The sequence below is a fragment of the Salvelinus alpinus genome, chromosome 20 (assembly GCF_045679555.1).
Source record: "Salvelinus alpinus chromosome 20, SLU_Salpinus.1, whole genome shotgun sequence".
Lineage (NCBI taxonomy): Eukaryota > Metazoa > Chordata > Actinopteri > Salmoniformes > Salmonidae > Salvelinus > Salvelinus alpinus.
In genome coordinates this window covers 49435441-49507529 of record NC_092105.1, presented here as the reverse complement: position 1 = coordinate 49507529, position 72089 = coordinate 49435441, and the positions used below count along the sequence as shown (strand labels likewise).

Below are 72089 nucleotides of genomic sequence, written 5' to 3'. Positions count from 1 at the left end.
GATGGGCCCTCAGGGCTCAGCTCCGTCTCTGGACTATCCAAATCATCACCCCCCTCCAACACCTACAAGCATATGGTGAATACATTAGAATACAATGCAGGCAATCTTAAAACATCTAAATGGGCTCCATTGAGTTAAAATATTTACCCAAAATAACTGATTTCATAAGCATCTCAATCTAATTAACACACACAACACAATGTCTGTTCAGATGTTTGAACTAGCCCTGTTAATCATTATGATGACAACACAGGCACTGAATATTTCCCACTCACAATTTCTCCCATCCAGAAAGGAGCTGATAACACATGTTCTAACTAGCTCTGCTGAAACATAAGATCACAAACACACACTGTACAAAAGGACTTAGCAGCATAATGGGTACATACCGTATCTGACAATGTCTCACAATAACACAAAGCCATTCCAGTTGTCTGACAATCGGTGGGACACATCATCTTCTTCACCCCTTTCAGATTGTACATACCGGTCCCAAATCTTTCTCAATGTTTCTTTGATATCAGTACCGGTGTTCAAATTTTGTGATATCTCCCTCCAGCAGTTTGCTTGCTTGTCCGAATACAACAGCATCGAAGGGTTGTAAAGGTTCTCATATTGTCGTATAGCTCGCACAGACGTTTCTCAAAACTGGGAGAGACATAATTGCGTTTAACAAATCTCTAAATAAAAAGCACAAAAAGGAAGCCTGCAAGTAGTAGAAGTGAAGTATTAGAACATCCATCTCTACCAGTAGAGATACTGGAAAATATGTGATGTAAATACAGAGGCGGGAGTTCAGTTGCAAAGCTCACTCAATACTGCCCCTCAGTCGGTATCGATGACATTGCGCATTACAAGGAGCCACCCCTTTTGTGAGGTAAAACGAAATTGCAACACTGCGCTACACTCCGTCGGCCCTGTTTGCGTATTGTCTGTAGAACCCTTAAGTCTCTAAGAGCTTTGCACACCTTGATTGTGCAACATTTGCCATAATTATTTTCAAAATTCTTCAAACTCTTATCAAATTGGTTGTTGATCATTGCTAGACAACCATTTTCAAGTCTTACCATATATTTTCAACTAGATTTAAGTTAAAACTGTAACTCGAGTACTCAGGAACATTCACTGTCTTATTGGTAAGCAACTTCAGTGTAGGTTTGGCCTTGTGTTTTAGGTTATTGTCCTGCTGAAAGGTGAATTCATTTCCCAGTGTCTGGTGGAAAGCAGACTGAACCAGGTTTTCCTCTAGGATTTTGCCTGTGCTTAACTCCATTCATACATGTTTTATCCTGAAAAAATCCCCAGTCCTTAACAATTACAAGTATACCCATAACATGATTCAGCCACCACTATGTTTGAAAATATGGAGAGTGGTACTCAGTAATGTGTTGTATTGGATTTGCCCTAAACATAACACTTTGTATTCAGGACAAAAAGTGAATTGATTTGCCACGTATTTTGCAGTATCACTTAAGTGCCTTGTTGCAAGCAGGATGCATGTTTTGGAATATTTGTATTATTTACAGGTTTCTTTCTTTTGCCTCTGTCAATTAGGTTAGTATTGTGGAGTAACTACAATGTTCTTGATCTAAAATAAATGTTTGATTTGTTCGATAAAGTTCATAATTTATGTCCAAATATAATTCCTTGTTGTTAGCGCGTTCAGCCCAGTAATCCAAATTCATGACGCACAAGCAGACGAAAAGTCAAAAAGTTCCGTTACAGTCCGTAAAAATGAAGTATAGAATCAATCTTTAGGATGTTTTTATCATAAATCTTCAATAATGTTCCAACCGGAGAATTCCTTTGTCTTCAGAAATGCAATGGAACTCAAGCTAACTCTCACGTGAACGCGCATGGTCAGCGCATGGTCAGCTCATGGCAGACCTTACTCAATCCCCTCTCATTCCCCCTCCTTTATAGTAGAAGCATCAAACAAAGTTCTAAAGACTGTTGACATCTAATGGACGCCGTAGGAAGTGCAAAATGACCCCATAGACACTGTGTATTCGATAGGCCAAGAGTTCAAAAACTACAAACCTCAGATTTCCCACTTCCTGGTTGGATTTTTCTGAGGTTTTCGCCTGCCATATGAGTTCTGTTATACTCAGACATCATTCAAACAGTTTTAGAAACTTCAGAGTGTTTTCTATCCAAATCGACTAATAATATGCATATATTAGCAACTGGGACTGAGTAGCAGGTAGTTTACTCTGGGCACGCTTTTCATCCAAACGTGAATATTCTGCCCCCTAGCCCAAACAGGTTAATGTTTGCCTTTTTTTTCATCTACCAATAGGTGTCCTTCTTTGCGATGCATTGGAAAATCTCCCTGGTCTTTGTGGTTGAATCTGTGTTTGAAATTCACTGCTCGACTGAGGGACCTTACAATTATCTGTATGTGTGGGATACAGAGATGCGTTAGTCATTTAGAAATCATCTTAAGCACTATTAGATCACACAGAGTGAGTAAATGCAAATGATCATGTGAGTTGTTAAGCTAGATTTTACTCCTGAACTTTAGGTTTGTTATAACAAAGGCGTTGCATACGTGACTCAAGACATTTTACCTTTTCGTTTTTTATTAATTTGTAAACATTTCGGGAAAAACATAATTCCTCTTTGACATTATGGGGTATTGTGTGTTGGCCAGAGACGACAAAATCTAAATTTAATAAGGCTGCAACACAACAAAACGTGGAAAAAGTCAAGGGGTGTGAATACTTTATGTAGGCACTGTACATATAGGAGCTGTGTGTGTCCATTCTTTCAAACGTTGATTTTGTTTGAAATCTATTTTCTTCAATGTCAAGTTAAGGTAATACCGTCGTGAATTTGTAAACGTATCAAAGAACAAAAGAAAGAACAAATGAATGTCTATTATATTTTCCCAAGTTAAAGCACCAAAGTGACAACTCCATCACTGAAAGTAGTTTGTCCTCTGCAGTTCAGTGAAAATATTATGAGAAGCTGAAGAAAGAAAGAGATGGAGAGAGGGGGACAGAGAGAGGGATGAATGACGGACAGCTTTGACATGCCAGAGCACTTGGACAATTACTACCAATTTCTGCCAGTCACCACATCTGACACAACACCAACATGGGGTGCGCAATTTTACACAATTCTGCCAGGCATGGGTCACTTTAAAGGAACATAGGGAAACCCATTTCAGCTTGTCTTTCAAGACCAATCATCCAAATTGCCCCCCCTGCCTCCTCTTCCTTACAAAAAATAAAGTGCAGTTTAGAGTTTCACATGTGAAAATCACATTTTCATATGTGAAACGGCTGTTTTCACATGTGAAACCATATTTGAATTAAAGGAGTAGTTCACTATTTTACAGCTTGATGTTAGATGTTAGATGGTTCCTCATCCTGAAAGTAGTCTATGGACCAGGAGAAACTGTAATCCATGGTTCAGTCTTCATGAAGTGCTTTGAGAGGCTAGTTAAGGATCAAATTACCTCTCCCTTACCTGACACCCTAGACCCACTTCAATGTGTTTACCGCTCCAATAGATCCACAGACAATGCAATCACCATCACACTGCACACTGCCCTATCCCATATGGACAAGAGGAATACCTACTGTACATCAGAATGCTGTTCATTGACTATAGTACCCTCCGAGCTGATCATTCATCTCGGGGCCCTGGGTCTGAACCCCTGTCTATTTCCTGACAGGCCGACCCCAGGTGATGATGGTAGGAAACAACACCTCCACTTCGCTGATCCTCAAAACAGGGGCCCCACAAGGGTGCGTACTCAGCCCCCTCCTGTACTCCCTGTTCACCCATGACTGTGTTGCCACAAACGCCTCCAACTCAACCATCAAGTTTGCAGACGACACAACAGTAGTAGGCCTGATTATCAACAATGATGAGACAGCCTACAAGGAGGAGTTGAGGGCCCTGGCGGAGTGGTGCCAGGAAAATAACCTCTCCCTCAACGTCAACAAAACAATGGAGCTAATCGTGGGACTTCGGGAAACAGCAGAGGGAGCACGCCCCATCCACATCGACGGGATCGCAGTGGAGAAGGTGAGAAAGGTTAAAGTTCAAACGTGAAATGGTCCACCCAAACAGACAGTGTGGTGAAGAAGGTGCAACAGCCTTCTCCACCACTTGCCACTTTAATAATATAACAATAGCCACTTTAATAATGTTTACATACTGCCTTACTCATCTCATATGTATATACTGTATTTTATTCTACTATATTTAAGTCAATGCCACTCCGACATTGCTTGTCCTAATAGTTATATATTTCTTTATTCCTGTCTTTAACTTTTTTAGATTAGTGTATTGTTGTGAATTATTAGATACTACTGCACTGTTGGTGCTAGGAACACAAGCATTTCGCTACACCCGCAATTACATCTGCTAAATATGTGTATGTGACCAATAGGATTTGATTTAAACAGCCATAACAAACTTCAGCTAACTTTAGCCACTGCTAGCTAAAAATACACTTTTTTTTTTAAATGTGGTTTGTTCATACGAAAACCACACATTTTCTCACATTATTCCTGTTTTATTTTTTGTAAGGGCTGCTACATCCCCCTCTCCTCTCTTTTCCTCCACATAGCAGACAATGGCTGGAATAGAAAGGTAGAGAGTGACGGAAAAAAGAGTGAGACATAGAGAGAAAGAATTAAGGAGAGAGAGAGAGAGAGAAGAGATCTTTGAAGTGCAGCTGTCCATCTGTCAACATTTTCCCAGGTTGGGAGTGATGGGGTAAAATGGTGTAGGAAGCGACCACAGATGGACCTCTGCTGGTCAAAGATGGGATGGGGTGGTGTGAGGTGGGGTGGGGTGGGGTGGGGTGGCGGGGCAATGGGTAGGTGGGGTGGAGGGAGTAAGTGAGGTGGGTGGGTGGGGGCAAGAGAATGGTCTGTCGAGGGTGGAGAGAGGTGGGTAGAGTAGAGTTAAAGGTTGGGATGGATGGGGAAGATGGGCATCAATTTTGGAAAATGCGTTTGATGAACTGTAGGAGCAGACAAACAGGTAGTCTGTTCTTCACCCAACGATCGTATTATGTTCTCACAGAACATGTATTACCTCTATTTGAGAGGGGTTGAGACACTGTGTCATACATTGTATAAGGGCACAAGGCGAGACCCAGATGCAGACACGGGAGGCAGATTGTTTGAGTCTTTGATATTTATTAATAATCCAAAAGGGGTAGGCAAGAGAGTGGTTGTGGACAGGCAAAAGGTCAAAACCAGTTCAGAGTCCAGGAGGTACAGTGTGGCAGGCAGGCTCGAGGTCAGGGCAGGCAGAATGGTCAGGCAGGCGGGTACGGAGTCCAGAAACAGGCAAAGGTCAAAACCGGGAGGACTAGAAAAAGAGAATAGAAAAGGCAGGAGCACGGGAAAAACACGCTGGTTGACTTTGAACATACAAGACGAACTGGCACAGACCAACAAAACACAGGTTTAAATACCCAGGGGATAATGGTGAAGATGGGTGATACCTGGAGGGGGTGGAGACAAACACAAGGACATGTGAAACAGATCAGGGTATGACACATCGCTGTAATTAGGTTGTCATTATTTGCCCATGCTAGAGTGGACTGAGGTAACCACGTCCTAACCACAAATTATATTTTGACCACTAATCACTAACCTTATTAACCCTAACCCTAGCCTGAAATTAAGAACAAACAACTATTGCACAGGACTTGCTCATCAGTTCTGATTCCCTCTAACGGGGGAATTGAAGAAACCATTCGCCAGATGTGAGAGCCAGTAGCTTGTCTCCTCACAATAGATTGTGATATGTGCGTTCTTGTCCAGGTTAATCTGAAGTGAGTGTGGATAGCAGGGAAAATCAAAACCATCCTTATTGGCTGACATCCCTGGTTAGCTGTATGATTGCACAGTGACCACGCCAGTTCTAACGGACCTGGGCCTCCTGCTGATGAGAAAATTCAGTTTGAGACAGACTCCTTAGAGATCTGAGTTGAGAAACACATACCCGCCTGTACGTACCGCACGCACGCACACACGCACGCACGCACGCACGCACGCACGCACGCACGCACGCACGCACGCACGCACGCACGCACACACACACACACACAGGTAGAGCTCAAACACATGACTGTCAATTGTGCAACATCTGATGATGTGTCTCTCTGATGTGACAGAGAGGACCAGGTTTGTAGACAGTTGCTGTTTGACAACTGTTGTCTAGATACACATTGGAAAAGCTCAATAATTAAATTAAACCAACTCTGTTGTTGTTGTTGTTTTTATTATTCCGTCTGGGTTTCTTTGATGGATAAATTAGTATGTCTAATCGTTAGAGTAATTCGGGGGATCATTTTTTGGTTCCTCAAAGCGTTTCCGCCAAACAGCTGAAAGAGAAAGGTAAGATCCCTCACACACATGAAAGTCATTTTGCTGCACTTAACTTTCTATAAACAATTAGGGCATGCCATAACGTGGTCTTCATTTGCGACTTTGCGACATTTGTGACTGAAACATATTTATCCTTCACTTGTGTGCCTGCCGAACAATTATTAACCATCTTCATCTGCTAGATACACTTTGTGAATTTTACATTTATCCCTTGTCATTACCATAACTACATTATCAAAGATACAAGGAGCCTTCAACGTTGCTAAGGGGGATGTCTCTTAGATCTATTGTCATGAAAGTGGGTATCAGTCACCATTTAAAATTCACAAGCCATCCAACCCTAATGAGTGTATACTGTATGCATGTCTGAGTGTACCGTATGTAAATGCATCCGTGTAAGTGATCGTTAGGGGGGTTGTGTGTGTGTGTGTGTGTGCGTGTGTGTGTGTGTGTGTGTGTGCATGCGAGTGTCTGTGTGTGCAGGCACAGACACATCTATGTGTATAAAATAATGATCTTAATTTCCCCACCTCCGTTGCACCAATGTCTTCATTTATCTAGTTGGTCTGATTCCTCTTCTAGTAAGTAGCCACTTTCCCCTGATTGGAATGCCATGTTTTCCTGTTCTGGCAGAGGCTATTAGGTCTGCATATAATGTACCTAGCATATGATAAAAGAAAGTGTAAAACATTTACATAATGCTTGGATGAGCGGGGAGAGAGTGTGCAGTTCACTCGCATGAGTTTGATTCATTAGTCAGAGGAGTTTGATGGACATCCAGGATGAGGTAGAGTCATTTGCATTCCCTTCTAGCAGTTCTTCTCTCTTTCTCTCTCTCTCTCTGTGCACTGTGATGTCCTGTGAAGTGTAGAAATGAGGCATGGCTGTGTGTTGGCCTTCCTGCATCGCCGGCGATTTAACAGACTGTAATTATGTTCTGCCAGAGACAAGATCAGTCTGAAGAACAAAGTGTGAAGGAAAACATTGGTACGACTACTGGGAGGATTTGTAAAAAAAAAATGTCCAAGAGACACAAATATACAAAAACACAAATGAAAACAAAAACACACACACAAACTAGCTCTCTCTGTCTCAGACATAAACATTCGCACACGCACACACACGTACACCATCTGACAATCATACAGCAACACAACAAGTTTGTGTCTATCCCTGGTGGCAGTAAATTGGATGGTTGCACATCCATATTTTAATATGCTAATAACCCTATTATGGGTACAGGTATCCTGCTGAACAGCTCATGTGAAAGTGATTGGAGAGAAACATGCAGACTGAACTGATTTTAAGGGTCTCTATCATGTTACAGCTAACACGGACACATTCAGAATGGGCTGTTGTACTAATGGGGAGATAACACACACCACCCATCATGAGGTGTCCTCTATGTGTGTTTTAAGGAACACAACATTGGGTCTGCAGCTATGGGAATAAACTGGAAGACTTGCAAAGAGACATCTGGGATCTAATGGAGAATGTATTAAACGTATTGAGCACACAGACAATAGTTGTCAGTGGGGAAAGCGAAAAACAAAAATGAAACACCTGAATAAACTCATAAACACCACACATAAGTGTTCATCACAATTACTTTCAGTGTCTAGGCCATACAAGGAATGGTTACCCCATCTTTAACCTTCTTCACCCCCCCCCACCTCTTTCTTTATCTCGCTCTCACTCTCTCATTCTTTACCTCTCTCTTAGTTTTCCCCATACTGATTACCATACTGCCTGGTGATGCTGAATTTTAATTGGGGAGGCTCACCTATCATTTTACCCATGTGATAGTAATTATTTACAAATATATTAGTGTCCAAGTGAAATAAAGGATGTTTTATTAGGGTTTATGTAAGGGATGATATGGAGAGTGTGGAGAGGTCTTGATTTGGAAAACGCTTATTACAGTAACTCGATCAGGTTATTACACATCCGTCTAGGTCGTACAGGAACCCTGGCCTGCAGTCAGTAATAACCATATCAGATGACATGTCATGAGCATCTTTGTTTCGTATTTGGGGGACCTGTGGCCTGACCTGACAGGTCTGGCAGTTAGTGAATGTGATTAGCGAGACCGAAACAATGGAGCTACGATGCTAGCATAGCTGTTGGCTGTTACTGTACTCAATAATGACAGGAACAAACCCCATTCTCCTCCATTATATTTCTTAATTTGGCAAATCTTCACGCAATTGACTCAGGTCTGCTCTCGTTTGGGTGGAAGTGCAGGTTAACAGAGAGGGCCTGTGATTGCAGGAGATGGGAGGAGGCCGCTCGCAGGGGAAGCGGAGAGATGGATTGCACAGGAAGTAAAATTATTGTTTGTGCATAAGGAGCTGCGGTAAAGTGTTTCCTGTCCTGTACAACTTGAAAATGTAAAACTACTCTGTCCGACAGAAACGAAGAGAGACTCATATGAGAACATAACTTTTTTAAATGCTTGAAAAATGTGTTAAATGAAGATCTTAAAATTAATGGTCGTAGCTAGTAGTTTTGGAACGGCCATTCTGGAGGAAATCTTTAGACATGAACGTAAGCTCCATATACAGTAAATGACAGGTTTGCACAAAGTGTGCACCAGTTTTCACTTGCTTTTACTCAAGGGAAATACTGTAAACAAAGCAGGCAGAATAAAAAGGTGAATAAAAAGCTAAAACTGTTAAACTCTGAGCGGTTGTTTTTGGCCCTGTACAGGGCCCGGCAAGTTTGGGGGGTACCCCACAAAACAAGAAACAATAAGTGACATATCAATTGAAAGCTACAACCCTTGTCTTTTTGGACTTTGAACTCAAATCTTACTGCTGGCAAGCTTGAAAACCCATTCAGACATTTTGGCGCAGTAAGTCACTACCCAAACCAGATGTAACTGGTTTCAAGTGGCTAAGAGACGTCATGTGATCTCTTACATTGTAGCCATTTTTTTTAATGTATTTAAAAAAAATGTAAGCTGAAATGTATTGAGTCAGTAAGTATTCAACCCCTTTGTTATGGCAAGCCTAAATAAGAAGTTCTACTCAAGGAATCAGACTGACAACTTTCAGTTAGCTTTTTTTACAACCAAATCACAAAATAAAGATGTAAATGGCATATTATAGAAAGGTCCAGACACTTTTTTGCGATTTCACTTGTTTTTCACTTACCTCAACCACCACTTAATTTCCTCATTGTGCAGTGGGGGGGGGGGGGGGCTCTGAAAACATGAACAAATGCTCCTAAAACACCCAACGATGTCCTTTTAGAAACAGAAACAGTCTCAGTATAGGGATGCAGGTTTCAAGAAGTTATTCACATGAAATTGTGTCATTCCGAACTCTATCTGCAACATTTGACATTTTGTGCGACTCGAGCAGTTTCCCCTATCCAGCTGTTTTGTTCTCTGTGCAGTCTGTTGCTACAGGTAACTACCAAAATAAAGGAAATACCAAATACCAATACCAATGTTCTGGGCCGCCAGAACAGCTTCACTACACGTTGGCAATAGATTCTAAGTGTCTGAAACTTCCTGTGTGGAAGCACCTGCTTTCAATATACTTTGTAACCCTCACTTACTCCAGTGTTTCCTTTATTTTGGCAGTTACCTGTAGAATGGACAGAGGGAAAGGGGGATACCTAGTTAGTTGTACAACTGAATGCGTACAACTGAATGCATTCAACTGAAAGGGTTACTGGCCCAACACTAACCAGTAGGCTACCTGCTGCCCCTCGAGTCGCAACAAAATGGAATATAACATTGCAGATAAAGTTTAGAATGACACAATTTCAAATGTAAAGACCTGCTTCACTATACTGAGAGCTTTTCTGTTTCTAAATGGATGTATTTGGGTGTTTTTGGAGCCTTTTTGTTTTTTCAGATGAGGAAATTAGTAGCTGATTAGGGGGAAGTTTCTCAAAAACAAGTGAAATTGCAACAACAACAAAAAAGTGTCTGGACCCTTCTATAACATAGCATCTAATTCAAATGATTATTGGTACCTTCGTTTAGTGGAATAATGATAAAGTCAATGATGCAGCAATAACAAAATAGTAATGTTTTATCTACGGTACCATCTTTTCATGTCCATTGGTTATGACGGCAAACGACATTCTGCCTGATGAACATTCCACTTAAGAGGCACAACTCAATTTAGCACCAGACAATTCCCCAGCTCCCATTGGAAGTAATCTGGTCCGGGCTGTGCTTTTCAAATCACAATTGAATTCATCATTCACAGCCTCATCTAATATAGGTTTTTCTCTAGTCAAATCAACCCCTCATAATGCATTCATCAATGTAATATAACACAGGCAAGCCGCAAGGGACAGACAGTGAAGTAACTTAACAGGGACAATATGTTTTCATGAGCTTGTAGCACATGATGTACCTGTGACATTTATTAGCAGTAGTGCAGAATTGGGGGAGGACATAAACAGTAAACACACGCACACACACACACACAGAAACAGTGTACACAAAAGCCACACTCATGTTCACATGGGCACGCAACCCCCACCCCCCCCCACACACACACATTCTGAGGAACAAACCCACGCTAAGAGGTTGTTCATTATGTGCTGTGTGTGAAGGCTCAGTCCTACTTGCTATCCCTGTGGGTTTGGAGGCGTTACTATTCCTCTAGCGCCTCCACAATGGCTTGCTATAGGGCACTATGGCCCCTACTTCAAACAGCCAGTTTGTGCTGCTTTGATTAACAGTTACTCCATACAAGCAGCAATATCCATTTGACATAATTGGAGGAATGGAAATCATCATGAACACATTACCGAGCAATGGTGGGCGTGCGTGGATCCCTCAAAGGAAAATTATTTTGATGCTCTCCACACGTGTGTTTATTGTAAATAAGGGTACTCTTATTTACAACCAGAGAGGCCTTGGATTCACGCTAAATTGTTTTTTTCAACTTCTTATTTGTTGTGAGCTGTTTTGCATTTTAGTCACCTACAAATGCAATATATAGAAATGGAAGCACTTACGCTCATTGTTGCACATAAAAATATACATTTCCGTCGTTGTACCCTTTACACTTGTGGGAATTGGCCTATTTGGATAAGGGTAAATTGAAATGTTTCTTACAGAAGGCACATTTTCTTCACAATAGATAAACAGGCTAATTCTGTAAAGAACAACCCAGGGTATGACGCCATGTCATCTTGTAACTATACATCAAACATGATCACGATGTCAGAGCGGTATTTATTATAATCCTCAAGATCTCATCTTTCAAAATACATTGAGTCCTCTTTAATTTAAAGTGCACACAAAAAAGTTGCTGAAATAGCAGGAGGGGTGGGGGCAACTTCTTGTCGCGTGCGGTGCTCAAGTTCAGAACGGCTGTCAGTCAAAACCCATACAGCGACGTGAAGCGCAGAGCCTGAGCTCTGACGTTATTTATAACATGTTACTGTACAGTCACTGTGTTCCAATTTAGGCGCTTATCAGAGCCCAACTCTGCCATTTTCAACCCGTATACGGGTACGAGTGTAAAGGGCTACACTTGATGAACCACTACACCAGTGCAATTCACCTGTCACCTGGTTATCATGGTTACAGCATATGAGATCCCTCATACCTCTCCTGTGCTTGGAAGTGATTAGTGACACAGCGGTGTACTGTAGGGGCTATACGCATTGACAGGATAAGTGAAATGTTATCTAGTGGAAAAAACTATGGAGTGAATGAGGAGGATATAGACGGGTCAAGGGAAGAGCCTCCGTACTTATAGGGGGCATGATACCAACTAGGTACAACCACAGGTTGATTATAACTGACCATCTATTGTGGAAAGGTATTTGCCCAAAATTATTAAGTGAAGCTCTGTTGACATGTTCTAACTTTAGCTCTGATCCTGTAATAATTATTTTATTCAGAAGGAAAAATCCAAAAGTTTCCTAATCAACTTAAGTTAAAGTTCAGAGTGACATGATACTTTTTTTACTAAAGTAAAAAATTATGAAAAGTAGCACAATAAAATGACAATAATAAGGCTATATACAGAGGGTACCGATACCGAGTCAATGTGTTAGTAGGTCATTTGTACACATAGGTAGGGGTATAGTGACTACGCATAGATAATAAACAGCGAGTAGCAGCAGTGTAAAAACCTTTTGGGGTGGTTGTCAATGTAAATAGTCCGGGTGGCTATTTGAATAATTGTTCAACAGACATATGATTTTGGGGATATATGCTGTTAAGGAGCCCTTTGGTCCTAGACTTGGCGCTCCGGTACCGCTTGCCGTGCGATAGCAGAGAGAACAGTCTATGACTTGGGTGACTGGAGTCTTTGACAATTTTATTGGGCTTTCCTCTGATACCGCCTAGTATATAGGTCCTGGATGGCAGGTAGCTTGGCCCCAGTGATGTACTGGGCCGTATGCAGTACCCTCTGTAGAGCCTTACGGTCAGATGCCGAGCAGTTGCCATAGCAGGCGGTAATGCAACCGGTTAGGATGCTCTCGACGGTGCAGCTGTAGATCTTTTTGAGGATCTGGGGACCCATGCCAAATCTTTTCAGTCTCCTGAGGGGGAATAGGTGTTGTCGTGCCCTCTTTGTGACTATCTTGGTGTGCTTGGACCATGCTAGTTTGTTGGTGATGTGGACACCGAGGAATCTCGACCCGCTCCACTTAGGCACCGTCAATATTAATGGGGGGCTGTTCGGCCCGCCTTTTCCTGTAGTCCATGATCAGCTCCTTTGTCTTGTTCACATTGAGGGAGAGGTTGTTGTTCTGGCACCACACTGCCAGGTCTCTGACCTCCTCCCTATAGGCTGTCTCATCATTGTCGGTTATCACTGTTGCATCGTCAGCAAACTTAATGATGTTGTTGGAGTCGTGTTTGGCCACGCAGTCGTGGGTAAACAGGGAGTACAGGAGGAGACTAAGCATGCACCACTGAAGGGCCCCGGTGTTGTAGGATCAGCCTGGCAGACGTGTTGTTGACTACCCTTACCACCTGTGGACGGCATGTCAGGAAGTCCAGGATCCAGTTGCAGAGGGAGGTGTTTAGTTCCAGGGTCCTTAGCTTAGTGATGAGCTTTGTGATCACTCTGGTGTTGAACGCTGAGCTGGAGTGCGATTGAGATTGCTTCATCTGTGGATCTGGTGGGGCGGTATGCGAATTGGAGTGGGTCTAGGGTATCCGGGATGATGCTGTTGTGAGCCATGAACAGGCTTTCAAAGCACTTCATGGCTTTTGACGTGAGTGCTACAGGGCGGCAATGATTTAGGCGGGTTGATTTAGGCGGGTTAACTTTGCTTCGTTGGGCACAGGGACCATGGTGGTGTGCTTGAAACATGTAGGTAATCTCAGCAAAAAAATAAACGTCCTCTCACTGTCAACTGCGTTTATTTTCAGCAAACCTAACGTGTAAATATTAGTATGATCATAAGATTCAACAACTGAGAAATAAACTGAACAAGTTCCAAAGACATGACTAACAGAAATTGAATAATTTGTCCCTGATCAAGGGGGCGGGTCCAAAAGTAACAGTCAGTATCTGGTGTGGCCACCAGCTGCATTAAGTACTGCAGTGCATCTCCTCCTCATGGACTGCACCAGATTTGCCAGTTCTTGCTGTGAGATGTTACCTCACTCTTCCACCAAGGGACTTGCAAGTTCCCAGACATTTCTGGAGGGAATGGCCCTCACCCTCCATTCCAAGAGGTCCCAGACGTGCTCAATGGGATTGAGATCCGGGCTCTTTGCTGGCCATGGCAGAACACTGTCTTGCAGGAAATCAGGCACAGAACGAGCAGTATGGCTGGTGCCATTGTCATGATGTAGGGTCATGTCAGGATTAGCCTGCAGGAAGGGTACCACATGAGGGAGGAAGATGTTTTCTCTGTAATGCACAGCGTTGAGATTGCCTGCAATGACGACAACAAGCTGAGTCCGATGATCAGTGAAGAGCACTTTTCGTCAGTGAAGAGCACTTTTTGACAGTCCTGTCTGGTCCAGCGACGGTGGGTTTGTGCCAGTGATGTCTGGTGTGGACCTACCTTACAACAGGCCTACAAGGCCACAGTCCAGCCTCTGTCCCCATTAGACTGAGAGTCTGAGCACTGATGGAGGGATTGTGCGTTCCTGGTGTAACTCGGGCAGTTGACGTTGCCTTCCTGTATCTGTTCCGCAGTTGTGATGCTCAGATGTACCGATCCTGTGCAGGTGTGGTTACACGTGGTCTGCCACTGTGAGGATGATCAGCTGTCCGCCTGGTCTCCCTGTAGCGCTGTCTTAGGCGTCTCACAGTAAGAACATTGCAATGTATTGCCCTGGCCACATCTGCAGTCCTCATACCTCCTTGCAGCATGCCTAAGGCACGCAGATGAGCAGGGACCCTGGGCATCTTTCTTTTGGTGTTTTTTAGAGTCCGTAGAAAGGCCTCTTTAGTGTCCTAAGTTTTCATAACTGTGACCTCAATTGCTTACCATCTGTAAGGTGCTATTGTCTTAACGACCGTTCCACAGGTGCATTAATTGTTTATGGTTCATTGAACAAGAATGGGAAACAGTGTTTAAAACTTCTTATGGCTGCAATCCCGGTAACGGGATCGATATGACAACAGCCAGTGAAAGTGCAGGGCGCCAAATTCAAACAACAGAAATCTCATAATTCAAATTCCTCAAACATACATGTATTTTATACAATTTTTAAGGTAATCTTGTTGTTAATCCCACCAAAGTCTCCGATTTCAAATAGGCTTTTCAGCGAAAGCACCACAAACGATTATGTTAGGTCACCGCAAAATCACAGACAAACACAGTCATTTTCCCAGCCAAAGACAGAAGTCACAAAAAGCAGAAATAGAGATAAAATGAATCACTAACCTTTGATGATCTTCATCAGATGACACTCATAGGACTTAATTTTACACAATACATACATGTTTTGTTCGATTAAGTTCATATTTATATCCAAAAACCTCAGTTTACATTGGCACCATGTTCAGAAATGCCTCCAAAATATTCGGAGAAATTGCAGAGAGCCACATCAAATAACATAAATACTCATCATAAACTTTGATGAAAGATACATGTTTTACATAGAATTAAAGATACACTTTTCTTAATGCAACCTCTGTGTCAGATTTCAAAAAGCTTTACGGCAAAACACAATATTCAATCATCTGAAAACAGCGTTCAGCCAAAAAAGCAAGCCATACAGTTACCCGCCAAATTGTGCAGTCAACAAAACTCATAAAAAGCATTATAAATCTTCACTTACCTTTGCTGATCTTTGTCGGAATGCACTCCCAGGACTCCCACTTCCACAAGAAATGTTAGTTTTGTTCGGTAATGTCCATCATTTATGTCCAAATAGCTATTTTTGTTAGCGTGTTTGGTAAACAAATCCAACGTCAGGAAGCGCGTTCACTAAAAGCAGATGAAATGCCAAAAAAGTTCCGTAACAGTCAGTAGAAACATGTCAAACGATGTATTGAATCAATCTTTAGAATCTTTTTAAGATAAATCTTGAATAACGTTCCAACCGGAGAATTACATTGACTTCAGATGAGCGATGGAATAGAGCTCCCTCTCATGTGAACGCGCATGGTCAGAGCATGGTCAGGTCATGGCAGACCTGACTAATTCCCCTCTCATTCGGCCCCCCTTCACAGTAGAGGCATCAGACAAGGTTCTACAGACTGTTGACATCTAGTGGAAGCTGTAGGAAGTGCAAACTCATCCATATCTTGCTGAGAATTCAATAGGATTTTGGTTGAAAATTGACCAGCCTCAGAATTCCCACTTCCTGTTTGGATTTTTTCTCAGCTTTTTGCCTGCCATATGAGTTCTGTTATACTCACAGACATCATTAAAACAGTTTTAGAAACTTCAGAGTGTTTTCTATCCAATACGAATAATAATATGCATATATTAGCAAATGGGACTGAGGAGCAGGCAGTTTACTATGGGCACCTCTGTGCACCTTTCATCCAAGCTACTCAATACTGCCCCTGCAGCCATAAGAAGTTAATTCCTTTACAATAAAGATCTGTGAAGTTATTTGGATTTTTATGAATTATCTTTGAAAGACAGGGTCCTGAAAAAGGGACGTTTCTTTTTTTGCTGAGTTTATTACAGACTCCATCAGGGAGTGGTTGAAAATGTCAGTGTAGCACTTGCCAGCTGGTTCACGCATGCTTTGAGTACATGTCCTGGTAATCCGTCTGTCCCCACGGCTTTGAGAATGTTGACCTGTTTAAAGGTCTTGCTCACGTTGGCTACCGGGAGTGTTATCACACAGTCGTCCAGAACAGCTAGTGCTCTCATGCATGCTACAGTGTTTGCCTCGAAGTGAGCATAAAAGGCATTTTGCTCGTCTGGAAGGCTCATGTCACTGGGCGGTTCTCGGCTGGGTTTCCCTTTGTAGTCTGTAATGGTTTTCAAGCCCTGCCACATCCGACGAGTGTCAGAGTTGGTATAGTACGATTCAATCTTAATCCTGTATTGAAGTTTTGCCTGTTTGATGGTTTGTCTTAGGGCATAGCGGGATTTCTTATAAGTTTCCCGCTCCTTGAAAGAGGCAGCTCTAGCCTTTAGCTCAATGCGGATGTTGCCTGTAATCCATGGTTTCTGGTTGGGGTATGTACAGTCACTGTGGGGACGTCATCGTCGATGCACTTATACATGAAGTCGGTGACTGAGGTGGTATACTCGTCAATGCCATTGGATGAATATCGGAACATATTCCTGTCTGTGCTAGCAAAACAGTCCTGTAGCGTAGCAGTCACGTAATTTGACCACTTCCGTGTTGAGCGAGTCACTGGTACTTCCTGCTTTAGTTTTTGCTTGTAAGCAGGAATTAGGAGGATATAGTTATGGTCAGATTTTCCAACTGGTGCTCGAAGGAGAGCGTTGTATGCATCTCCGTGTGGGGTAATGTGGTCTAGCATTTTTTTAAATGTAATTATAATTATTTTTAATTTTATTTTTCCCCCTCTGGTTACACAATGACATGCTGGTAGAAAATAGGTAAAACGGATTAGCCCCTTTTTTTCAATTTTTGCCTAAAATGACATCTAACTGCCTGTAGCTCAGGCCCTGAAGCAAGGATATGCATATTCTTGGTACCATTTGAAAGGGAACACTTTGAAGTTTATGGAAATGTGAAATTAATGTAGTAGAATATAACACAATAGATCTGTTAAAAGAAAAGAAAAAGAAAAAACCAACCATTTGTATTTTTTTGTACCATGTTTGAAATGCAAGAGAAAGGCCATAATGTATTATTCCAGCCCAGGTGCAATTTAGATTATGGTCTCTACATGGCATCAGTGTATGTGCAAAGCTTTAGACTGATCCAATGAACCATTATGTTTCTGTTAAATGTTTTATCATGACTGCCCAACTGTGCCAAATTTGTTTATTAATAATATCCATCCCGGATCCGGGATCCTCCTCATCAAAAAAGCTGACTAGCATAGCCTAGCCTAACGGGACAGGGATATGATATAATATAATTTTCATGAAATCACAAGTCCAATACAGCAAATGAAAGATAAACATCTTGTGAATCCAGCCAATATTTCCGATTTTTTAAGTGTTTTACAGCGAAAACACAATGTAGAATTATATTAGCTTACCACAATAGCCAAACACACAAACGCATTTATTCACCGCAAAGGTAGCTTTTCCTAAAACAAGCAAAAGATATAAAATTAATCACTAACCTTTGGACAACTTCATCAGATGACAGTCTTATAACATCATGTTATACAATACACTTATGTTTTGTTCGAAAATGTGCATATTTAGCGCTGCAATCGTGTTTATACATTGTGAATATGTAGCAACATTTTCCCAGAATGTCCAGAGATATTTTGGACACTCACCTAATCTGACCAAAGAACTCATCATAAACTTTACATAAAAATACTTGTGGTATGACAAATGAAAGAGACACTGGTTCTTAATGCAACCGCTGTGTTAGATTTAAAAAAATAACTTTACCATAACATACAGCTTGCGTTATTGTGAGACAGCACTCACCAACACGGCGGAGAATAGGAGTCAATATTTTACACAGAAATACGAAATAACATCATACATTTTTTCTTACTTTTGCTGAGCTTCCATCAGAATGTTGTACAAGGAGTCCTTGGTCCAGAATAAATCGTTGTTTGGTTTTAGAATGTCCATTTCTTCTGTCGAATTCACGCCACAATGCTAGCTAAGGTTACTAACATTCCCATCCTCTCTTGGCGCAAAGAACGGAAAACTCCAAAAGTCCCAATTAAACCTTGAATAAACTGATAAAACTCGGTTGAAAAAACCTACTTTATGATGTTATTATCAAATGTATCAAATAAAATCAGAGCCGGAGATATTCGCCGTGTATACCGACCGATTTTCAGAAGACAATGTGGAGCTCCTTCGCGCGCCTTGGAAAACTGACAAAATGGCTGACATGACCTGACCTGGGAAATGTTTTTGCTACTTACAACCTCAAGCTAATCGCATTAGCCTACATTAGCTGAACCATCCCAAAGAAGTTAATGCAAGTGTAGCGAAATGCTTGTGCTTCTAGTTCCAACAGTGCATTAATATATAACAAGTAATCTAACAATTCCCCAAGAACTACCTAATACACACAAGTCTAAAGGGGTGAATGAGAATATGTACATATAAGTATATGGATGAGCGATGGCAGAGCGGCATAGGCAAGGTGCAGTAGATGGTATAGAATACATTACTCATATCACATGTATATACTGTAAGATAGGTAAACATTTTTGAAGTGGCATTGTTTAAAAAGTGACTAGTGATCCATTTATTAGGGTCTCAATGTAGGCAGCAGACTCTGAGTTAGTGATTGCTGTTTAGCAGTCTGATGAGCTAGAAGGTGTTTCTCAATCTCTCGGTCCCAGCTTTGATGCACCTGTACTGATCTCACCTGCAGGATGATAGCAGTATGAACAGGCAGGGACTCGGGTGGTTGTTGTCCTTGACGATCTTTTTGGCCTTCCTGTGACATCAGGTGCTGTAGGTGTCATGGAGGACAGGTAGTTTGCCCCAGTTGTGCAGACCGCAACAACCTCTGGAGAGCCATGCGGTTGAGGACGGTGCAGTTGCTGTACCAGGCTGTGAGACAGCCCGACAGGATGCTCTCAATTGTGCATCTGTAAAAGTTTGTCAAGGTTTTGGGTGACAAGACAAATTTCTTCAGCCTCCTGAGGTTGAAGAGGCGCTGTTGCGCTTTCTTCACCGCACTGTCTGTGTGGGTGGACCATTTCAGTTTATCTGTGATGTGTACGCCCAGGAACTCAACTTTCCACCTTCTCCACTGCTGTCCCTTCGATGTGGATAGGGGGGTGCTCCGTCTGCTGTTTCCTGAAGTCCATGATCATCTCCTTTGTTTTGTTGAGTGAGAGGTTGTTTTCCTGACACCGCACTCCGGGTGCCCTCACCTCCTCCCTGTAGGCTGTCTCGTCGTTGTTGGTGATCAATCAAGCCCACTACTATTGTGTCGTTTGCAAACTTGATGATTGCGTTGACGGCGTGCATGGCCACGCAGTCGTGGGTGAACAGGGCGTACAGCAGAGGGCTGAGCACACACCCTTGTGGGGCCCCAGTGTTGAGGGTCAGCGAAGCAGAGATGTTGTTTCCTACCTTCACCACCTGGGGGCGGCCCTTCAGAAAGTCCAGGACCCAGTTGCACAGGGCGGGTTTGAGACCCAGGGCCTCCAGCTTGATGATGAGCTTGAAGGGTACTATGGTGTTGAATGCTGAGCTGTAGTCAATGAACAGCAGTCTTACATAGGTATTATCTTTGTCCAGATGGGATAGGGCAGTGTGATGGCAATTGCGTCATCTGTGGACCTGTTGGGGCAGTATGAAAACTGAAGTGGGCCTAGGGTGGCCGGTAAGGTGGCGGTGATATGATCCTAGACGAGCCTCTCAAAGCACTTCATAATGCCAGTGAGTGCTACGGGGCGGTAGTAATTTAGTTATGTTATCTTTGCCTTCTTGGGTACAAGAACAATGGTAGCCATCTTGAAGAATGTGGGGACAACAGACTGGGATAGGGAAAGATTTAAATATGTCCGTAAACACACCAGCCAGCTGGTCTGCGCATGCTCTGAGGGCTAGGGATGCCCGTCTGGGCCAGCAGCCTTGCGAGGGTTAACAAGTTTAAATGTTTTACTCATGTCAGCCACTGAGAAGGAGATGGGGGGGTGCAGTCTTTGTTATCAAGCTGCGACGGTCGCACTGTATTATCCTCAAATCGGGCAAAGAAGGTGTTTAGTTTGTCTGGAAGCGTGACGTCGGTGGCCGTAACGTGACTGTTTTGTAGTCCCTGATTACCGGTAGACCCTACCACATGTCTCGTGTCTGAGCCGTTGAATTGCGACACCACCTTGTTCCTGTACCAGCATTTCGCTTGTTTGATTGCCTTGTGGGGGGAATAACTACACTGTTTATATTCAGCCATATTTCCAGACCTCTTTCCATGGTTAAATGCGGTGGATCACGCTTTCAGTTTTGCGCGAATGCCGCCATCCATCCACGGTTTCTGGTTAGGGTAGGTTTTAATAGACTCTCATCTTTGGAGTTATTTAACAAGGTTGCGTTTGACCCCGGTGTGCTTCGGCAGGGTGGTTTTTGTCCCATTTATATTCAGATTTGAATTTGCCTTTTTACTGTGTTGGGTAGAGCGGATGGGCAAACCCAGGTCCCAACAGTATTGACTTCAGCTTTATGTACAAATTCTGGTTCATCGCCTTAAGAAATGGGGGCCATGAGGTTTTGTAAAAACATACAGTATGGAGAAATACAGTATGCACTGTATTAATAATGTATGTGGATATATTTATTCATTGCTTCGTAATTTTAAGCCCTCACATTAGTATTTAGCTTTTAAGTATTCATGCTCATTGTAGTAGGGATGTCAATTCTCTATCTGCCCCAGCTGTAAGAGATCTAAAAGACCTGATTTTAATTCTCACCCGTTATATCACTTTATTGCTTGTTTGGTAGATTATGGCAGAAATGCTGTATGATTGGTATAAAGTCCTGATGTGAAATCAGGCAGTCAGAGTTAATTGTGTGGGATGTATGCATACTATTTACATTGTTTGCTTCATGATTTAAAACAAGTGCATAAAAATCACAATAAGTCAACATCATTCTCTTTTTACCTTTGAAGAATCAAAGCCTGGATCTAACCACATTCAAGAATAAGTCTGCTAAGGTGTTTTCATTTTCAGAATGAGTAAACAGAGGAGAGATTTAGGTCTGTGTCCCAAATGGCAACCCATGCCCTATATAGTGCAATACTTTGGACCAGAGCACTATAGGTCCAGGTCAAAAGCAGTACACTATTTAGGGAATAGGGTACAATTTGAGATGTTGTTTGGTCTATGATAGGATTAGAGACAAAACCCAGACTCGCCTGTTGAAATGAGATAGTTTTTCCTGAGGCTGCCCAGGGCTAAGTGTGATTAATATGGTACACATTGTGTGGGATTATTATATTAGATGTAGTACTGACCCTCATTGTGTTCCAAATCATTGTTTTCTCTCTCCTGCAGAGACAGAAGTGCAAATGATTATTGGGGATTTTCTGTAGCACTTTGTAGATAAACGTGGTTGAATGAGATCTTTGCTTAATTTGTATATCTGGAGGTACCTTGAATAAAAAGTGAACGTGAGAGGGGGATGACCTAGGGTGCTCTGAGGTACCTTTTTTATAATGATTCGTTGCATGCATATCATCGCATTGCATTTGCGTAGTGGCATAGAGCAGTAGAATGAAGGCAGTTCCAGAAGTTGCACACATAGGGAAAATTTTAGTAGCCTAAGGTTCGGGGAAAATTTGACATTTTTTTGGTAATAAACGCATTTCATGCAAATTCTACTTAATTTTACATGACAGGAGACTTTGGCATAATCTTTTTTTAATACTGCACAAATTATGAAGTGACAGACACTGACAAACTGAATCTGATATCAATAAAAACGACCTTGTCTTGAATCCATCAGTAGCCTAGGTGTGGAGACAAATATTGTAGGCTACAACATGAGGAGGAAATTATTGTCCTAAAAATGTTTTTCAGTTTCACAGAATCACCCAAAGATGCGCTGCTCACTCGCTGGTGATGGCCGATGCGCCAAAAGCCTATTTCTCTCGTTTTACTTAGTAAAAAAATGTGACACGCCTAGTTTCCTGAAACGTATGTCGAGCGTCACTACTTCACAGGAGAGCCATTTTAATGTAAACCTTTTTTTTTATCAAAATGCTATCATGTGCCTTAACAAATTTTGTATTTAATCTGCAAATACGAAAAAAAATGATAAATTACGAGCCTAGTTGGTTTAGCCACAGAAAAAGTCAGCAACCTTCCCGCTAGCCATGATGGGCTGAGACAATGAGTGGGCTGGACATGGCGAGAGATGAGTTCATATTGGTCTGCCATGTGGCACGCTTCTGTCTATTTGAGCTGGTAACTATGTGTAGGTAATCCTGTCTAAAGCAGCTTTAAAAATATATATACAGTATATATATTGCGTAGTAGAACTGCATAAGTTTGCTCTCCACTTTCTGGAGGACTGAGTTTTGAAATCAGTGGAATTCCAGTTTGATAGCTAAGGAGATGGAGAAAACACTTGCATCCGGATTACATCTTCAAACTCAGGGCAACCATGCCATATGTGACAGAGGATGAAGGGTCCATCCATGTATACGGGTAAGATAGTCTCGCTAGCTACATTTCAGATATTATACATTTATAATTTTGTCAGAATGTCATTTTAATTTCAAGTTATTAACAAAAAGACTCCACTATGCAAGTAACCATTTCAATAGAATGTTAATGATATCACTGCGTCCCGACAGCTGTTGAAAGACGTAGCTGGTAAATTCTCTCTGGCTATCTACTCCGATTTCAGAGCACTCTCGTCTAAGTGTGCTAGATCGCAGAATAACTGACGACTTTACGAACGCTCAACACCCATTGTATAAGGCCTGTGTCAGTAAAGGTTGGCAAAAAAGCGTAAATTGTTACCAGCAGCACAGTTGCAGTCACCAACGTTGTGGATAACATAAAAACAGCCTATCCAGCTCTGCTAGAAGTAAAATGGTCAGAGCGAGCTGTTCTCTCATTTGTGTCTGGAAGTAGCTAGCAAGCTAGCCAACACTAGCCAGTTAGCTTGGGTACTTGACTGCTGTTAGGACAGAACGCTCGGATCAACCCTTAAAGCACAGGTGTCAAACTCATTCCACGGGGGGCCGAGTGTCTGCGGGTTTTCGCTCCTCCCTTGTACTTGATTGATGAATTAACATCACTAATTAGTTAGGAACTCCCCACACCTGGTTGTCTAGGGCTTTATTGAAAGGAAAAAACAAAAACCTGCAGACACTAGGCCCTCCGTGGAATGAGTTTGACACCCCTGCGTTAAAGAGATGGGTAGGGCTAAAGCTTAAGAGGGTGTTGAATGGCTATAGACAAAGAAGAGCTTTCCAGTAGGTACCAAAACATTCAAAGGCCATTTCCTCAAAAGTGAGGTTACAAGTTGATCAACTTTTAAAGCAGAATTACTTTCCCGTTGTTCCTCAACTGTAGTGTATGATATACCATTTTCTAGCTCTGAGTCTTTACTTTCATGCAATGTAAAAAACACAATTTCCAAAATGTTGTAATCGCGCCGGGCGGTCACATATTGAAGTTGATCAAGTATTTTGGTAGCCTACAGCAGACAGATTAGTCTTCTCTTTTCAGCAGGAGCTTTCTAACCTGTGTTTTTTTTTGCGATTGTATTTGAAATATTGCAAAGGGCCTTGTTTTGTCTGCATGCTGTTCATTCACTGACAGATTTGGGCCTTCTCATGGTGTGGTAAACTATTCTGAATTATTTCAATTCTTTCTAAACAGACAGCTGTAATTCTATAATTTGGGCAAGTGTATTTCTATTTCAGTGGTGCTGGAGCTCCTCCAGAACCCTTCATGTGGTTATGATTCTATAATGAAATACATGAAGTGCAACGCGGGAGAGATGAGAGTTGCAGACTCATGTCTATTAGAGCAGAGAGAAGGAGAGAGATTATAGGAAGTGCATCGTATTCTAGTTCGGTGAGAGATACAGGCGAGCTTCTCACACAGCCACTGCCATGCGTTGGTCTCAATCTACTTTTTCACTTTAAGTTTTTTTGGGGAGGGGGGCAGGAGATTTTAAAAAAGTAACTTTTGCTTTTATTATCATTTTTACATTTAAAAAAAAGTATCATTATTTTTCAGGCCACAAGAGGTGCGGCAGGTAGCCTAGTGGTTAGAGCGTTGGACCAGTAACCAAAAGGTTAATGGATCAAATCCCTGAGCTGACAAGGTAAAAATCTGTTGTTCTGTTCCTAGGCTGTCATTGTAAATAAGAATTTGTTGTTAACTGACATGCCTAGCTAAATAAAGGTGTAAAAAAGAAAAGAAGTACCGAATCTGACCAAATCGATTTCAGAATGAAATTGTCTAAAACCTGTTGGAACAGGATCTGGTTCAAATGATCTGCACATTGTCTAGATCATGTGTCCAACTCCAGTCCTTGAGTGTCTGTGGGTTTTCACTCCTTCTCTGTACTTTTTGGATCAATTAAGGTCATTGATTAGTTAGGAACTGCCATCACCTGGTTGTCTAGATTACAGTTAGGCACAAATTGAAAGGAGTTTGACCTCTAGATGTAAAATCAAATGTTCTTGGTCACAGCACTCAGAAAACTAAACACACACAGGCTACAATTACCCAGCGCAAACCAGCCTGGAGTACACATACATTTACAATTAACAATTCCACACACCACCATGGGGCGAAAGCAATGAGGGAATGCAAACCAGGTGTGCGGGAAAACAAGACAAAACAAATGGAAAATGAAAGGTGGATCGGTGATGGCTAGAAGACCGGTGACGTCAACCGCCAAACGTCGCCCGAAGAAAGACAGGGACCGACCTCGGCGGAAGTCATGACAGGTGGAGTAAGTTGACTATGCAAACAATTTAGAATTTTAAAAACATTGTTTCTTATAAAAACAAGAAGCGATGCAGTCAGTCTCTCCTCTACTTTTATCAAAAAGAGAAACTGGCATGCAGAGTATTTATATTAGCCCTTTGATTACAGTGAAGAGCAAGACGTGCGCCTCCGTTCTGGGCCCGCTGCAGTTTTTCTAGGTCCTTCTTTGCAGCACATGGGCAATATGACTAGGCAATAATCCAGATAAGATTGAAAAAAGCAGCGCATCTCTTTATCACGGACAGACCTCTCCCCATCTTTACAATAATTGAGTCAATATGTGTTGACCATCAGTTTACAATCCAAGGAAACACTGGGCGAAAAGGGTCCATATCAGGGGATATCTTTACATGACACATTTTTGATATTCTAAAGAATACAGACCATTTCAATGCATGTTTTGTGGATTTGCAACATATCCTGACAAATGTGTCTTTTAGACATATACTGTATATGATATTGGAATTACTCCAAATATCACACATGGACATTTCCTATGGCCAGATATGGACTCATTGAATATCTTGTGATATTTTCTCTCTTCATGTTGACAAATACTGATTGTATACATCGCATATCTCAGCACATTCAATATAATAAGCTACATTGATTCTAGATATGCTTCTTTTGGCTGAGGTTCATAGCTGGATCATGATACGCTTCTGATATGCTGAAAATAAGGATGAATTCTGATGTATTTTTTTTATTTTTTAGGGCTCCCTGATTGTAGACCTGGGCTTGGACGCGTTGGGCCTTCTCCATATGTTCCCTCACGACGGGCCATATGGCTGTCATCCGCTCCCTCATCGTCTCCACGTGTTCTACCACGCTGCGTAATGAGGTCGGTTGGGCTTCCCACACCTCCTTTGTGAAGTCCAGTAGGCTGCGTGGCCTCCTCCCGTAGACGAGTTCGAACGGGGAAAACCCAGTGGAGGATTGGGGGACTTCTCAGATTGAGAACATTAGGTGGGGTAGTAATTGGTCCCTGTTCTTCCCGTCCTGCTCGATGATCTTCCTCAGCATCTGATTGAGCATTTTATTAAAGCGCTCGACGAGCCCATCGGTCTGCGGGTGAAAAACGGAGGTCCAGATCTGCTTGATCTGCAGGAGGGCACACAACTCTTTCATGAGGTGGGACATAAACTCCGTACCTTGGTCTGTCAAGATCTCGTTTGGGATGCCCACACGGCTAAAGAGGTGGAACAGCTCCCAGGCGATTCCCTTGGATACCGCCGCCCGTAGGGGAATGGCCTCGGGATACCGGGTGGCATAATCAACTATCACCAGGATGCACTGGTGTCCTCGTGCTGTTTTTACCAGGGGTCCCACTATGTCCATGGCGATGCGTTAAAAGGGCGCCCCGCCGATTGGGAGGGGGACCAATGGGCTTCGGAAGTGGGCTTTCGGGACAGTGAGTTGACACTCCGGGCAGCTGCGACAGTAGTCTTCCATGGCCCTCCTCATACCGGGCCAGTGGAACTGGGCGGCAATCCGTTCCCGGGTCTTCTCCATTCCCAGGTGCGCCCCCAACAGGTGCATGTGGCCAGCTGAAGAACGGTTCCCACGTACCGTCGGGGCAGCAACAATACCTCTCGAAGTTCCCCCTGATGCCGCGACACCTGATACAAAAGGTTATTCTTGATTTGGAAATGGGGGTATTGCCAGTCACTCACCCCCGGAAGTAGCTGTCCATCAGTTGGCCACTGGGGTCTCGACTGGCCCCTCGAAATCGAGGAGGAAGAGGCTGGGCTCCTCCTCCAGTGGTTCCCCAGGGGGATCGGGTTCCGGCACCCCCTTCGACTCCGGAGCCGTAGACACATGCTGGTTAACCGGTTGCTTCTGGGCTGCACAGGCTATTGGTCGTCTCCGTTCTCTTCTTCGGCCGGGTCTTACCTTTTTCCTCAACTTGTGCCCCCATGGGCCACAAAAAGCGGACAATCCCGTCCAACTAGGAGAGGTACCGGAAATTCTGAAACTGCACCCACCATCATCTGGCAGCCCCCTTGTGGCGTCCCGATGTTGGTCCATATGGTTGGATACCGCTTCGTGTCACCGTGAACACAGGAAATGGACATCTCCCTACCCCTTTCGGTCTCCTGGTTCAGCAGGCTCGTGGTTATGAACGTAACCATACTTCTGGAGTCCAATAGCACTTCTGTGTCGTGTCCGTCAACCTTCACCGGGACCATGGGTGCAGTTGATTTGTGGTGCGCCCAATAGGAGGTGACATAGTTCACTGCGTGACCCACCTCACCTCCGGGGCTTGCTGATGGCCCCGACTCCTCTGATGCCAGGCAATTCCAGGAAATATGCCCCCGTGAGCCACATTCAAAACACCTCCTTTGGTCTCCTTCTACCTTCTACCTCGTCGGTGGCGGGCCGGCCCTACCCCAGCCGTCTCTCCACGGGTTTGCGGTCCTTTGGCCCTGCCGACTGTCGGTTCGGGGTACACAGCGTTGGGGCTGTCCTTCTTTCCCCTCGAGCGGGTCGCCGACTCTGCCCGGATCCCACTCAGCAGGGCCTGAGTGTTCTGATGCATCTCCACTTACAGGAGGCCCTCCAAGGTCTGGGGTGTGCATAGACTCGCTGCTCTCTTCATGTCGTGGGGTAGGGCCCGTAAGAAGCGATCCAGGACCACTTTGTCAAGGATGGAGAGGGTGGATACGTCGGTTAGGAGCCATGCCCTGGTGACGCGCAGTAGGTCGCTCATCTGGGCTCGGGGGGATGCGTTGGCTACAAACCTCCAGTCGTGGAACCGTTGAGCCCGATGGGCCAGGCTTTAACCGTAGCGGCTGAGTATCTCCCTCTTGAGTCAGTCGTAACTAGCCGCCTGTTCGTCGTTCAGGTCACAATATGCCTTTTGGGCATTCCCAGAGAGGAACGGGGCCAGCAGACTGGCCCACTTTGGCCTTGGCCATCCTTCCCGTAGAGCTGTCCGTTCAAACGTACAGAGGTAGGTTTCGATGTCATCGTCTTCTGTTAGTTTGAGTAAAAACTGGTTGGGATGTGATTCAAGAGACGTTCATCCTTGCAGCTTCCTGATTTCCTCAATGAGGCGGACGTTTTGTAATCGCTGTTCCTCCAGCGTTCGTTCCTGAACCGCCTGTTGTGCTTGTTGGGCCCGGACGAACTGAGTTATCAACCTGTCCATGCTGATGCTGCGTAAACGTCAACCCTGATCTGACCACGTTATCAGATTGCCTGCATTCTCCACCACTTGTGGCAGACGAGGGGGTTTGGTCAAGACGTTTACACAGATCAGACACGGACAGAGTATGATTAGCCCCGTTTCAAGGGTGTTTATAAAATAATAAATCAAAAGAAAGGGATAGGTCTCCCCCATGAGACTCTCTCCGGGATACCGTCTTCTGTGCTCCGGGTCTTGCTGTATCTTGTCGGGCACACAAACTCAACCTCCTCGTTTTAGCTTGGGCACCGTCTCCAATTACACGGAAGTCACCTTACTTCCCCCAGTCCTCCCTAATCAGCCCCAATTAGTCCTGGCTGGAGAGCCCGTCGAGACCCCGCATGTCCAGCAGATGGAGCCATCGCCTCGTGATGTATACTCCGTCTGTCACCAGGCCTCGACGAGTCTCCCCCTGGTGGCTTACCTGCTGTACGCCACAACGTGGATGTATGCTTCTCCCTCTCTGTCACGGATGCCATGGTTGCCCTCGAAGATGTATTCTGGAGCCTTTTGTGTTCTCTTTTCAACGCTGTCTGTATATTTGCAATCTAATGGCAGAATTTTCTCCATCTCCTTAGCTATCATACTGTAATTCCACTGATTTCGAAACTCATTCATCCAGAAAGTGGAGATGAAATAGTGATATAGTTCAAGAAAGCTGTGTTAGAAAGGATTACCAACACATACTGACCAGCTCATATTATTATTAACAGAAGCGTGCTACAACGCAGACCAATCCAAACTCATCTATCGGCATGTCCAGCCCACTCATTGTCTCAGCCAATCATGGTTAGCGGGAAGGTTGCTGGCTTTTTCCATGGTTAAACCAACTAGGCACGTAATTTAACAATTGTATTTACAGATGGCATACAAATTTGTTATTTAGGCACATGAAAGTTCACTTGTTCCAGAAGGCATTTCTGCCAAAAAATGCATTTAACCTGATGAGGACAGGGGGTGCTGTTTTCACTTTGGGGGAAAATCGTGCCCAATTTAAACGGCCTCGTACTCAATTCTTGCTCGTACAATATGCATATTATTATTACTATTGGATAGAAAACACTCTCTAGTTTCTAAAACCGTTTGAATTTTGTCTGTGGGTAAAACAGAACTCATTTGGCAGCACACTTTGTGACCAGGAAGTGGAAAGTCTGAAATCTATGTTCTGTTCAAGGACCTGCCTATAAATGGGCATGATACGTATGACTATACGTGCACGTCATACACCTTCCCCTAGATGTCAAGAGGAAGTGAGAGGAGAAATGAGTTGATTATCTTGTTCTGAGGTGGAATACATCCTCTTGGAACAACGTGTCCCCCATTTTCTGTTTTCTGCAAGGCGCGTGCAGGGACCTGTTATTGCCTTCTGAAAAGCTGTCGTTATGGGCGAATACTATCTCCTGCGTTGATTTTATTTGATACATGTCACAATATCATCGTAAAGTATGTTTTTTCAATATAGTTTTATTAGATATTTGAAAAATTTTCGGGACGTTAGGCGTGTTGCTTTGTCTGCATATGTTCAGGAAGGATAGCTTCGCGCCACTTGGCCAGTGTGCTTGCTAATTCAAGAGGGAAAAACGAAGTTCTGATACCAAACAAAGACGGTTCTGGACAAAGGACCCCTTGTACAACATTCTGATGGAAAATCACCAAAGGTAGAACTCATTTTGGGATGCAATTTCATATATCTGTCGAACTGTGTACTATTATTTTTGCGTTCAGGTTTTGGGCTTTCACTTACCATAACTAAGCCTTATGTCGTAATGAAGATATTTTTTGAATTCTAACACTGCGATTGCATTAAGAACTAATGAATCTATCGTTTCCTATACAACATGTATTTTTTTGTAATGTTTATGAATAGCTATTTGGTCAGAATAGGTGAGAGTCTAATAGAAATATCTGCACATTCTGGGAAAAAGATGCTACGTTAGCATATTGTGTAACCACTGATTTCAGCTCTAAATATGCACATTTTCAAACAAAAGATAAGTGTATGTATAACCTGATGTTATAGGACTGTCATCTGAGGAAGGTTTATGAAGGTTAGTGAAATTTAATATCTTTTGCTGGTTTATTCGCTAACGCTAACGTGCCTATTGCTATCGCTAACGTGCCTTGATGAATGAATGCGGTAGTGTGGTAGGCTATTGTAGTAAGCTAATATAATGCTATATTGTGTTTTCGCTGTAAAACACTTAAAAAATCAGGAAATATTGGCTGGATTCACAAGATGTTTGTCTTTAATTTGCTGTACACCATCGATTTTTCAGAAATGTTTTATGATGAGTATATAGCTATTTCACGTTGGTCTCTATAATTACTCTGGCTGCTTCGGTGCTATTTTTGACGGTAGCTGTGATGTTAGCTGCATTGTAAAACTGATTTATACCTCAAATATGCAAATTTTTCGAACAAAACATAGATTTATTGTGTAACATGTTATAGGACTGTCATCTGATGAAGTTGTTTCTTGGTTAGTTTGGTTGGTTCTAGGTTAGTTAGGTTGGCTTTGTGCATGCTACCTGTGCTGTGAAAAATGTCTGTCCTTTTTTGTATTTGGTGGTGAGCTAACATAAATATACGTGGTGTTTTCGCTGTAAAACATTTTAAAAATCGGACATGTTGGCTGGATTCACACGATGTGTATCTTTCATTTGCTGTATTGGACTTGTTAATGTGTGAAAGTTAAATATTTCTAAAAAATATTTTTTGAATTTCGCGCTCTTGCTTTTCAGTGGAATGTGGGAGGAGTTCCGTTAGCGGAACACCAGAGTCAGACAGGTTAAAAAAAAAAGTTTACGTTCAAATGGCGCTCCTGAGATTTATTGATGTGCGACATAGGCCTAGCTTCTTGAAATGAGTTACATTTGTGTCAGTGCGGCCTTTTCTATAAGCATCCTGAAAGTCTGTTACTTTGTTAACAGAGAAATAGCATTGCATCTGGTCAAACACTTTTTTGTGTGTGTTTGAAACAGCTTATTTGACTTATAATTCACTGTATCACAATTCCAGTTGGTCAGAAGTATACATGCACTAAGTTGACTGTGCCTTTAAACAGTTTGGAAAATTCCAGACAATTATGTCATGGCTTTTGAAGGCTAATTTACATAATTTGAGTCAATGGGAGGTGTACCTGTGGATGTATTTCAAGGCCTACCTTCAAACTCAGTGCCTCTTTGCTTGACATCATGGGAAAATCAAAAGAAATCGGCCAAGACCTCAGAAAAATAATTGTAGACCTCCACAAGTCTAGTTCATTCTTGGGAGCAATTTCCAAATGGCTGAACGTACCTCGTTCATCTGTACAAACAATAGTACGCAAGTATAAACACCACGGGACCACGCAGCCATCATTTCGCTCATCCTAGAGATGAACATACTTTGGTGCGAAAAGTGCAAATCAATCGCAGAACAACAGCAAAGGACCTTGTGAAGATGCTGGAGGAAACTGGTACAAAAGTATCTATATCCACAGTAAAACAAGTCCTATATCGACATAACCTGAAAGGCCACTCAGATAGGTACCGTGTAGTTGGAGACGGTACAAGAAGTAAGCTTCAAGCCAATGCTCCAAAACCGCCATATAAAAACCACACTACGGTTTGCAACTGCTCATGGGGACAAAGATCTTACTTTTTGGAGAAATGTCCTCTGGTATGATGAAACAAAAATAGAACTGTTTGGCCAAAATGATAATCGTTATTTTTGGAGGAAAAGGGGGGTGGCTTGCAAGCCGAAGAACACCATCCCAACGGTGAAACACAGGGGTGGGTGACAGCATCATGTTTTGGGGGTGCTTTGCTGCTTTGTGGTTATATCGAAGCAACATCTCAAGACATCAGCCAGGAGGTTAAAGCTTGGTCGAAAATGGGTCTTCCAAATGGACAATGACCACAAGCATACTTCCAAAGTTGTGGCAAAATGGCATAAGGACAACAATGTCAAGGTATTGGCGTGCCATCACAAAGCCCTGACCTCAATCCCATAGAAATTTTGTGGGCAGAACTGAAAAAGTGTGTGCGAGCAATGAGGCCTACAAACCTGACTCAGTTACACCAGCTCTGTCAGGAGGAATGGGCCAAAATTCACCCAACTTATTGTAGGAAGCTTGTGGAAGGCTACCCGAAACATTTTACCAGAGTCAAACAATTTAAAGGCAATGCTACCAAATACTAATTGAGTGTATGTAAACTTCTGACCCACTGGGAATGTGATGAAATAAATAAATGCTGAAATAAATAATTCTCTCTACTATTATTCTGACATTTCACATTCTTAAAATAAAGTGGTGATCCTAACTGACCTAAGACAGGGACTTTTTACTAGGATTAAATGTCAGGAACTGTGAAACTGAGTGTAAATGTATTTGGCTAAGGTGTATGTAAACTTCCGACTTTAACTGTATGACTGTTACTGTATTTATATTTTTTATCTTCAACATTGGAATCAGTACAAAACGTTTTGTATGATCTCTTACACACCATTTTAGTCACAGCCTTTGGAACTTTGGCTTTTCTAGATATGTCCACTATTTTATGGTCAGTACATCCAATGGGTGTGGATACAGCCATAGAGCAAGAGTTCTGCAGCATTGGTAAAAAGGTGACCAATACACGTGGATTACGTAGTTCCTCTAATGGTTTTAAACACCCTGGTAGGTTAATTAATAACCTGAACCAGATTACGGGCACTGGTTACAGTGAGCAGCTTCCTCTTGACTGGACAGCTTGATTAAAACCAATCTTTTTCAGGTCATCCAGAAAATATATATATCTCTTTTAACATCACATACATTATCAAGCATTGCACACATTATCAAGATAATGAATGTTAGCACTATGGGGGCTATGGATATGTAAACAATATGTGCTCTTACATGTCACAGGTTGACTCTATTCATTTCAATACTGACCCTTTTTATTCAACTTTGAGTTTAAGAAATCGATGTACATTCATAGTACTCTAAGACATCCACTCGCATTGACGAAATGTTTTCGTATCCTCTGTCATTACATTTTTTGGTCGAAGATGTGAAAATACTTTCTCTAACACATTAGCATTTCGCCATCCTTTAACAAGACTCCCCAAACCAGGAATTTGTTCAATTTGCATCTAAATGCCTTTGACCCTTAGTCTGGATAGTTATTTTCCCCCAACTGCTCCTTGTTTTTCGGGGTAGAGCGGAATAGAGCAGAGCTGAGCAACAGTGCAGTAATGATTGCTCTAACATGGATCCTAGCGCAAGTTACTGCGGTGGGCTGTTTGCTTTTTCATTAACATTCACCCTCTGTCTGATTGCCCAGGATCTTTGAGGCTCATTATTCTGAATCCCTCCCTCCCAGCCACCCCGCCGTGGAGGAGGGGGGAATCCTGCTACCCCCCCACGGCGAACGTCTGTGGATACCAAAGGCACATGAGAGGTTTGTTTGATGTACGCGCACACAGCAACGTGGTTTGAAGCTATTATCTGTTCACAGAGATGAGCTGCATTGTGGGATTGATGGGGAGAGGCGAGATGGAGAGGTGAAGAGAGAGGAGAGGTTGAAGGGGGGAAGAGCTCGCATCCGCTACAAGACCATGGTGCTTGCCTACGGAGCTGTGAGGGGAACGGCACCTCCGTACCTTCAGGCTCTGATCAGGCCCTACACCCAAACAAGGGCACTGCGTTCATCCACCTCTGGCCTGCTCGCCTCCCTACCTCTGAGGAAGTACAGTTCCCGCTCAGCCCAGTCAAAACTGTTCGCTGCTCTGGCACCCCAATGGTGGAACAAACTCCCTCACGACGCCAGGTCAGCGGAGTCAATCACCACCTTCCGGAGACACCTGAAACCCCACCTCTTTAAGGAATACCTAGGATAGGATAAAGTAATCCTTCTAACCCCCCCCCCTTAAAAGAGTTAGATGCACTATTGTAAAGTGGTTGTTCCACTGGATATCATAAGGTGAATGCACCAATTTGTAAGTCGCTCTGGATAAGAGCGTCTGCTAAATGACTTAAATGTAAATGTAAATGTAAGAGGAGAAGTGAAGGAGAAGAAGGGAAGAAAGAATTGAGCCAAGAGTGAAGAGGAGTTCAAGCTGGATAAGATAAGGTCTCTGTTGTCTTGTGGACTCTTTGGGCACTTGAATGTGTACCGTGCACGAAGGTACCATATAAACAGTGTTTAAAAAAACGTTAATAAGCAGTCAATAAACTAATATGGTGCTCCTTATGTTTCTGTGCCCTTCAAAAACAAACGTGCATAAAATATGAGACAGCAGTCTGATAGGTACATCAATGTTTGGAATTTTTTATTATGATAAATATCCATTGATTCTTGAAGAATAAAACTTAGAAATGCTTCATGAGCTTAGTACAATTGCCTTACCACATCAGAACCCCAAATATTAACTTAACTTCTGAACCACAATGTCAACACACCATGTCTATATTCAAAATAGGTTACATTAACCCAGTCCTATTCTTTCAAATACTTTGAGCATTTGATTGAGCCTTCCTGGAGTGTCACATGGGAGGCGCTTGCACTTTTAGGACTAAAGTAGATTTTGTTTGAAATTAGTCAATTAAAAACTGGCAATAAAAAACGAAATTACAAGTTGAGGCTAGATTCAATCCATAGCATTGAAGGTTAGCTTTATTGCGCTACTGAATGTTAAAGGCAATTTCCGATTGAGCCAACATACAGTACCAGTCAAAAGTTTGGACACACCTACTCATTCCAGGGTTTTTCTTTATTTTTACTATTTTCTACATTGTAGAATAATAGTGAAGACATCAAAACTATGAAATAACAAAAAAGGTGTTAAACAAATAACAAATATTTTATAATTGAGATTCTTCAAAGTAGCTACCCTATGCTTTGATGACAGCATTGCACACTCTTGGCATTATCTCCACCAGCTTCATGAGTTAGTCACCTGGAATGCATTTTAAATAACAGGTGTGCCTTAAAATTTAATTTGTGTAATTTCCACAACATTCTGCAGCGATACGCCATCCCATCAGGTTTGCGCTTTGTCCCACTATCATTTGTTTTTCAACAAGACAATGACCCAACACACCTCCAGGCTGTGTAAGGGCTATTTGACCAAGAAGGAGAGTGGTGGAGTGCTGCATCAGATGACCTGGCCTCCACAATCACCCGACTTCAACCCAATTGAGATGGTTTGGGATGAGTTGGACCACAGAGTGAAGGAAAAGCAGCCAATAAGTGCTCAGCATATGTGGGAACTCCTTCAAGACTGTTGGAAAAGCATTCCTCATGAAGCTGGTTGAGAGAATGCCAAGAGTGTGCAAAGCTGTCATCAAGGTAAAGACTGGCTATATTGAAGAATCTAAAATATGTTTTGATTTGTTCAACACTTTTTTGGTTACTACATGATTCCATATGTGTTATTTCATAGTTTTAATGTCTTCACTATTATTCTACAATGTAGAAAATAGTAAAAATAAAGAAACCCTTGAATGAGTAGGTGTGTCAACTTTTGACTGGTACTGTATGTACACTGGAACATTCTCACTGGGGACACACTGGTTGAATCAACATTGTTTCAACGTAATTTGTCAACATATTGTGATGTTGAGTCAATGTGGAAAATGCTTTGGATTTGAAAAAAGTTATCAATCAATACTGTTCATCTCATTTTAACCTGCATTGTAAACATTGAAATTAGATCAACTTTAATACTAAGACTTAACCTGACTAACAGGTTGTTACATCAATCTAATTCAAACAATCTTCAGAACTCTGTTTACTTTGAAATTGTGTTGAATTTCCCAGAGAAATGTGCATTTTTTTCATCCTATATTAAATATGCAGTATATTGGGTGGTTGAAATTATGTAGAATTTCCTTTTTGATTAAACATTTTATTTGACCTAGTTTCAGTGTTGATAGTAAAATGGTATGTTTGAGTCATCATCATTGTTTCAACGTCACGCCATCAACCTAAATAAAGAGGTACAGTATATAGAAAAAGAACATGAAGCCAGAGTCCATTGACTCCTATTAGTATATGAGAGGTAATGCACTTCAGTGAAAACAAGTTTACCATCCATCCTACCTCGATGTATGCTGCTTAGCTTTGGAAAGAAGCTTTGATTCAGTTGAGCTATCACGTCAACACGTTTAGACATTGATCAGCTTCCCTACTCATTTGCGTAGACTACCTAAATAATGTTGAAAATAACTCCTAACTTAAATAATAAGAAGTTGTTCTTAAATAAAGGTATGTGAAAGTACATTTGGAGTGAGGTTGGGTTTATGTAGGTTAGAGGATAATACAAGGTAAAAGTGTTATTAATATCATGAATTTGGCATCCTATTTATAGGGCTAATGGTAGCTACTTCTAAACTTCATAAGATCCAATAAACCATGGATGAGTTATAGTATATACCTAGCTACACGTTGAAATGATGGTGTCCTTGTTGGGCAAATCAGATGTCAATGTAGCCTACATAAATCATTCTCACTCAGAATTTACTTTCACATACATCTTGCATAAGAAAAGTTAGAGGAGTTCCTTTCAACTATTCAATGTGATTTCGGTAGTCTACACATGAGTATGGAAGCTGATCAATGTCTAAATGCATTGGCCTGATTGTTCGTTTCAGCAAACCTCGGATTATTTCCCAAGCTAAGCAGCGTACATAGACCTAAGCATCTGGATGATAGACTTGTTCTCATTGAAGTGCATTGCTCCTCATATACCAGTAGGACTCACTGTTCAGGCATAAATTGTTGGATTGTGGCTTCATATTTTTCAATATACTTCTTTATTTAGGTTGATAGCATGACGTTGAAACTAACTTTGATTCAAACGTACCATTTTACTATCAACATTGAAATAAGGTTAAATAAAATATGTCTCGTCAAGTTAAAAAAATCGCAATAATTTCAACTACACAATTGAATGTAGGGTGAAATTTTTCGAGGGGGGTTTATGTGGAAGTTTCGAAATTTCAACATATACATAGTTCTGATGATTTCAACATAATTAGAGTGATGTCACAACCTGTTAGTCAGGTTAAGTCAATGTATTTAAGTTGGAGTTTTACCCTAATTTCAATGTTTACAACGGTGGTTGAAATTAGATGAACAGTACTGGTTGATTGCTTTTTTCAAATCCAATGTATTGTCCACGTTCATTTCACATCACAATACGTTGACAAATTACATTGAAACAACGTTGACTCAACCAGTGTGTGTGTGTGTGTGTGTGTGTGCCCAGTGGGTTGCCTTTAAGTTTCAATTGCACTATAATGCAGATCTTCATCGCTAAGGTTTGAATCTAGGCATTATTTATACAATTCAATTATTGAAGTTGTTAAACTTTTCGTATTCAGTCCTGTTACTGTGACCAATGAACTGTACTGTAACTATAACCATAGAACCCACCATCTGTGTCAATAAAATGATATCTACATGACTTGCTGTGTGAGGAACGACAAGCCACTGAGATATAGCCTACACTGTGAATCTGACAAATATAAAGTATATTTAACTGCAGTTAATTGTGATATAATTTACAGACACTTCGAAGAATCCAGTAACGTGGGTGTCGAAAATCAATAATGATTAAGTCCTAATTATTCCTTGCTGTGCATTCAAATCAATTGTTATTAATACCGATTGATTAACGTATAAGAGATTCATTGTCACGTGTGCTCCCTCTCCGGCCTCTAGGTCACCAGGCTGCTCGTTATGGCGCACACCTGTCACCATCGTTGCGCGCACATGCGCGTCATCAGACTCACCTGGACTCCGTCACTTCCCTGATTACCTTCCCTATATATGTCGCTCCCTTTGGTTCCTTCCCCAGGCGTTATTGTTTCTGTTCCAGTGCTAAGTCTGTGCGTTGTTCATGTTTCTTGGTTCATGTTGTTTATTTATTAAAACACTCCCTCCCTGAACAGAATCCAGGAATGACAATGTTCCTAATATTGATTCCATACTTTGGCCACTGCCAGGATATCCCAGCTAAACATCTCCTTACTGCCAGTGGTGGAAAAAGTACCCAACTGTTATACTTGAGTAAAAGTAAAAATACCTTAATAGAAAATGACTCAAAAGTAAAAGTCACCCAGTAAAATTCTACTTGAGTAAAAGTATTTGGTTTAAAATATACTTAAGTATAAATCATTTCAAATTCCTTATATTAAGCAAACCAGATGGCACCATTTTTTATTTATGGAAAGCCAGGGGCACAGTCCAACATTCAGACATCATTTACAAACAAAGCATGTGTTGAGTCCGAGGCAGTAGGGATGACCAGGTGTGTTCGGTTGATGAGTGGGTGAATTTGATTGTGTTTCTGTCCTGCTAAGCAATCAAAATATAAGTACTTTTGGTTGTCAAGGAAAATGTATGGAGTAAAAAGTTCTATATTTTTTTAAGGAATGTAGTGAAGTAAAAGTTGTCAAAAAATTTATAGTAAAGTAAAGTACAGATACACAAATAAAACTACTTAAGTAGTACATTAAAGTATTTTTACTTAAATACTTTACACCACTGCTTACTGCTGACTTCCAACAGATGGAGATAGATGTAGGGAGCAGAGAGAACTGATCCCAGCCGGTAAAATAAGCTCACAGGACTAAGCTACTACAACATCCCCAGTGAGATCTAATACGCTCTCTCTAGACTAGCAGAGCTATAGACCTAGACTGCCCATGGTAGAACTGGAACGCTCATACTAGATCAGGAATGCTTACGTTTCAAATATAACGCATACACTTGAAGTAGAATTATCTACAGACATGGGGTGTCAAATGCCTGAGTCAGCTTTGCATGCATTCCAAGCTACCATTTGCTAATGTTTTTTTAATCACATTTGTTATTTTTGGTTATAAGTACATTGAGCACTTTGCAGGAAAGAGCTATTCAAGGTGACATATAGTGTAACTTTTTACCAAACAATTCTACTTCTTTCTAAGAATCTATTTTCGTGTTTGCCAAAACATACATATTTAAGTCCATTTATAATAGCGTTACATTTCTTTGTTCAGAAATAAGAGTTGCCAGAAGATATAATGATATTGTGATAGAAGGACCCATAATTAAATTGACATCTCATTGTAATGGGAAAGTAACATTTCCATGTTATCACATTATTTGTGTAATAAATGACAATATCATTACATGGTTTGTGCGATGAATAAGATGAGATAAGCCAAATATTTGCATTGAAATATATAATTTTAAGCTACAAAACCCCCTGAAATTCTTGACAGTTTTCTCCTCACTGCGAAGATAAAAAATGTCGACCTAGTCGTAAGATGTTAGTTCTGATATGGTTTTCACTGCCATTGGCACCAGATACATGTATAAGTATTAGCCAACAAAGCAAACTAAACCCGAAACAAAACAAACTGGGCAGAAAGACGATGTTTGATCCATGGGAGAACATAGTGACTTCAGCACTTTACCTCAATTGTTTTCAGCTGAGGTTTCACTGGGTGGTTGATTCTCTTGAGTTCTTAGAGCCAAACGAACAGCAATGAAACAAGATTAACTAAAAAATGTTAAGTAATGGTCCCTATAATTTCAAAGCATTTTTCAGCAAAAGATGGGTAAAAAGGGTGCGTAAACAGCGTTTCCATGAGTTTACCTTCCACTACACCACTGGTAGCATATCAGGAACTATGTTTCGCTGTCTTGCATGTTGAGCCTATCTACACTAAGCTGTCTCAATTCATGTCACTGCAACTGCACTGTCAAGCCACAGAGAGCACGAACAGCCCAGTCCATCCAATCACAGTTGTGTGTGTGATGTTCTCAAGAGGTGATCAAAAACTATTGCACATGACCCCTGAGCACTTGACCCCTCACAGGGTAGCTAGCATAGAGCGCAGCTATGGCTAAAAGCTCCGGGCCTCGCATTTTCAGAGTTCCATCTCTTGCGGAACTTGACGCCCCTGGCACAGTGAGAAAGCTTGTGAACATTTTCTGTGAGGGGAATATTTGCTACAAGCTGTTTCAGACAGAGTTTGGATAACTTCAATTTCAAATCAGGGTACTCAAATAAGTGTTAAAACATTTCATGTGGGCACCCCCGTGAATGTTGACAATAGTATTGTTGGGCCATTCCACTGGTTTCAGAGCGCACAAACAATAAATGATTCACAAATACACTGCTCAAAAAAATAAAGGGAACACTTAAACAACACAATGTAACTCCAAGTCAATCACACTTCTGTGAAATCAAACTGTCCACTTAGGAAGCAACACTGATTGACAATACATTTCACATGCTGTTGTGCAAATGGAATAGACAAAAGGTGGAAATTATAGGCAATTAGCCAGACACCCCCAATAAAGGAGTGATTCTGCAGGTGGTGACCACAGACCACTTCTCAGTTCCTATGCTTCCTGGCTGATGTTTTGGTCACTTTTGAATGCTGGCGGTGCTCTCACTCTAGTGGTAACATGAGACGGAGTCTACAACCCACACAAGTGGCTCAGGTAGTGCAGCTCATCCAGGATGGTACATCAATGCGAGCTGTGGCAAGAAGGTTTGCTGTGTCTGTCAGCGTAGTGTCCAGAGCATGGAGGCGCTACCAGGAGACAGGCCAGTACATCAGGAGACGCGGAGAAGGCCGTAGGAGGGCAACAACCCAGCAGCAGGACCGCTACCTCCGCCTTTGAGCAGGAGGAGCACTGCCAGAGCCCTGCAAAATGACCTCCAGCAGGCCACAAATGTGCATGTGTCTGCTCAAACGGTCAGAAACAGACTCCATGAGGGTGGTATGAGGGCCCGACGTCCACAGGTGGGGGTTGAGCTTACAGCCCAACACAGTGCAGGACGTTTGGCATTTGCCAGAGAACACCAAGATTGGCAAATTCGCCACTGGCGCCCTGTGCTCTTCACAGATGAAAGCAGGTTCACACTGAGCACATGAGCACGTGACAGATGTGACAGAGTCTGGAGACGCCGTGGAGAACGTTCTGCTGCCTGCAACATCCTCCAGCATGACCGGTTTGGCGGTGGGTCAGTCATGGTGTGGGGTGGCATTTCTTTTTGGGGCCGCACAGCCCTCCATGTGCTCGCCAGAGTTAGCCTGACTGCCATCAGGTACCGAGATGAGATCCTCAGAGCCCTTGTGAGACCATATGCTGACACATGCACATTTGTGGCCTGCTGGAGGTCATTTTGCAGGGCTCTGGCAGTGCTCCTCCTGCTCAAAGGCGGAGGTAGCGGTCCTGCTGCTGGGTTGTTGCCCTCCTACGGCCTCCTCCACGTCTCCTGATGTACTGGCCTGTCTCCTGGTAGCGTCTCCATGCTCTGGACACTACGCTGACAGACACAGCAAACCTTCTTGCCACAGCTCGCATTGATGTGCCATCCTGGATGAGCTGCACTACCTGAGCCACTTGTGTGGGTTGTAGACTCCGTCTCATGCTACCACTAGAGTGAGAGCACCGCCAGCATTCAAAAGTGACCAAAACATCAGCCAGGAAGCATAGGAACTGAGAAGTGGTCTGTGGTCACCACCTGCAGAATCACTCCTTTATTGGGGGTGTCTGGCTAATTGCCTATAATTTCCACCTTTTGTCTATTCCATTTGCACAACAGCATGTGAAATTTATTGTCAATCAGTGTTGCTTCCTAAGTGGACAGTTTGATTTCACAGAAGTGTGATTGACTTGGAGTTACATTGTGTTGTTTAAGTGTTCCCTTTATTTTTTTGAGCAGTGTACTTGAAGTAGGTCACAATATTTGAAGAAGTCAATCATGGTTTTCAATTAGTTAGATTAATTTGTTTATATTTTCACATGTACATCTCAAAAGCTTAATGCTAACAGTACAATACAAGGGAAGGACATCAGTGGACCATCCCGTGTAATACCCTCTAATAAAATTGAAACACAACTTCAACATGGTTTTCACTTTAGATACTCCCTCCCTCAACACACACACACACACACACACACACACACACACACACACACACACACACACACACACACACACACACACACACACACACACACACACACACACACACACACACACACACACACACACACACACACACACACACACACACACACACACACACACACACACACACACACACACAGCCCCTTCCCCTATTATTACATTATTAATTTTTTTGTGACTTGTGGCCAACATAAACAGCTTTAACATGTTGACGAAGCAGCCATGGCTCATTGCTGGTTGATGGATGGCTGTGTGTGCCTAGCTAATTATTAGTACACATAAAAGGATGCTGTTATTTTCAGACCTGGCCCAGCAGGCCCCTGCCTGAGAGGTCAGTGAGTAAATACAGGCCGATTAGTCTGCGATTATATCGCTCAAACTTGATGTATGTACAAATTAAATGTGCAGAAACCTTATAGGGTGTACGAGCACAACATCCTTGCTCTTGCTCCAGTTAGAGATAGTACTGAGATGGAAGCTGAAAATGTAAGATTCTCTGTCATTTGAACAGAGGGCTTTATACATGTTCGGTTCCAGATTTGGGGCCATGATGCTGGCGTACATCTGGATTTCATAGCGGCTCAATTTTCTCCGCTGGCGTGGGGTAAGATTGGGATCTGATGAGCTCTGAGGGCTGACATGGAAACTGCGTACATGTCAGAGCTGGAATGATATTGATATTGATTGGTAGGTTCAACCTGAGACAACCCCTGAGCATCGGCTGTAACCTGTCACGATGGGCATACAGCATTAATCTACATCAGCTCGTAAAGTACCTGGCTATTGCTTCAAGTAAGGGGATCTGGCATACAATTCTCTGTTAATGAGTACTACGGTAATCACTTCCGGAATGTTTTGATGACGATAATCATGTTTTGATTTAAAGCCTCTTGTTGTATGATTATAAGTCACTCAATATATAAGAATCGAATAAATGACTAAAAAGTAAAAATGGTAAATGTAACCGTTCTATGGCCCAAAATCCCTCACAGAGATCTATTTCTCAATGACACAAAAAAAATACCCTTTGAATTTACAAGTGTTCAACATTTTATCCTAGCTGGTAGGCATTATTTATCTAGGTTGTATCTTGTTATCTTACTATGGAATTGCAACTTAAACATAAAACGTTTAATATGTACAGGCCTAAAGCAACACTGCCATGGCTTTGTTGTTCCTATAACATATATTGTAAAATTTGTTAGAATCTTTGGTGGAATGTAACATAAATTCTTTGTCCCATATCAATTATGATCAATTATTTCAGATCCTAGCTTTTCAATTGTTAATTTCTGCAGCATGAAACACATGTGCTCATGTCTACCTCAACAGGCTATTATAGTGTTCTGGTGTATACAAAACGACATTTGAAAACCATTGAATCTCTGGAGTTATGGCACACGATTGAGGATGAGTTCGCAACATACTACAATGCTTTAGGAAAAACAGATTTGTTTGGCAAAGAAATTAGACACACCGATTTGATCAGTGCATTAAATAAATGACTGAAAATCATTTGTTTAAAATGAACAATTAACAATTTGTTTATTATTTTTAAACTTTTTCATATTTACAGTATTGCACTTAAAACTGCACAAAAGTGCATTTCAGTTGAACTGATGCTTCCTTCATGTTTTAAAAATTACAAAAAAATTGCAGTTATACCCTTTATCCTTCGAAAACGTTTTGTGAACGTCTCTTTTTGAAGACATGATAAAAAACAAATTGGTTCCTATTCCCGCCTCGTTTAGTGAAGTAGTATCTTCTAGTAGTGCCATTTGTAAACGCCAACATACAAAACCTGAAGTGCAAAGAATATCTTCACTTCTATTCCTACGAAATAGCACTATAAACAGAAAGAAAGAAGGCTAGCGAGAGAGAACAATGTGAGGAGAAAAGCTAAAAAAACATTTGGACTCGGACACATTCCTGGCAACACATATCTTAGTCCTCCGAAAGCAGAAAAAAAATAAGGGATTCGAATCGCTTCTTCCTGTCAGTCAAAAGTTTAAAGGAAATCAAACGCAAATGACCGTTGACCTTGTGGATGAGGGTATAGAGGGTGGTTTGAATGGCAGTGATACAACAGAGTTGGGGCGTTAGGTCAGATACAACATGAAGGCCAGGCTCCATGATAGTCCTGCAATCAAACTCATGCACTGGGCAGCGGCAGGAAACAATACAGTGGCCATTTCTTATCTCTTTTTTTGTTTTTTTGTGTATAAAGTTTAGAGCGGGTCCGATGCCTTGTGTTGCTAGTGTCTTTTCTCACACATGCAACAGTCTGTAAAGTCAACGTGACGGCATCGGATTCAGTGACGCTCTAGTATTTGGCCCTGCGTGCTTGCTTTGACAGTTTGCTTCATTCTAAAGTCTCCTGGTCTGGTCTGGCCTGGTTTAGCCTGGCCCTGGCCTGGCCCTGTCCCTCAGCTCAGACAGACATCCACATGTGTTTGTATGGTCCTGGACTTGTGATGTGTGCCTGGAGTGGACTGAGCCACTGGCCCCGCAGAAGTCCTGCCTGTTGGGCAAAAAGTAAAAGGAGATTTCATTGGTATTTAATTACCGTTCTCTCTACAAGTGGTTGTTTTGTGACAATTTTCTCGCTCCATCCTCCATCTTCCACCGCCTCCTCCTCCTCTTCCTCTCTACCCCTCTCTTTACCTGTGTCTTTCTTTTTCTCTCTCTCTGTCTCTCTCTTACATTCTCCCTCTCAATGTTTTTATTTAAAAAAAATTGTTTACGCTGTAAGTGTCAGACCCGATCACTGGGCTCAGTCTTGTGTGAGAAGTGGGTGATTATGAAGGCGTGGGGCAAGTGGAGGGGAAGCGCGGTGAGGTCAGAGACCCAGAGCTTCAGCATGTTTTCTTGCCTTGAGTCGGAGATCGGCGATGCTAGAGTTCTTGCTGTTGCTCTTGGCAGCCGCGGCCACGGCCGCCGCTGCAGAGGCTGAGTCCGCGAGCGAGGCGATTGGAAGTCCGAAGGGTGGAGGCGGGAACATCAGGTAGGGTGCGTGCGCTGCCAGGTGAGGGTGCAGGTGATGGTGGGAGTGAGCCACGCCCTCCAACTGGAGCTGGGCCTGAACCTGCAGGACAACCAAAAACAAACCCTAGGTTAGTGAGTCCTTCCCAGCCCTTCAGGCTGTGTGTATGTGAGGAGAGCTGAAGGTTTAGGTTACACAGTTTGACACTATTAAATTCTCCTTCAAGTTCTACCCCCTCGAAGCTGTTGCTTACTTTGTGTTTTCTAAGAGAATAGTTAGGAAGTGCACTCAAGAGTCCTTTTTTCATCTCAGCTATTCTTAAAGTTAATGAATCATACATAACTTCAGACACAATGTCCAATTTCACAGCCTGGAATCAAAGTTTCTCTAAGACCCTGCACAGATTTGTCTAATTCACTGAGAACTCCCTCATAACCTTGGAAATATGCAATGTCCTGTTATCCTGATTATGGATTCAACTGCATAAATAAACAATTTTGCACCCCAACAACATTCACGTATTTAGAATTATAAATATGTATCCATAAATATTCCTGAGCAAAGGGAAAGTGAGTCATAAGGAGCATAGAATATCAGTTTTCTCATTCTTGGCATATCTTTTGAGAAGTAGGTGAAAATTACACATCCCTGGACTTCAGAGGGAGAGCTACGTTGCCTCTTGCCATTTCTCATGTGTTTCAAACTCCACAGAAAACAGAGAAGTGGATTGCCTTTTGCTTTCTCATCCAACCCAAATAAAACTTAATTTAAGCAACGTGTGGCAAACATTTTAAGAGAGAGCGAGCTGTCTTTACCAATTTTTCATTTTGGAAAATCATTGAAATTAAAGTTGTTTAACTGCAAGAGAGAATTAATGTAAAACCCCAAATATGCTTTCTTGGACGTTATTTCATTGCATACTGCTGACCAGTATTTGTACTCTCACTGCATTGCAGTAACAGGACCCACAGACATGAGGCAGTGCATAAATACCCAGTAGGTTTCTTTTCCTTGGTTACCAAGTGGCACTGTTACCAAACACTCAAAAAAGAGGCCCGATTCCAGATGCATGGATACTAACTTTTCATAAGGCATGGCTAACATTCAAACAAAGGGCCTTGTTCCAAATGTATCAGTACAGACTGTCACTCAAACACAGAAGGGACCCCCTCTTTCAGAAGGGATCTCTTAGCGTGTTGTAAAGTTTGCTCAACGGATCAGTGAAATGGAACAGGGCATGAGCCGCTACGGAACGCTTCAGATGCCATATCTTAATTTGACCATCTTGTTGTTGAAGGAATTTTCCTGCACAGCAAGAAATGCAAACTTGTAGTGTATTCCAGTTTTTTTCATTGATATCCAATTGGTAGTTAGAGTCTTGTCCCATCACTGCAACTCCCGTACGGACTCAGGAGAGGCAAATCAAGAGCCCTGCGTCCTGCGTCCACGACCCTGCCAAGCTACACTGCTTTTTGACACACTGCTCACTTAACCCGGAAGCCAGCCGCACCAATGTCTCAGAGGAAACACCTTAGACCGCTGTGCCACTCGGGAAGCCCTTGTCTATTCGCGGTTAAAAAAAGGCTTTTAAAGTTTTCAATTTCCACTTTTACATTTCAGACTTGCTTACGTCATGCTTCACTTTTCTGCTTTCAAGTTTACTCTTTTTTTTTACTGAATCCATGGCATTATTTAGAATGCATAATACAGAAGCTTATACTTAAGAAATAATGCACGAGGGGGTGTGGTATATGGCCAATGTACCACGGCTAAGGGCTGTTCTTACGCTGGACACAATGCGGAGTGCCTGGATACAGCCCTTAGCAGTGGTATATTGGCCATATACCACAAACCTCCTCGTGCCTTATTGCTTAAATATAAGCTTCTGCTAATCAGCATTCAGGGCTCTAACGACCCAGGATATATTTATTTTGTCATAAAGTTTAATTTTAACGATAACATTCACCTAGATACTAATTTGGTAAAAGCTACAGGCCTTTAAAAGGAAATAATTAAACAACCATGTCTCTATCACTAACAAATACAGTCATGGGTGGTAACCCTGGATTGCTGTCTGTCTCAGGCCTGGTAGAGGTAGTGCTTCTCTCTCAGTACACAGGCCTCATGCCTCCCTCCCTCCAAACGCAGCTCACCATCAATATCCATCAGAGCCCTCTCCAGTCTCTGCTTTCATCATCTCTTCTATGTGCCCCCGTTGCCGCGGTGTTCGCTTAATTAGAGCCAAGCTTTTCACAGGGGAGAGGTGGACAACGCAGTGGCCAGACCGCAAAAACAGACACCGCCAGATCAAATTACTCTCCAACACACATGCACAAACACACCACTCTCAACACACCCCAAAGGTGAAAGATGTTCTGGGGTTGACTTGAATTGTGCACACTCACACACCGCCCCCCCCCCAGCTCCATAGAATTCTCAATTGCCACCCTAGCCTTTGTAAACTGCAACCTATCTCTCTCAATTCAGAGATGATTGAGAAGTATGGTTGTATATATTTTGGGGCTCAATATCAACTACACGTTCTAATGGATTAAAGAGGGGGGAAAGTAGTGTGAATTTGTATGACTGCATCAAACCTTTCAACCATACTAACACATTTAGAAACTACAGCTTTTCGTCAGTTAACGGATGTTAAATATTGACGTTTGCTCGTGTACAATCACTCATGCATGCATTTTCTGAGTAAATAATAATGAAAAATAGAAAAGAAAGCACCTGTTGAAAAGGCATCCGTAGAGCTCCCATGTTGACGTATGGCGCTACTCTGCAGGCATCCAGATGACTGGCAGTGCCCAGAATGACACCTGGAAAGTAGGAAGAAGTGTCTGTCAGACAGTGAGATAGTTATGTTTGATTATAAGGCAGGCTGAAATGGTTGGTCAAAGTTTACAAGATTCACATTTTTCATTTTGCACTTGATAATATAATAATTTAACATAAAAAAGTACATGCGCGCATAATTATTGTAGGTAATGCACGGAATATAGCAAGCTTTTACATGACACTGAATTATGTGGAATAAACATTTGCAAGTGTAAAAGTACAAGCTTAATAATCATCACAACATAAATCATTTAACAAATAGATGGATAGTAAAATAGAATTTACCTTTATGCATCTGATTTTCTTGTTTTCGACATTTTGCTCTTCTGTTTTGAAACCAAACCTGGAAACCAAAATGTAAGCAGTGAATACACAGCAAAATCAATGGTATACATTTAACTGTACCTTAATTTCAGTAAACATTTGAGTCCCACTGTACTGGTGTTAAAATAAGACTTTTGAAAGTGTTAAAGATTTAACTCCGTTTCAGTGTTCCCCATTTAACTTGGAATGTGTCAAATGTACATGTCCACTATTTTCAGTGAACATATGAGTCCCACTGAACTGGTGTTAAAATAACACTTTAGAAAGTGTTAAAGATTTAACTTGCAGTGTTCCCCATTCTACTCTTAAAGTGTTCAAATGAACATGATTGTGGTGTTTGCATAGTTCTACTGTAGAGAGATATGCAGTGTAAAACAACACTTGATTTAGAGTAAACTGGACTCACTTTGCTTAGTGCCAACACTGTTACTCTTTCTCAGTGTAAGAAATTAACAACTGTAGTGTTACAGTAAATCGTTTTGAGGTGTTGTTTTAACATTGTGCGGTGTAAAGCCTAATTTGCATATTTCCCATGGTGCCTTTTCTTTTCGAGTGAATGTTATACTTAAGTTCCATGACTGTATTTGTTAGTGACAGAGACATGGCTATCTAATTATATCCATTTAAAGGCCTGTGCCTTTCACCAAGTGAGTACCGAGGCAAATGTCATTATTAAATTATAACTCTATGAAAATGCATACAGTACCAGTCAAAAGTTTGGACACACCTACTCTTTCCAATTTTCTTTATTTTTACTATTTTATACATTGTAGAATAATATTGAAGACATCAAAACTATGAAATAACACATATGTAATAATGTAGTAACCAAAATAAGTGTTAAACAAATCAAAATACATTACATATTTTAGAATCTTCAAAGTAGCCACTCTTTGCCTTGATGACAGCTTTGCACACTGTTGAAAATAGTAAAAATAAAGAAAAACCTTGAATAAGTAGGTGTGTCCAAACGTTTGACTGGTACTGTATATCATAAGGCCTTACTTTGATGGCCTAATTTTACCCTAACACATTGGTGTTAGGAAGCTCCTGGTTTACAGGCCACATCAGGCCCTGCAAGTCACATAACACCGGCTTGCAAAGTGATGTGTAAAACCTATTGGAATCCAGGCAGAGTTAGGCTATCCAACAGTTTAAATTTTTATTAATCTGCACCCTGCTTTCAGAATGACTGTCAGGGTTAGGAAAGTTGATAAGAAGACTACCTAAACCATTTAAACTGGAACAACCATTTCAGTAACAGGTGCATTAAATCTGACTGATTGGATTAGTTTAGATACATTTGTTATTTATCTTTGTGTAGCATAAGATTAATCAATCAATGTATATTGAAAAACACAGATATTTAAAACAATCTTAAATAATCTACCTGAATTAGAGAATGCACAGCACATTTTATTTTAATGATAACATATTTGCTTAGGCCACAGGACTCTGCCTCTGTCACTAAAAAATACTGTAATATGTGGTTTTCACTCCAAAGGCAAGGCACTTTGGGAAATATGAAAATTAGGCTTTACACTAAGCAGTGTGCTAATTTAACACTGAAACATGTGGACCCATATACAGTAGACACTGTCAGTGTTGATTTAACATTGGATAATTTGCTGTGTACAAAATATCGACAGACAATGTATAGCCTAACAATAATGTCGACACTAAAATATATGTATGCCTAGTGCTAAACAAACCGTGCCAAAAAGGTCACTGTTACTCTGTGTAATCCAACTACGCCCCATTGCTCCCCAGGTTGCAGAAGCAGCATAGCCTATTGTTAACTATCATCAACCTAATTTCCCTCCATTAATCCATTATCTCCTCTCCCCTTCGACCCCAGTTATGATTATCATTTACAGTAGCCGGATTCGCGATGAGATGACCACAAAGGGCGCTGTCTAATTATTCATGTTGCCGCAGCCATTTTACACAAGTGAACATCATTAAAGGCGTGTGGATTGGACTGCAATAATACGTTTGTCGATAAGGTATGCATTATTGACTTTTCCTGCCCACAGATGATTAAATAAGAACGTGTTCTTAACTAACTTGCCTAGTTACATAAAGGTTAAATAAAACTTAAATAAATAAACCTCAATCTGTCCCTACATTGCATATTGCAAACAAATGTTTGTTTAATGTTGTGTTTAGAAGATAGTAATTTAGGATTAAGCTAGTAAGGCCTATTATTAGCCTGTTTCCTATTCGTATTATTATTATAGGCTATGGCTATATCATTATTCTTATACTGCTAATTATATTATTTGATTGTTTTAGGCTTGGCTATATCACGAGGTGTATTTAATTAGTCTACTTTTTAATCACTGCTGTTTTTGTTCCTCAAAGGTCTATATTAACACAACAACTTCAAATAAATCAAAAAGTATACAGCTCAGGATCAATTCCAATTAGCCTACGTACCAGAATGATAATCAAAGTGAACTACACTGGTTGCGACAGTAATTTCATCATTAAGGACCACTCAATGATGCGCTTCACAAACACCCTAATTTCATTTCCTTTGGATTTTTATTAGAGACAGTGAATAATGACATTTAATTTAGCTCTGCACCAGACACCTAAATATATTAGTCGTAGGGCTAATCAAATTACTCCACGCTCCTCACCAAGCTCTCATAACTTTCCATTAGATTCCCGACAGCTGCGCGCGGCGTGGGGCTTCTGTTTCGACACCTAAGTGCAGGTACTACACCCTTCTATCTACCACATTCCTGCCGTACAATTTTCTTCCGATTCATTTGGGCATTCAAATCGAAAACCTGTCCCTTAGCCATGAACAGGAGGCTGCGACGTAGTTTTTAAAGGTGTGTGGTTTTGGGCCTAACGGCCGATTTCAGTCCATTAAATAGCCCGTTGTGTTGATAGTGTGTGTTATTGGTGTAAATATTTCTCCCATTGCGTTTTAGCAGGTACGGCTAAATGTTGTCATATCCTGTTAACCAGAATTTTATTTAGGCCATTTACAATTACATGTTTGTTTTATGTTGCGCTTGCAAGCTGTTACTGGGTGTAGACTTGTAATATTTTTTTATTTTATTTTATTTTACCGTTATTTTACCAGGTAAGTTGACTGAGAACACGTTCTCATTTGCAGCAACGACCTGGGGAATAGTTACAGGGGAGAGGAGGGGGATGAATGAGCCAATTGTAAACTGGGGATTATTAGGTGACCGTGATGGTAGAGGGCCAGATTGGGATATTACTTATTCTTCCGATTAGATCTCAGAACATGAGGTGTCCCACCGACTGCGTTGCAGCAGAATTGAATTAGCCTATTTCTAATCCATTTTTAAGGGAACAGTATATCAAGCCAATGCCAGATATTACTAAGACAACGCGGGAGGAAAGGAGGTGACTTGACATATAGCCTACACGGGTGTCCCCTAAGCACTCGTACAATCTCTTCATACATTTTAATGATGTGGTAAGATATTTCCGAAGCACATAATTATTGTTATACATTTTTTTTATGTAACCTTTATTTAACTACATAAGCAACTTTTCTTCTACAATAATATGCCAGGAGATAGGAGATAGGTTTAAATTCACCCAATGCCACTTTGAGCAACTATGATGTGGTAACGGCTGTAGGTGTAATTGTATTTGCTTTAAAGCAACAGTATTTTGGTAGGTCTAATATTTAAAAAAAAAATAGGCCATTGTTATCATGACATGCATTTGCTCGATAATTTATTCAAGGAAAAATAAATAAATACAAGTTTAACAGTAACCAGTACAGTATTATTATTATTAGTAGTAGTATTAATATTGTTATTATTGTTGCACTATTATTGGTCTGTTATTGTACTTGATACCATCCATGAGAAGTATTTGCCAGAAATGTAATTTAGAAACATTGCGAAACTAATTTCACCGAGGTCGTGAGGTCAATCTGTGTAATAAACTCATGGGGCTTTCCACAATATCGAGACAGTTACATCCAGACAGTTTGCTGTATCTTATATCGCATTGTATGTTTGTCTCGTTGCATCCGGTGTGTGTAGGTTACATCTCGGTATAACTGGGCCTCAAGAGAACAGGCAAGGCTAACCAAAAATAATATTAGGCCTATAGTTTATGAAATTAAGCATAACCAGTGACAATTGCAAGTGGGTGAATCATTTATATAAAAACATAAACCTCAGCGCTATCCTATTTATAGATCTGAATATGCATTGTCTTTAAAGTACACCGGAAACGATTATCCTAACGTGTTTATCTCACGAAATTTAAGGAAATAAAAATAACTTTAAAGAAATATTTTTTTTAATAGTAATACGCTGTTTCAGAATGAACATACCCCAAACCTGACAGGTTAACAATTTGATTTATTTAATTATGAAATCAATGTGAAGTAACAGCTTCGAAAAAGATTTCACCTTTACCAATATGACAACATACATTGTATAAGTAAGTCTAAGTGTATCTAAACATTCGATTTTTTTATAGCCACATAGTTTTTAAATTGTATGCTTATCAATATGGTTTGCAGTAGGCTGTTGCATTGCAAACCCATAAGTGTTGGCCGTATAGGCTTCTGCAACGTGTTTAATTTGTGACCATACATCATTCCTGCTCTAGATTCAAATATATCTTTAAGAGATGTCTCCCACACAACATACACCCCTCTGAGTAGTACAGTGTAAAGACATTTGGCTCTTCCACACCACATGTCCATGCAATAATTAATGCAATGATTTACAAATGTGTGGATATTTGACAGTCTTTAATTTTACCTTTTGGCCAGTAAACCACACGTTTTTCTCTGTTAGCAAAATTCAAAATTAAAGGCTGTACAATGTCCACACATTTGTGAATCATTGCATTAATTAAGTGTGCAACATGATGTGGTTTAGATGAGAAGCTCCTGTATAGTTTGAATTGGATTTACGTTATGCTGATAGCTGCACTCACACATGACGCACGAATTTGCCTTTGGCCACACCACAACTAAGGCTAGTGTAAACAGAAAAGTTGCAAATCTGATGTTGAAGAGAGATAGCTCTCACTAGACATATTTTACTCATGTAAATCCACTCTTATTTTGAAACACGAATTACAGTAGACCTGATTTTCTTGACTCACCCCCTTATAATATCCACATGCCACTGTCTCTGGACGTCTCAATCTGGCAAACTCTCACACATTTTTTTTCTAACATGTTCAGAGCCTCGTTTCCCAGTTACCATGTCATTTAAGCATTATGACGATCGTACCAGATGCATCGTTATTTGCGAGCCAACGTTTTAAGTGGTTCTCAAAGAAGCACGTAGAACGTTCGCTAAAGGCGTCGTTAGACCATGTGTAGATACTGATAGGATCGAAAGAAAAATATCGCTCGCATCAGTTTACCTTTAACTTTATAATTATTGATGACGGGTCAGCTCCTAGAGAGTTACTGTATTACCACCTATGGATGTAAATAGGCTATTGAGGCGGCTTATTATGCTTACCCAATAATAATGTACGAAATCACAAGATTGGGTTCATCATTGCGCACATGTTGTCACACATCGCGAAACACACTGAGGAAAGAATTACAACCTGTAGCCCAGTCGCCAAATGTTAACACAAAATTGACTGAACATTAAATTGATTTCATGTTCCTTAAACAGCAGGAAGTATATTGTACACTCGACTTTCTTGCCAGTTCTTGACTATGGTAACACCATTTACCAGAATGAAGCCGCCACGAGGCTACTCTTAAACCTTTGGATGCCGTCTAGCATAGCATCCTTCGTTTTATCACAAGTGACAGTTTTAATACTCATCACTGCATCCTGTATCAAAAGGTTGGCTGGTCCTCATTAAAGTCACGTAGACCACTTCACTAATCCTTTTTTTTGGTTTATAAAGCTCTACTACACAAGCTTCTGACGTACATAACTTCGTTGTTGAAGTATAAAAACATGTTACCAAACCCGTTCACAGGGTTGGTTAACTCTTGAGGTTCCTCGGGTCTCGATCAAATAAGATACATCTGCTTTTCGATTTAATGCAACTCACCGCTGGAACAATTTAGAAAACCCATTACAATTGGATGTTCTGGTGCCGCTCGGGCAATTGAATATGTTGATTGAGGACCTAGTAGTTTAGGAATGAATGTAACTGTTTTTCTTACATTTTGTGTTGTGTTGTATTTTGAATTTACATTGTATTGTTTGCTGTTTTGTTTCATATTATATTTTGTTGTTGTGTTCAGACTCGATGTTTTTTTCTCCTGAATAAATAAATAACACCAAATGTAATTAGGCCTAGCCTATTTGGGCCCATGTAGCCTAACTTTTAATGCAGTCATCTCGATTTTCATTTGAAGCATCATTTTATCAAATTGTAACAATTGCAAATCATTTGGCAACTTTGTAGGCTATTTGTAGTTAACTTTGTTCAGAAGTTAGCGGCATTCACAGTCAGACGGATAGCCTAAACATCTTGATTCGGTGTTAAACGAAGATCTTCTGTGAACAAAGTGACATGGAAGGGCAAAAAAGCCTCTAAGAAGGTAAGAATGTTCTAAAAATTATCTTAACCCTACGTAGGCTCTGTGAAACGAGGCCTACAACAATCAGTTTTTTGAAACGAGGCCTACAACAATCCTTTAGGCTTTCGGCTCAAAAGCGCAACCTTTTTTGACCACATTTTTTTTGTACAAAACGTTGATGAAAATGAGGGACAGACCTAGATCTATGTTTTTGTCCAAAAGCGTATACCTTTATCCCTGCAGGTTTATAGTTATGGTTTTCACTTTCAGTTGATGGAGACCGGGTGTTACCTGTACTCTTGCCTCTGACAGTCCCAGCCTCTGGCTCAGCTCTTCCCGCATGAAGGCGTCGGGGTAGTGAGTCTCGTCGAACAGGCGCTCCAGCTCGTTGAGCTGTTCCAGGGTAAAGTTTGTCCTGCTCCGCCGCTGCTTCAGTTTGCTCTGTGCGTCCTCGTCCTCCGACTTCACGTCCTCCTTTTTCTCTTTACACTCATATATCCCTGCGTGAACACACGTTTTAAAATACAGTACACCTCTAGATTAAACATAACAAACGCTTACACCTGCACCTGCAACTACAACTCACATAACCACACACACACACACACACACACACACACACACACACACACACACACACACACACACACACACACACACACACACACACACACACACACACACACACACACACACACACACACACACACACACACACACCGTGTGTAGCGTACATTTACTTGGTGGGATATATAGTATGTGTTATGGTAGCCAGCTAGAGAAAGAGAACATTTTTCAGAAGCTCGATCTCCATTGGTCAAAATATAATTTACAAATGTATTTAGAAATAAATGACCAAAATGCAGGCTATATTATATTGAACATGATTCACACACATGATATCCTCGATCATAAAAGCGTTCAGGTCTAATTATAATTTCCTCAATGGCATTTAACAGACTGCACATGGCACCTTTATTGGCAGGAATGCCCTGCCGAAAATGCAACAATATTCACTATCTAAAACTGAGCATGGCTATACCCAACACCAACCAGTATATGCTATTATTTAATGTGATTATTATTTTGGAAAATTATAGTGGTCATTGTTTTACAGTAAATTGTGAATTATATATTTTTTTAAATGATTATATATATTTTTTCTTCTAGATTGAAAGAAAGTTATTCCTCGAGTTTGTAACCTATTCGCCTAATTGTCGTGAAATATTTAGGCCTATCTATCATACAAAAAAACACTTCCATGGCAGTTAAACTTATTAACCTGATAAATAACTTAACTTAGGGTGAATAAAAGTCTATAAATCTGAATATTTGACAAGATTTCACAAGTTAATATTTTTTACTTAAAAGACAGTTATGTTCAGATAGTTATTGATGACAGGTTATAAACATATTATTACCGGGGCTAAAGTCTTGGTATATCATTATTACTATCATATCATTATTAACACCATATTTTGCCTGTAACAATTGTTTTTCATCATTATAGACGGAACGGTAGACGGACCAATTGTGTGCTATACAAAAAGGTAGTGGAGAACTTACATCGAAACACTGATAGGCCTATTACAGTGCAAGAGCATGCATCCAACCTCGAGGTGCACGGGCTAATGTTGTGTAAGAAATTATTTGTAGGTCTATATGTGTTAAGTCCTGTAAATTAAAGCAAGAAGCACTTCATATAGGTGAACAGTCAAAATAAAAATGTCTGGTCCATTGAACGAGAGTTTAAAATGTAAAGTATTAGGCTACTGGATCCTGACTGGCAGAAGGGAAAGTATCACTCCTATTCATTGTGCAGTGGAAACATTGCTGAGGCCTATTATGAATCTCATCGCCATCAATACGTGATTATTCATCGATATGATTTGCTATTTAATATGCTACAATGATCGACAGCAGTGAGATAATATTGATATTATTGATATTATATAGGTTACATTCGTAGTAGGCTATTACATGCAAAATACGCTATAATAAAGAAAAGTGTTTCAAAGAATCTACAAATTACTACGACCTGTGTTTACGAGATACTTTCAACAATAACTGCAGTAATCGAAATGTTTTCGTTACAGTTTTGAGCTTGTCAATGTTTTGGCCACAAAACGTTTACAATCGATGTCAGTTATTGTCAAAACCAAGGGCTTGGTCCGTGGAAGAATGCGATGCATCTCAGCCATTCACGCCACAACTCGACCAGGTGGATAAAAACGTACCTTCTGTGGCCCTCGAAACGTTAAACTCCTTGAGTTTTTCTTTCTCTAGCTCTATGTGCTCCTTGAACAGATGTACTGGGAAGTGGTTGCTGCCTTCCGTTATGTCCTGTAGACTTGTCTCCGAGTTCCCTAGCTCCCTCGCCCGCGCCAAGCCACTCTCCAAAACTTCCCTGTACGTGATACTCTCCTTACTGCTCTCCTTGGTTTTCTGGTCGAAAGATTTCGAGACGAACGCTGTAAGTTCTTCCATGGCCGCTCAGTGGTCCTGAGCACCGAAATCCACTTTAAAATTACCTATATAACCTTAGCCGTCTGCTCGTAGAGCGCTCCGTCGTGATATCACTCCTGCTGTTATGATTGTGTTTTTGAGAGCACACTATTTATACACCGCCACCTCAGCCCAGCCCCCCATCTCTGTGTCTTGGGCAATTATGGGCTGCTCGACTTGTCTGAATTCAACTTTCAACAGCTTCTCCAGAAATCAATGCTTCGACGGAGGCGGTTAATTGAATTACGGGTCATTAAAATGCCTAAGGTGCCTTACGGCGAGAAGCGTGCGAGATCTGTAGGCCTATGTTTAATTAATTCAACGATCATTTCATTAACGTGATTATGAGATGTGAATACGGAGTGGTTGGGTTTGCTCCTCCTGGTGTTGCTATTTGTTTGAGCTGACAAGTAAGAATTAAAATCACAATAACATAAACAACACCCCACAATGATAATATAATGCATATGCTCTAACTATTGGGATATACAATTCAGTGGAAAACATTGGCAATAGATTAGTGATGCTGTATGAGCTTTCTACAATGGTGGTCCATGATTCGAGTACAATTACCCATACTTTCTCTAGGGATAATTCTATTTAGGCTATATGAAGCACAGGCTATATCATATCATTCATTTTGTTTTGCAGGCGTGAATCGTGTGACAATATTTTAAAATAGGCTCCAGTACACACATTTTCTGAGATTGTATTTCACTTTTAAATATTTGCAAATAAATAGCATGCCAATGATTATAAAAATTATATAATTTTCTTAATGATAATCTAATGACAGGCAACAAATACTAGTTTGCGACGTTTTGGAGAGCAAAAAAAAATTCCATATTATTTGACTTTTGTAATGGTAATTTCGTCATAAACTATGAGTGAGTAAGCATTTACGATTACAATACATCTATTATTAGTGAAGGAAATGCATGCATAAAAAGATGATTGCCAGAAAGTCGGCTAACATTCCCCCGTCAATTTATAGGGGCTTCTACTTCCAATCCAATTCAACACATCTCAGTGACTTTACATGTCTGTTTGCTCAATCTGAAGTAGGCCTAGACATTTTGCTCATAATTCATAGTATTGAAACACCTCTGGGAGTACTAAATGTTCAACTGGATGTTTCTTAAAATACATTGATAATCAATAACATTACATGTGGTGTGAAATGTTCCCTTATTTATAACTAGGATTTTCATGGAAATAGATGTTGGCTATAATAGCTGAACATTATCTAAAACGCATGTACGGGTCCAGCTCAGAAACACAAAAGACCGAGAGAAGAGAGCTGTCCCTGGGGTTTTCTACCCGGAGAGCCCAGGCAGTGTGAAAGCGCTCAGTAAAGCCATGCTCTTTAAGTGCGTGTTTTGATATCTCTCCATTTATCACAAAACCCGTCTCACATCTCAGTGGCCGACGCGCGCAGGCAGAGGGACTTCCCCCGTGCCATGAACTGCGCCCTTTGTTGTTAATGAACGTAAATCCTCCTCACAACATACTTCGGTCTTCCGAGTCTCCATATTAAATACTTAGACTTGTAAAGGGATGTGCGTGTGTGGTCAAAAACGAAATACATCCTAATTGGTCTCACATAACCATAACACTAACTTTTTCTGCAATGGGATGAAGACTCATCACAACCCATTCTTAAAATCATGACAATATTGGTTGCTATCTTCAAACATAAGCTATATCTCAGTATTAGTGAACCATTAGGCTAAGTTATACATCCTACATTTCAGTTTGTGTCGAGGGTTCAAAAGAGCCCAGCAACTAATGAAGGTGATACAGCAGGTGAGAGGGTACCATGGCTGTTTTAGAGTTTACCAAACTCTCACTATAGGTGCTCTACAGGATGAATCATGAATGATATTAAAATTGCTTTCATTAGCCTATAACAACATAGTAATTGTAGGCCAATTTCATGAAAACAACATCATTTATGTGGGTAGTGAAATATTAATATTTAGGATAAAAACATCGAAAAGTAATGTAATCTTGTAAATGTAATGTAAGACAACAACAACAACAACAATGTGTGACATATTTGAAAATGTGGGTCCTTTCATCTAACATGCATCTCAAACGAGGGTTTTCTCTTCATCAGCAGGATCTTAATTGTGAAACTTCAAAGTGATTCTTTTTTTCTTCTAAACGTTTGAAAATTAGTGAGTGCAGTCCCAGTTGAAGTGGAGTATCCACATGTGGAGCCAAATCAACAACAGGCTCAACGCTACCGACCAGCGCAAATCGAAGAGTGATGTTCTATACACAGGAGCATTCATGTCACCTGGTCGCCATAGTTTAGTGGCGCAACATCCTTAAAGGAGCACGAATCATATTCTCCCTTGTCTTATATCTCCAACATTTTCAACACCCCTCCCACCGTCTGTTCAGTACTTCTTAATAGGGTATTTTATTTCACTAGTGCGGCAAAGAGTATCCAAGGCAAGTCAGGAGAGTCATTCACCTATACTGTAGCCAGCTGAAAGTTATGTGACCTATTGTACTGTAGCTGAGTAATATGACTTTCCTGATATCAAGTGTTACTTTGCCCATATGGAGTTTCAACCAAGTCTTTTAGGCCACATGTTAACCTCTATTTACTGATTCTATTTACTAGGCCTACATTATATTGTCAATGTATACAAACATGTAGGAATATTATAACTAGGGGTTCACAGCGAATTTCACTTAAACCTTCATATTCGAAGCTCACTTAAACCAGCCAGGTCACCTATGATACACCTATCTATATAAGGTCCCACAATTGACAGTGCATGTCAGAGCAAAAACCAAGCCATGAGGTCGAAGGAATTGTCCGTAGAGCTCCGAGACAGGATTGTGTCGAGGCACAGATCTGAGGAAGAATATCAAAAAATGTCTGCAGCGATGAAGGTCCCCAAGAACACAGTGGCCATCATTCTTAAATGGAAGAAGTTTGGAACCACCAAGACTCTTCCTAGAGCTGGCCGCCTGGCCAAACTGAGCAATTGGGGAGAAGATTCTTGGTCTGGGAAGTGACCAAGAACCCAATGGACACTCTGGCAGAGCTCTAGAGTTCATCTGTGGAGATGGGATAGCCTTCCAGAAGGACAACAATCTCTGCAACACTTCATCAATCAGGCCTTTATGGTAGAGCGGCTTTACGGGAGCCACTCCTCAGTAAAAGGCACATGACAGCCTGCTTGGAGTTTGCCAAAAGGCACCTAAAGGACTCTGACCATGAGAAACAAGATTCTCTGGTCTGATGAAACAAAGATTGAACTCTTTGGTCTGAATGCCAAGCGTCACGTCTGGAGGAAACCTGGCACCATCCCTACGGTGAGGCATGGTGGTGGCAGTATCATTATGCTATGGGGATGTTTTTCAGCGGAAGGGACTGGGAGAATAGTTAGGATCGAGGGAAAGATGAACGGCGCAAAGTACAGAGAGATCCTTGATGAAAACCTCCAGAGTGCTCAGGACCTCAGACTGGGGCGAAGGTTCACGTTCCAACAGGATAACGACCCTAAGCACACAGCCAAGACAATGCAGGAGTGGCTTCGGGACTTGTCTCTGAATGTCCTTGAGTGGCGCAGCCAGAGCTCTGATAATAGCTGTGCAGCGACGCTCCCCATCCAACCTGACAGAGCTTGAGAGGATCTGCAGAGAAGAAAGATAGAAAATACACGTGTGCCAAGCTTGTAGTGTCATACGCAAGAAGAATCGAGGCTGCCAAAGTTGCTTCAGCAATGTACTGAGTAAAGGGTCTGAATACTTATGTAAATGTATTTTATTTTTTTCATATGCAATTTTATTTAAAAAAATGGTTTTTGCTTTGTCATTATGGGGTATTGTGTGTAGATTGATGAGGGGAAAAAAACAATGTAATGAATTTTAGAATAATGCTGTAAAGTAACAAAATGGGGAAAAAGTCAAGAGGTATGAATACTTTCCGAATGCACTGTACGGACAGTAGGTCTTTCCTCATGCTGAACAAATTTGCCTCAAGGACCCATAAGGTTTGTCAGGATAGATTTTCCTCCCTCTTGGAACATTTTGAAAAAACCTTTGAAAAAAATTCATAATAATAAAAAAATCTTCGAAATGGACTGAAAGTCAGATTCACTTCTAACTTCTTCTTTGGACTCATCACAATAGTCCCTAAAGTGTTTGAGATAATAACGTTGATACATACAAAGATGGCCACACTATTTGCATTTTAGCACAAACACTAATATGCTAAAATATACTGTACTAAAATTACAAAAATCTTCTTCTCATGAACCATAGGACCAAATGACACCACATTTGGAATGTAGGCCTACTGCACATGTATTAACTTAGTTTGAGCTAAGGTATTGGTAAAAAGATTGCTGAGTTTTTGTCAAATCAGATTAAACATGTCCATTTAAACCACTGTAAATCTACTCCACAGTGGCTTATTTAAACTTGTCATCGATATCATGGACGTCCCTAAGATAAACCACACTGAATTTGGTATTGATATCTCAAGAACGAGGAAACTATTAACAACTCATTCTTTGCATATTTACATTTACATTTAAGTCATTTAGCAGACGCTCTTATCCAGAGCGACTTACAAATTGGTGCATTCACCTTATGATATCCAGTGGAACAACCACTTTACAATAGTGCATCTAACTCTTTTAAGGGGGGGGGGGGTTAGAAGGATTACTTTATCCTATCCTAGGTATTCCTTAAAGAGGTGGGGTTTCAGGTGTCTCCGGAAGGTGGTGATTGACTCCGCTGACCTGGCGTCGTGAGGGAGTTTGTTCCACCATTGGGGTGCCAGAGCAGCGAACAGTTTTGACTGGGCTGAGCGGGAACTGTACTTCCTCAGAGGTAGGGAGGCGAGCAGGCCAGAGGTGGATGAACGCAGTGCCCTTGTTTGGGTGTAGGGCATATGTAACGCAAACGCTCATAACCAACCGCAATGATCTTCTCCATATGAACAATACGCCAGATTCACTCCAAATGTTGTATTTAGACTCATTACATCAGTCTACTGGTTTTGAGAAAAAATTGTTGCTGCATTCAAACATGGCCGCACTGCACCTATAGATGCACGTTAGCACACATGCTAATGATAAAAATACAAAAAAAAATCTTCTTCTCATGAACCATAAGTTAGATTGACTCCAGATTTGGTTTATAGACTAAATGAATTAGCCTCTAATGAATTTGAGAATGATTCGTTTCTGCATTCAAAGTTGGCAACGCTACCAACCTATAACACTATACAAAACTTCACATGCGTCATTCTTGGTGGTATTGAGAGATAAACATGGTAATACAATGATCACACATAAAGGAAGATAATTCATACATAATAGTGTCCTTTCTTTCTTTTTTTCCCTTTTTTGTGTCCTATCTCTCATCCTGTAAACCCTGCTCATTTTTGCTTGCAGCTATTCTTCTTCTTCTTCTCATAATGTGTAAGTGGAATGAAGTTTTTAGAAATGTTTACAAATTAATAAAAAATGAAAAGCTGAAATGTCTCGAGTCAATAAGTATTCAACCCCTTTGTTATGGCAAGACTAAATAAGTTCAGGAGTACAAATGTGCTTCACAAGTCGCATAATAAGTTGAATGGACTAACTCTGTGCGCAATAATAGTGTTTAACATAATTTTTGAATGACTACCTCATCTCTGTAACCCACACATACAATTATCTGTAAGGTCCCTCAGTCGAGCAGTGAATTTTAAGCACAGAATCAACCACAAAGACCAGATAGATTATCCAATGCCTCGAAAAGAAGGGCACCTATTGGTAGATGTGTAAAACTATAAAAAGCAGACATTGAATATCCCTTTGAGCATGGTGAAGTTATTTATTACACTTTGGATGGTGTATCAATACACGCAATCACCACAAAGACACAGACGTCCTTCCTAACTCAGTTGCCGGAGAGAAAGGAAACCGCTCAGGGATTTCACCATGAGGCCAATGGTGACATTAAAATGTTTACAGAGTTCAATGGCTGTGATTAGGAGAAAACTGAGAATGGATCAACAACATTGTAGTTACGCCACAATACTAACCTAAATGATAAAGTGAAAAGGAAGCAAGCCTGTACAGAATAAAAATATTCCAAAACATGCATCCTGTTTGCAATAAGGCACGAAAGTAAAACTGCAAAAAACGTGGCAAAAAAAAGAACTTTGTGTCCTGAATACAAAGCCTTATGTTTGGGGCAAATCCCACACAACACATTACTGAGTACCACTCTTCATAATTTCAATCATGGTGATGGCTGCATCAGGTTATTGGTATGCTTGTCATCGCCAAGGACTGGTGAGTTTTTTGTAGGATAAAAAGAAAAGGGAAAGAGCTAAGCACAAGCAAAACTAGTTCAGTCTGCTTTCCAACAGACACTGGGAGACAAATTCACCCTTTACCAGGACAATAACCTAAAGCACAAGGCCAAATATACATTGGAGTTGCTCACCAAGATATCCTTGAATGTTGCTGAGTGGCCTAGTTAGATTTTCAAGACGATTTATGTAAAAACTATATGGCAAAACTTGAAAATGGCCATCAAGCAATGATCAACAACCAATTTGACAGAGCTTGAAGAATGTTAAAAAGAATGTGAAAATATTGTACAATCCAGGTGTGTAAAGCTCTTAGAGACTTACCAAGAAAGACTCACAGCTGTAATTGCTGCCAAATGTGTTTCTAATATGTATTGACTCAGGGGTGTAAAAACTGTATAAATGAGACATTTCTGTATTTTATTTTAAATGAGCAAAAATCTCTAAGAACATGTTTTCACTTTGTCATTATGGGGTATTGTGTGTAGATGGGTCAATTACATTTTTTGTAAAATCAATTTTGAATTCAGGCTGTAACACAACAAAATGTGGAATTTTGTGGAACAATGTGGAACATTTCCACATGTGGAATGTGTAAATGTGGAATAAGTCAGGGGGTATAAAAACTTTCTGAAGGCACTGTATACTTGTCACGAACGTCGTCAGGGAAATGACCGGACCAAGATGCAGCGTGGTGAGCGTACATTTTTCTTTATTTTAAATGTCGCCAACAAAACAAGAAACAACAAAAACGAACGTTTTAGCCCTAGCTTACTAGGGCTATACAGGCCACTAACAAAGACAACTACCCACAACTAAGGTGGCAAAACAGGCTGCCTAAGTATGATTCCCAATCAGAGACAACGATAGACAGCTGCCTCTGATTGGGAACCACACTCAGCCAAACACACAGAAATACAACACATAGAATGCCCACCCCACATCACACCCTGACCTAACCAAATAGAGAAATAAAACGGCTCTCTAAGGTCAGGGCGTGACAATACTAGAATATATTCTGTTCAAAACAGTCTGGGAGAAGGGGATAGCCTACCTAACATAAATCAAACCGTTTGAAATTGAAAACATATAATTGTTGAGAGTTAATGGTACACAAAAAAATGAATAATTTGATCAATAAAATAAAAACCATCTATCATCCATCTGTTTTCATAATTTTGTCATAAAATGATGCCAGACATCTAGCCTATAACTTGCCCACGTCGCTTTGGCTACATAAAGACCAATGAATTGAGGTAGCCTAATTGTCATGTTTGACACACATTTCTATCGTAATATACACCGCGGACATTTAGCTAATAACAGCCTTACTACACTTTTACATCAAATTTGAATTCTTTGCGGGGAGTGTAAAAATATATTTAGTGAACACAGAAGTTGTCTTCTCCTTATAAGAGTCAGTATTACCCCTTCTGTTTGTTTCGCATTGGAAACGGCAGGCTGAATAATCATTTGAGCATCTGTGATCAATCTGGGCTCCTCTACATTAAAGCAGCCTAATAGGACCCAGTTGAACTGTTTATTCATTTCCTCCAATGGATGGCTAAAAGAGAAGAATCTACATTTTCAACCATCGATATAAGATTACTTTTTTCTTTTTCTGTTATGATTATAGGTGGAAAACACTGTCGACCTTTTCATAATGGTGTAAGCCACCAGGGCATTATTTAGCCCACAGTATAACGTGGCCAATTGATGCAGTGGTTTGTATTTTTACTGAGTACCAAGGTTAGGGTAACCTTTGGCATCTGTGACAGCTTGGGGTCCTGGGAAAATACTGAGTAGACTCTCCTCACATGCAGATGCCCCAATTTTTTGAAAACAAACACATGCATGGGCTGGCAGTAGTTTGTAAACAAAGATACACTTATAAGGATTGTCTAAGTAGTTTTGCAGAAGATGACAAGAAATGAAATCAAGCAAAGAAAGGTATCTTCATAATAAAGTAATTACATGGCAAATATTTGCAAACCAGCATGTTTTAGGTGAACAGATTTAGCTAAAGACTGTCAAAGACATTTCCAATTTTAATTTAATGAACTATACCAATATAAAAAAAAGTATATATCTGTGTATGTTTTCATATCTCTGACTCATAATCCAGCCAAATCATGATATATGGCAGATTGTGTTTCCTAAATGTCAGTGAGCTATCCATTTACAATTCCTCAACAAATTGACTTAATTCACTGTCAAATCATCATCTTTGCACAGGGCAGGGAATAGCTATCCTGCAATATCAATAAGTTAAGAAATCTGGTACTCTAGAGATCGAAAGTTCAATGACTTACCCCAAAATGCTTTGAGATATGCTAGCTTCAAAGGAATGCCCACTGAACAGACACACAGTCTCATTTAGTATGGCATCTGTTGGTTTCTGCCTCTCCAGGTTTTTAGGACAAGTGCCAACACCAACTGTACTGTACTGTACTACAGCTACGCTCTGTTCTGCTCTCATTTGTGCTGGTCTGCTCTGCTCTCAGTTTAAAAACTGGGCAGAGGAGCATAAGGACAACATTGAACCCATCTTTTACATAATTCATGGTCACACTCCACATTGAATAATATGTTACATGGGATTCTACATTCTGATGTAACTACAGTGTTGCCCCTTTTAGAATATTTATTCTAATAAATATTAGAATCCAACCAATCTAATAAATACATCTGATATGGCCTGATAAACATGTAAATATTAACACAATTATTTTTGGATTTATCCTCTGGTAACGGACTGTTCTAATGTTCTGAATATGATTCCAGGGGATTGTTACAGTCAATATTAATGGTGTTTGTTTATGAAAGGCCTGTTGCCTGTCTTGAGGCTTTTAGACTTGTATTGGGTATTTGCTGTTTTATTTGGTGCCTTCATTTAGGCCTCCCACCATTACTAGATAGCCGGTCTTTAGAGAATAGGCAACAGAGTATAGTATCCGTTGCCATCTGGTTTGAGGGCAAAATAATTCAACGTGGCAAAAAATTCCAGATTCTGCTGAACATTATTGTACAAAGCAGTGGGAGGCCGTGGGGGAATATCTTGGTCTCTTTGGATTGTTATTTTTCCTCATGTATTTTCTGTCTGCTATTTTCCCACAGGGCAAAGAGGCCTCAGATTCAAAGAAGGCAAGACATTTACGATATACCCTGAAGTATATTGCATATTTGCAGGAAAAATACAGTCATCTATTGACAATTCTTCAAATTCAAACATCGCCCTCTCTGCTCTCACTTGCTCTCTCTTGCTCTCTTTCACTGTTTTTATCCATCCATCTACTGCACGTCCTTATCAAGTTTTGTATTTATCCATTCATTTATCTCCTCACATCACTCTCTGTCTCCATGAATCCCTCCTCCCTCCAGTGGTGGGTTGTGATATGTATATTCTTTAGCATTTTACATTTGAGTCATTTAGCAAATGCTCTTATCCAGAGTTACTTATAGTTAGTGCATTCATCTTAAGGTAGATAGGTGAGAGAACTTTAGAGATTTCCGGAGATTGATTCCACAAGTAAAATCTACCTAACTCAGTGGAGACCGAAGGGATCTCCACGATTAGTTATCCCTGTGATTTGGTCTGGTGACTCGTGTTTCTGTAATTTAACAATGACTTAAGGTATGGCGGAAGTTTGCACAAGCGGGCTTTATAAACAAAAAGAGCAGCGCATTAATCTACGAGATTTAAGAGAGGGCCAGCCTGCTTTCTGATACAGAATGCAGTGATTGGTACTGAACCTATCACAGTAATAACGCATAGTGCTCTATGATAAACTGCATCCAATGGCTTCAATACAGTGGCAGCTGCATTCATATGGACGATATCGCCATAGTCTAAAGGGAGAACAACTGTCAACTGAATGATTTGCTATTTAATGAACGGCATGCCCTATTCTATAAAGGAAGCCCATTTTAACTTACTCATTAAAATGCATTTTGAAAGATAGCTTTTCGTCAATCCAGACACCCAGATATTTATATGCGGGGACACAATCAATGTGATAACCATCCTATGCACATATGCATAAATCATCAGATACTGTACATTTGTAAGCTTTTTGGTAAATAACATATACTTAGTTCTACTTGCATTAAGAACCAGTTTTAGTTAATGAAAAGCTTTCTGCGAAGAAAAAATGGCAGATTGCAGTTCTGAAAGAGCCTTGTCGACAGAAGGGGCAACAAAATCCAGAATTATGGCAACGAAAATGGTTCCCAACGAAAATTTGAATTTCTATTGGTATTCAGGTTGGTCCCTCCCTGTTTCGTCTCATTTGCTTCCACTTGGTTTTGTTAAGTTCCTTGTGAATAAACCCTTGATGTTGTTAGGGTTAGTAGCCAAACAGACCTCCAGGAAAATAAATCATAATACAAGCACAATGAATATAAATCAACACTATAAATATAAGTTATAAATTATATACATTGTGGCGTTTTATCCTTCTGTAGCAGGTTCATGTTATGTTTTATTTTGGTCCCAAAGGGGAATATCGAAGAGTTTGTGTGGGCAGGATACTGTGCTGTGTGGGAATCGGACCCTGTAAATACAAGAGCAAGAATATCTATTAAATATTTATTGTTGAGAGATTAACTGAATGTTGGGATTTTACTGGATATTTCATAATGGGTCACTGAATTGCATCATCCTCCTAATTGAAGATGTGTATAAAGACAAAATTGAACTACAAATCGGAATCCCAAGACACATAATAAATACCAACTGCGCATACACTTTCTTAATCTTAATGACACTCTCTCTAGTTAGCTTCAGGTATTATTTTAAGAGGTTCAGATATTTGTATGCAACATTGGATTCTGTATTTAGTTGTTTTTCTGGACTTGACTTAAAATATTCAATGACCTCCTATTAAATGACTATTAAACTTTGCCTGGTGGTTGTATCATGTGCTGGCCAAAGCCCTACACTGTAAAAACCAAGTGTTTACTGTAGGATCTGAACATATAACGAAACACTTTTCTGTAAGACTTTTTAAACGCGTCGAGGCATTTAAAATGTCAATGAAAACACGTCACAGTGTTTATATTGTAAACACCAGAGAATGTTTAGTCACTGTAACACTTTTTAAGCACATGAACGCATTTCATCACACTAACACTGGGGGAGTTATTTTAACACTGTAGGGTGTAAAGCCGTATTTGCATGTTTCCCAGCAGGCCTTTCGAGAACATGTGAGAGATACCCACCCATGACTGTGTTTGTTAGTGACAGAAACATGGTTGTTGCATTCAGTAACTACACTTCCTCCTAAAACCATATTCACTTAGGTAGTAATTTGACAGTTTCAAAAGGCCTTTAGTTGTGGCCTTTCTATCCTTGACATTGTGGTCTGAAAATCCTGGCTCACGGGCCGCTAGTAAACAAATATTTTTGGTCAACGTCGGGAACTGAGTTGCATTGGTGAAAGAGCTGTTTGTTTGGCTCCCTGATTTACATACTGCTACTACTTCAACTTGAGCTCAAAACATTTCTCTATAGGTAAGTTGCTAAATAATTATATGTATGGGGCGAATCCTTACTGCAAAAACAATAAATAGTGGGGAGAGCGCATCAATCTGGTCTACGCGACATAATGGTAGCCTACCTTTTTCATGGTTCTAGGTCGATTTTTTAACATTTTGAACAAAAAGCCGTTTGGGAGCCAAAAGAGCCAGGTCTTTTTACACGAACCGAGCCAAATTGGCAGGTTCACCAAAAAGGCTTGGAATGCCAATCACTATGGGCCACATCAGACCTTGAAGTCACAATACATTGGTTGTGGAGTGATTAGTAATTCCTATTGGAATGCAGCCAAGGGAACGATATCCCAAAATTGTAATATTTTATCTCCCACAACCTGCACTAAGAATGACTGGCATGGCGAAGAACTTAACTAACAAGACTACCTAAACCATCTAAACTGGAACAACCATCTCAGTAACAGGTGCAATAAGTCCAACCCTTTACAGATTAGACATGTTTTAGTTATTTATCTTTGAATTGTATGAGATCAATAAATCAATCAATGTGCATGAGGAAACACAGATATATAAAAAACGAGTCAAAAAAAAATCAAGCTGCAATAAAGCATGCTGGGAAATATGATAATGAGGCTCCTCCCATGTCTTTTTAACTCAGAGAGTTAACGGAAATGAACAACACAGTCGAGTAACAACAACACCATGCGATTTAAAATATTTTTTGAATCAACTGGCCTGTTCAGTTGTGTTGAAATATAGGTAAGGTGACAGACATTCCATGAATAAAAGGCATGGGAAGTCATCCATTTCTAATGACTAAATGCACTCCAGCCAGCAGCATACCACCCTGCATACCACTGTTGGCTTGCTTCTGAAGCTAAGCAGGGTCGGTCCTGGTCAGTCCCTGGATGGGAGACCAGATGCTGCTGGAAGTGGTGTTGGAGGGCCAGTAGGAGGCACTCTTTCCTCTGGTCTGAAAAATATCCCAATGCCCCAGGGCAGTGATTGGGGACACTGCCCTGTGTAGGGTGCTGTCTTTCGGATGGGACGTTAAACGGGTGTCCTGACTCTCTGAGGTCATTAAAGATCCCATGGCACTTATCGTAAGAGTAGGGGTGTTAACCCCGGTGTCCTGGCTAAATTCCCAATCTGGCCCTCAAACCATCATGGTCACCTAATAATCCCCAGTTTATAATTGGCTCTTTCATCCCCCTCCTCTCCCCTGTAACTATTCCCCAGGTCGTTGCTGCAAATGAGAACGTGTTCTCAGTCAACTTACCTGGTAAAATAAAAAAAAACTCTAAACATGATGATGGGAAAGTACACACTAGTGTTTAAAATCTGAACACTTAGGAGATATTGGTGGTCTCCTGGTTGGAAACTGACTGGAAAAAGCTGACTATTATGTTTAATATTGTATTCTAAATGCCTGTGTTTAAGGTGAGAACACTTATTAGCAAATCTAAATGCATACTGTTTAAGTTTGAAACACTGACGTTTAGGTTTTAAGAGTGTCACGTTTCATGGTTTTACAGTGTAATAGGAGCGTGCTAGTCAGTCACAGCCTGTAGCATGAATTAATTTGGCTAATGTGAAGATGGATCAAGTTCCCCTTGGCAGAGGAACGCTCCCACCAACATGTTAACAACGTCTTTAGAGACCGATAAGGCCCATTTACAGTAAGTATCTATTTAAGAGAGATAGCGAGAGAGAGAGTGTGTGTCTGTGTGTGTGTTTCTACAGCGGGCTATAAGGGGTCCCTACGGTGTCGGTCACAGAGAGCAAGGCCATTTGACACAGACATACAGACATGCTTTTATAGAGCCCCAGCTACACTTTCTCAAATCACGCAATTAGAGTGAGTTCTACAGAGAAAGACACTATCCGTTACTCCTCTGTCTACGATGGGAGGGAGGGACAGAGAGAGAGAGAGGCTGCAGTAATTTACAGATCGTGATTTATGCCCTGTTGAGCCAGGCTCATTAGGGTTAATTAGCAACAGTATACAGAATGACAGAGCAGAGGAAAGGGACAGAGGGGAAAGAGAAGGGGAGACAAGAGTTGTGGAGGAGGGAGAAGTGTAGTACATAGAGAGGGAGAGCGACGGAGAAATGTAGGGGAACATAGAGGTGCCCGGGAGGAATGGAAGAGTAGAGAAGAATGTGGAGGGGGGGAGGGGGGGGGGGGTGGAAAAGTAAGGACGAGAGCAGAAGAATCAGGTACAGGGGAAACAGAGGAAAGGAGGAGGGAGGGAAAGGGGCATAGAGGGGGACAGGAGAAAGGAAAATAGAGGAGAAGGGGGGAGGGGAGATGGGACAGGGGAGAGCAAAGGAGTAGAAAGGGGGGGGGGGTCACCATCTGTAGATGTCCCTAAGCAGAGTCACTGCACCCCCATCTGTCTAGTTGGGTCCCTATGTCCCCTTGGGCACCCCACTGTTGGAGTTGTTGGTATTCACTGGTACTGGAGCTCAGGGGTACACAGAATCAACCCCTCTCTCAATGCAGGGGCCTGGGGTGTTTTTGAGTATATGTGAATATAAACATGTGAACACATACACTGTCTCTCTCTCTCACACACAC

General features: G+C 41.1%; 1 protein-coding gene and 1 long non-coding RNA gene across 3 annotated transcripts in view; both read right to left on the bottom strand.

The window, feature by feature from the left end:
* The window catches only part of LOC139547241 (uncharacterized), a 1371-nt gene extending 572 nt beyond the window's left edge, over positions 1-799 (bottom strand). Inside the window, exons 1-2 of the long non-coding RNA XR_011669373.1 lie at positions 390-799; positions 1-62 (exon numbers count right to left, since the gene is read on the bottom strand). The exon at positions 1-62 is cut by the window's left edge and continues 572 nt beyond it. This is a non-coding gene — a long non-coding RNA (uncharacterized lncRNA). The remainder of the gene's footprint in view (positions 63-389) is intronic.
* A 43222-nt stretch (positions 800-44021) lies between these two features.
* Positions 44022-57806, bottom strand: LOC139547034 (short stature homeobox protein-like). 2 transcript variants are annotated; one of them, XM_071356083.1, is made up of 6 exons: positions 57415-57806; positions 55469-55677; positions 48619-48676; positions 48226-48335; positions 45379-45591; positions 44022-45027 (listed from the first exon to the last, which is right to left on the bottom strand). In XM_071356083.1, the coding sequence occupies exons 1-6, from the start codon at positions 57662-57664 to the stop codon at positions 44938-44940; spliced, it is 930 nt and encodes a 309-aa protein (XP_071212184.1). In that variant the 5' UTR covers positions 57665-57806; the 3' UTR covers positions 44022-44937. The 2 variants fall into 2 exon arrangements, with proteins under 2 accessions (XP_071212184.1, XP_071212185.1); XM_071356084.1 differs by having other exon boundaries at positions 48226-48314; positions 57415-57805.
* Positions 57807-72089: the final 14283 nt, after the last annotated feature.

What these genes read in the sequence shown, in the direction of transcription:
- LOC139547034 (XM_071356083.1), bottom strand. Translation starts at nt 57,664, where the DNA reads ATGGAAGAACTTACAGCGTTCGTCTCGAAATCTTTCGACCAGAAAACC. An exon ending in CGTTTCGAGGGCCACAGAAG is followed by an intron (nt 55,678 to 57,414) that starts GTACGTTTTTAT and finishes GTGTTCACGCAG; the next exon opens with GGATATATGAGTGTAAAGAG. An exon ending in TGTCAGAGGCAAGAGTACAG is followed by an intron (nt 48,677 to 55,468) that starts GTAACACCCGGT and finishes TTTGGTTTCCAG; the next exon opens with GTTTGGTTTCAAAACAGAAG.